The sequence below is a fragment of the Triticum dicoccoides genome, chromosome 5A (assembly GCF_002162155.2).
Source record: "Triticum dicoccoides isolate Atlit2015 ecotype Zavitan chromosome 5A, WEW_v2.0, whole genome shotgun sequence".
Classification (NCBI taxonomy): domain Eukaryota; kingdom Viridiplantae; phylum Streptophyta; class Magnoliopsida; order Poales; family Poaceae; genus Triticum; species Triticum dicoccoides.
The window spans coordinates 596,567,922-596,640,010 of record NC_041388.1 but is presented as its reverse complement, the minus strand read 5'-3'; positions in this window follow the sequence as shown (position 1 = coordinate 596,640,010).

Here is a 72,089-nt window from a genome sequence, read left to right as displayed (position 1 = left end):
CTCTAAACTCAGATTTGCGAGGTTCATTAGTACTACCCCATTGTGGAAGTTTGCAAGCTGTGGTAAAATCCTCTAAGTCCATAGTATAAGAATTTTCATAGAGATCAAACATGACAGTTTGAGAATTGTGTGAAGATGAAAATTCAAACCTCCTCACAAAGGAACTGGTGAGATAGTGGTACTGATGACACTTTTCTTCCTCGAAGCTCACAAGATCAGCATTACACAAATATGCGTTAAATTCTTCCTTAATTCCTGCTCGATCCATGAAGTCCTCTGAAGGCCATTCACAAGGCCGCACTGGAGCATCCCTTGGTGGCTCATCATCAGCATCACACATTGCAAGCCTGGGTCCTTGCTTCCTTGAAGAACCACCTTGGTACATTTTCCTAAACATATTTCTCCCTCTGAAAAATTTCTGAAATTTTTAGTAACTTCAAAATAAAAAGTAAACCAAACTCAACAAAATTGATAGCAACTACTCCTACAAGTGCCTAGAGCCTATATCATGCATCAAAACTACTTTTGACCATATAAATTTGACATGCAAGCTCAAGAACAGGGTCACCTAAGCAGCAAAAATATGCAATTAATAAAGCACTAGAACAAAAACTAATTGGACCAATGGAGGAGTCACATACCAAAGAGCAATCCCCCAAAGCAGTTTTGTGAGAGGTGCTTTGAGTAAGGAGATCAAAAATCGTAGCAAAATGATCTAGAACTCATGCTTGAGCTGGATAATGGTGTTTGTGGGAGGAAGAAGGAGTGTATGGGTGCAGGAATAAAGTGGAGGAGGGCCACCGTGGGCCCACGAGGTAGGGGCGCGCCCAGGGGGGTAGGGCGCGCCCTCCACCCTCCTGGCCAGGTGGATGCCCCCTGCTGTGTTCTCAGTGCCAAATATTCTCAAATATTCCAGAAAAAATCATATTTAAATTTCTGGGCATTTGGAGAACTTTTATTTTCGGGGTATTTTTATATTGCACGGATAATTCAGGTAATAGACAGAAAATACTATTTTTACTTTATTTAATATAAATGAAAAAAATTAAAAGGAGGGTACAGAAGATTGTGCTTTCTAACTTCATCCATCTCATGATCATCAAAAGGAATCCATTAACAAGGTTGATCAGGTCTTGTTAACAAACCCATTCCGAATAACATTGAACCGGAGAAATCTCGAATAACACTAGGTTACCTCAACGGGGATATGCACGTCCCCAATAATTAGAATATCATATTTCTTCTTGACAGTAGGTAGAGGAAATTCAAAACCTCCAAAAACAATCGATGGAATTTTTCCAATAGAATTGATACTATGAACTTGAGGTTGTTTCCTCGGAAAGTGTACCGTATGCTCATTACCATTAACATTAAAAGTGACACTGTCTTTGTTGCAATCAATAACAGCCCCTGTAGTATTCAAAAAGGGTCTTCCAAGAATAATAGACATACTATCGTCCTCGGGGATATTGAGAATAACAAAGTCTGTTAAAATAGTAACATTTGCATCCACAACAGGCACATCCTCATGAATACCGACAGGTATAGTAGTTGATTTATCAGCCATTTGCAAAGATATTCCAGTCGGTGTCAACTTATTCAAATCAAGTCTATGATATAAAGAGACAGGCATAACACTAACATCGGCTCCAAGATCACATAAAGTAGTTTTAGCACAGTTTCTTTTAATGGAGCATGGTATAGTGGGTACTCCTGGATCTCCAAGTTTCTTTGGTATTCCACCCTTAAAAGTGTAATTAGCAAGCATGGTGGAAATTTCAGCTTCCGGTATCTTTCTTTTATTAGTAACAATTTCTTTCATGTACTTAGCATAAGGATTCATTTTGAGCATATTAGTATCGCATACGCAAAAAGATAGGTCTAATCATTTCAGCAAAGCGCTCAAAATCCTCATCATCCTTTTTCTTGGGTGGTTTGGGAGGAAAAGGCATGGGTTTCTAAACCCATGGTTCTCTTTCTTTACCATGTTTCCTAGCAACAAAGTCTCTCTTATCATAACGTTGATCCTTTGATTGTGGGTTATCAAGATCAACAACAGGTTCAATTTCTATATCATTATCATTGCTAAGTTGAGCATCAACATGAACATTATCATTAACATTATCAATAGTTTCATGTTCATTACCAGATTGTATTTCTGTGTCAGAAATATAAATATCATTTGGATTCTCAGGTGTTTCAGTAATAGGTTCACTAGAAGCATGCAAAGTCCTATCATTTTTATTTTTCTTCCTTTTAGAAGGACTAGGTGTATCTATATTATTTCTCTGAGAATCTTTCTCAATTCTCTTAGGGTGGCCTTTAGGATACAAAGGTTCCTGAGTCATTTTACCATTTCTAGTAGCCACTCTAACAGCAAAATCATTATTCTTACTATTCAATTCGTGGAGCAAATCATTTTGAGCTTTAAGTACTTGTTCTACTTGAGTGGTAACCATAGAAGCATGTTTAGTAATAAGTTTAAGTTCACCTTTGACATTAGCCATATAATCACCCAAGTGTTCAAGCATATCAACACTGCGTTTTAATTCTCTACCAAAATAAGCATTGAAGTCTTCTTGCTTGACCATAAATTTCTCAAACTCATCTAAGCACGGGCTAGCAAACTTAGTGAAAGGGATTTCAGCTTTATCATATCTATAGAGAGAATTTACCTTTACTACCTGTGTCGGGTTATCAAGACCATGTGTTTCTGATACGTCTCCGTCGTATCTACTTTTCCAAACACTTTTGCCCTTGTTTTGTACTCTAACTTGCATGATTTGAATGGAACTAACCCGGACTGACGCTATTTTCAGCAGAATTACCATGGTGTTATTTATGTGCAGAAACAAAAGTTCTCGGAATGACCTAAAACTTCACGGAGCAACTTTTTGGAAAATATAAAAAATACCTGCAAAAGGTGAAGGCCAGGGGGGCCACCACCTATCCACGAGGGTAGGGGCGCACCCCCTACCTCGTGGGCCCCCTGGAGCTCCTCCGACTCCAACTCCAACTCTATATATTGTGTTTCGGGGAGAAAAAAATCAGAGAGAAGAATTCATCGCATTTTACGACATGGAGCCGCCGCCAAGCCCTAAAACCTCTCGGGAGGGCTGATTTGGAGTCCGTTCGGGGCTCCGGAGAGGGGAATCCGTCGCCATCGTCATCATCAACCATCCTCCATCACCAATTTCATGATGCTCATCGCCGTGCGTGAGTAATTCCATCGTATGCTTGTGTGGGGACCCCGACTCATAAGTCGTGATCACCGAATGCACGTGTACAGTGATCCCAGAGATCAATGCTCAGTGAACACACAAAAGCTGAATAACAAGAGTCTTACATCCATACATACCGTCTTACATAAATTATGACCGTTATGGTCGAGTCTCGAGTATAACTTCGCAGCGGAAATCTTCGTCGATAACTTGGACCCATGCCATCTGCCTTAACCCTACATGCATTCTGACTAGGAAGCGTCCTAGCTCGCATGTTCGTCACCGAAGTATTCTTCATCATATCCTGTTTTTTCATGCCTGGACAATAAAATAACCAGTGGCAAGCCAATGAGTACTTTGAATGTACTCGCAAGCAACCCATGTTTTGGCTCAAGATACAACAATGCATGACATAGGTAAATTTTTGCAGAAAGCTAATTTTGTTGTGTTATGACATGTTCAATAATTGGTAAATCATGCATCAGGAGAATTCAAGTAACCATGAGGACAGGTTACAGATATCAACATAAATAGAGTGGGCATCAACCCAACTCAATCATGTCAAGTCCTTTGACTTGACCCAAGTAGTTCTTCCCACTTATCCAAACACATACACTGGTTTGTAAACATGTGGACGTAGCCCAAGAGCAGTTACCCAACTGTCCTTGACCGTGGACACGGCTATTCGAATAGTTTTACACTCTACAGAGGTTGCACACTTTACCCACAAGATCCGGGGAACTTCCGTGTCATCCACGACCCGCGGTACCTCAAGTACCCGGGGTAAGCACCCGATCACTATCTTTCCCTAGACGACACTAACATGGAGTCCACTCGATTGGTAGTAACCCCCATGCCCAACATTTCACAACTTAAAATTGTGGAGCCTCGCTCCCATATTCATCACATACCACTGGCACGGGGTACCAACGCTGTGTCCGGTGCCCCATAAGAATGTTCTTGGCCGCCCTACCTGGCACGACCCTGTCCCGAGAGAGAGCACCAACTCTCCCCCGTCACTAGTAATGCAGGCTCCAAGCTAGTATCGGCCTAGGTAATCAATAATGCCCTTTCCCATATAAGGGTAGAGTGGTTGCGCATGTAAGGTTGGAATAATGGTCGCAACTTAAACCAATCAATTTTTGAAAGCAACACACACACTTGCCTAGGTACACCACTTCGTCATCAAGCGGTTACCCATCTCATTATCTCCCTCGGGCATAAGTGGCACCCGACAGGGTTTTCAAAAAGTCCTTTGAAAATACTTTGTCTCCATCACCATGCATATTCCCGTCCCTTTTTGCGTAGCAACTACTTTAGCATCCTATCTACTCCCACCGGCATAACCCTCATAAGGAGGTAGGGTCATGCACAATGCAAGTATCAACGAGGAAGTAACAGAAGCAAACCATCAAAGTGGTTCCACCTCATCATGATTCCGTTGCAACAACAATATGGTGCTATATGTCATGCATAAAAAGGGTTTCATAGACATGGTCAAAGGGCTGCTTGCCTGGTTCATCAGATTCTTCAAATCTTCTGGTCCATCTCCGAGTATCTCGTCTACTTCATCAACTAACGTCAGAAACAATCATAGTAAGCAACACAACAAGGCAGAAAATAAAAGCGCTCTAAAAATATTAATTTGACTTTTCTAGGACATCTCTGGTTATATGAGAACTAACCAGAGTGGTTTCATTGGGATTGGGTCAGTGGATATTCCTGAACATTTCAATATGATGGAATCAAGGGATTTTTGGATTTGCAAGAAGTGGACAGAAATATATTTTTGAAAAATGAGTAAAGGCACCCATTTAACAAACCATGATTTTAGAAGTATCTAGGAGTTGGTTTCACTGGATTTGGAGTTCAAATGATTTTCCTATGAATTTGCAAAGTTGACAAATATGAAGAAATGGCTCATTATTTTGTGTGGTACAGAAAGTATTGAGAAAAATGTTCATAAACTAAGTTATGAACTTAGAAGCATCTAGGAATTTGAATCATGGCATTTGGATCAATTTTGAGCTCTCTGTGATTTTCTAAAGTTTATCACAGAAATGGAAAAAGGGGATGTCATAAATATTTGTGAAGGAAATGTTTCTGAAAAAATGTGCTAATTGAGCCATATGATAGATCATGATTTATGGAGTCACTAGAAATTTGAATCACCAAATTTGGAGATAATATGAATATTTGGGAGATTTTACAAATTTCTGGAAAAGAAAAAGACAAAGGAAGTGGGGGGGTTATACCTATACCGCGCACCGAGCGCAGCATAGCGCCGCAGCGCATTGGGCCGGCCCAGCTGCACGGCCACGCGACTAAGGAGGGCCACGCTAAAGGCGGACTAGCGTAGTACGCTTCTCTGCGGTGGAGACGGTTAAACGGGATCCCGCCTCCACTTAAACGTCAGGGCCCGCCGGCTGAGTCGCTGACCCGCGGGGCCCACCCGCAGGGTCGTCTCCTTCCTCCCGCGCCCGCGACAGATGGGATCAAGGCCACGGTTGAGCGCCGGCCGGCGCTTGTCCCCGGCGGCACAGGCCACCCCCGGCCAAGCTCCGGACACCGGAGGGGTCGCCAGGGAGAGGCGCGTCAGGGGGATCCCTCGGAGACGGCAGGGGATGGCCGGAGCGCATCCAGTGACAGTCGTGGAGGACGGCCCCATCAGGCATTGGCGGCACTGGCACCACGAGGGACAGGACGAGGCAGAGAGGAGCGGGGAAGCTCCGTAGCCTAGCAGAGGCTCTCCTAGAGGTCGAAGGAGAGGGGGAGGGGCTCTGGTTCGCCAGAGCAAAGTGGAGGCCGACGGCGTGTAGCGACCAGACCTCAAACAGTCTGATCTCTGTGCTCCGGTGTCATCCCTGGATCAGTAATGCTGACACCACACAGTACTCGTAGGATTTATAGCAGAGTAGCAATCACACACTTATTACATCGAGTGTCTCAAAAGTGAACTTATTACAATAAGTATGGCTTAAGGCCATCTAATAACGATAACAGCGGAAGGCTTGGAAGATAAGTGAGTCCATCAACTCCAACGGCATCACTGAGTATAGAACCACGACCTAAAATTCCTTAATCATCGTCTGAAAAGTCTGCAACATTAACGTTGTAGCTCGAAACGGGTTAGCACATGGAATATGCTGGCAAGGTAACACACAGAGAGTAATGGAATGAAACAGCTATACTATATGCATATTTGGCTGGTGGAAAGCTCTATGGTTACTGTTTTGCGTAAAGCCAATTTTTCCCTACTTCAAAGGAATAAATTTATTTAACTATCATGGTGGTTGCTAAACATTGAGAACGGTTGACAGCATTCTCAATCCCAATTAAGCATCATCATTAAACATAACCCCACAAAATTAATTTAGGGTAACATGTTGAGATTCACATGATAATCCAAGTAATAGATACTCAAGATGTCCATAACCGGGGACACGGCTAACCATGATTAGTTTATTACACTCTGCAGAGGTTTGCGCACTTTTCCCCACAAGACTCGATCGCCTCCGTTTGGTTTCTCGCACTACACGGTGTTTGAGAAGACGGATGACCGAGACATAGTCTTTCAGAAGCGCTAGCACCTTACGATCGGGTAGACCGTACCACCTACATCTCCTACATCTGCTAGTCTACCACTGTAAGAGTTCGCACAACTTAGTCAACTATGCTAGAGCCCATAATAGCTTGTGGCTGCACACGGAAGTTTCTAGTATGAATAGTCTCATGATCCCTTTGAGCCTGGGTGGCGGTCCAAAAGAAAACAGGCAAGTCCTGGAATACCCAGGTGCCTCAATCCACCCAGATGTGTTCTTAAGTTGCCACATTAGATAAACCATTAATTTAACAATCTCACATCTGTCATGGATATCACTCACCCAATCCATGTCTACTAGCATAGCATGGCATAATAAGCAAACGTAGAAGTAACTCCCAAAGGTTTGATAATAACAGGTAATAGGTACTACCTCATCTACTTCCCATCCCACAATTTAATTAGATCCTAATCATGAAATGGGTGAGGATTGATCTAATGCACTAAAACTGGGTAGTAGGAAAGGTATGATCAAAGTGTTACTTGCCTTGCTGCTGATCCGTGAAACCTAACGATTCGAAGTAACAGGCGGCGCACTCCGGGTATTCTATCACAGACAAACAAACAAGCATACAATAAGTACTCATCTAATGCCCAAGTAAAACTCAAATAAGAGATCTAACCAGAAGGTTCAACTTAAGAACTCCGGTTGGCAAAAAGAATCAAATCGAACGAAGCAACGAAAGTCAAACGGCAAAAGAAAACAACTTCGTTCTAGTAATCTGGATCTAGGGCAAATTTTATAGTAGCAAAATCTTGTTTAAGTTGGTTAAACGGATAGAGGGTTTCGAGACGAATCCCTAGGTGCTTGAATCGCCTGATTCCGATAAAGGAGCGAAAAGTTATACTAAAATGAAAATCGGATCAGGAATCACGATCAGAAAAATCGCGGATTTAATCCGAGAAAAAGAAAAACGACGAACGCCGAATTTTTTTTCTATTTTTTTCGGCACGGAAAACGAGGCGCGACGAACCTCGGCGGCGAAATCCTGCGGCGGACGTCGGCGGCGGCGGCGGCGGCGGCGGCGGCGGGCTGGGGGCTTTAGGGTTTCCCCCGGGGCCGGGCCTCGGCTTATAAAGGCCTCACGGTCGGTGTCCAGGTCGGACACGGCCCATTAAGTCGGTTCGTTTTTTTAATTATTCTGCTCGGAAGAAAAATAAAAATAAATACTAAACGGACTCCAAAAATTCCGAAATAAATTTTCTCAGGCTTCCAAAATCAAGCCACACAAGGTGAACATTTATTTTTGTAGTAGAAATAATTGATGATAAAATAAATAAAATCAAATGATCCTATTCTCAAAATTTGAGAAAACTCAAATATGAAAATAACGAAATCCCCAACTCTCTCCGTGGGTCATTGAGTTGCGTAGAATTTCTAGGATCAACCAAAATGCAAAATAAAATATGATATGCATGATGATCTAGTGTATAACATTCCAAATTGAAATTTTGGGATGTTACAAACCTACCCCCCTTAAGATGAATCTCGCCCTCGAGATTCGGGTTGGCTAGAAAATAGGTGAGGGTGGTCTTTGAGCAAATCTTCCTCTCGCTCCCAGGTGGCTTCATCCTCCGTGTGGTGGCTCCACTGAACTTTGCAAAACTTGATAACCTTGCTGCGAGTAACTTGGCTGGCAAACTCGAGGATCTTAATTGGCTTCTCCTCGTAGGTCAATCGTTATCCAACTGAATAGTTTCCAAGGGCACTGTGTCTCTCAACGGTATGTCAGCCATCTCCGCGTGACATTTCTTTAACTGAGAAACGTGGAACACATCATGAACTCCTGACAATCCTTCAGGCAATTCCAACTTGTAGGCCACTTCTCCCATACGCTCCAAAACTCGATATGATCCTACAAATCATGGTGCTAACTTCCCTTTAACTCCAAAACGCTTTGTTCCCCAAAGTGGTGATACTCGAAGATAAGCTCTATCTCCAACTTCGTAAACAGTCTCCTTCCGTTTAGAATCTGCATAACTCTTCTGTCTGGACTAAGCTACCTTGAGCCTATCACGAATCAACTTCACCTTCTGTTCAGACTTCTTAATCAAGTCAGGTCCAAACAACTGGCGGTCTCCAACTTCGTCCCATGAAAACAGTGTCCTGCACCTCCTTCCATACAAAGCTTTGAAAGGGGCCATCTTTAAACTGGTTTGGTAACTGTTATTGTAAGAGAACTCTGCATATGGCAAATTATAGTCGCAACTAGATCCGTAATCTAGCGCACAAGCTCTCAGCATATCCTCCAAAATCTGATTGACTCTCTCGGTCTGTCCATCTGTCTGTGGATGAAAAGTTGTACTGAATTCTAGCCTGGTACCCAAAGTTTCGTGCAACTGCTTCCAGAACTTTGAGGTAAACTGGGTTCCTCTATCTGATACGATACTCCTTGGAACTCCATGCAGACATATGATCCTGGTCATGTATATCTTTGCCAACTTAGCACTGGTATAAGTGATCTTTACTGGGATGAAATGAGCTACTTTCGTCAATCGATCGACTACAACCCAAATTGAGTCATAGCCTGAACGAGTCCTGGGCAATCCCGTGATAAAATCCATGCCTAACTTATCCCACTTCCATTCGGGTATCGGCAATGGTTGTAACAATCCTGCTGGCTTCTGATGCTCTACCTTTACTCTCTGACATACATCACAAACTGCTACATACTCCGCAATATCCTTCTTCATTCTGGTCCACCAGAAAATATCCCTCAAATCCAAATACATCTTGGTATTTCCTGGGTGAATCGAATATGGTGAGTCGTGTGCCTCTTGCAGTATCAACTTCCTGATCTCCGGGTCATTGGGCACGTAAACACGGTCTTCAAACCATAGGGTGTCATGCTCATCCTCACGAAATCCTTTAGCTTTTCCTTTGCTCAGTTTATCCTTTATAGCGGCAATCTCTTTGTCAGCTTTCTGAGCTTCTCTGATTCTATCCATCAAAGTTCACTGAATCTCCAATGCTGCTACATAGCCTCTCAGAACTATTTCCAAACATAGTTCACGAAGATTTTATGCTAACTCCTTGGGTATTTCTCCCGTCATTAATGTATTGACATGGCTCTTATGGCTTAATGCGTCAGCTACTACATTAGCCTTTCCGGGATGATAATGCAATTTCATATCATAATCCTTGATAAGCTCCAACCATATCCTTTGTCTGAGATTCAACTCCTTCTGTGTGAAAATGTACTTCAAACTCTTATGATCCGTGTACACCTCACAATGATTTCCAATCAGAAAATGTCTCCATGTTCTCAATGCATGCACTACGGCTGCTAACTCCAAATCATGCGTGGCATAATTCAACTCATGAGGTTTGAGTTGTCTTGAGGCATATGAAACAACTCTCCCTTCCTACATAAGCACTGCTCCAAGTCCTCTACGTGAAGCGTGGCAATACACCTCATAATCCTTGGTCTGGTCTGGCAAGATCAATACTGGTGAGGTAACTAAGCGTTTCTTCAACTCCTGGAAACTAGCCTCACATTCCTCTGTCCATCTGAACTTGGTATCTTTCTTCAACAACTCAGTCATAGGCTTCGCAATCTTTGAGAAATTCTCAATAAATCTCCGGTAGTATCCTGCGAGTCCAAGAAAACTCCGGATCTCTCCAACTGTTGTTGGGGCTTCCCACTTGGTCACAGTTTCAACTTTAGCGGGATCTACTGCTATACCTTCTCCAGATATAACGTGTCCGAGGAATCCTACTTCCTTCAACCAAAACTCACATTTGCTGAACTTGGCATATAATTGATGTTCTCTGAGCTTTCCAAGTACCAAACGCAAATGCTCCTTATGTTCCTCTTAATTCTTCGAGTAAACTAGGATATCATCAATGAACACTATGACGAACTTATCCAAGAACTCCATAAACACTTTGTTCATCATGTTCATAAAATGGGCAGGTGCGTTAGTCAGACCAAATGACATAACAGTATACTCGTACAACCCATACCTAGTAGTAAAAGCTGTCTTCGGAATATCCTGTTCTCGAATCTTCAACTGGTGGTATCCTGATCGCAGATCGATCTTGGAAAATACCTTAGCTCCTTGCAACCGATCAAACAGATCGTTGATCATTGGTAGTGGGTACTTGTTCTTGATCATTACTTCATTCAATCCTCGATAATCAACAACCATCCTTAACGATCCATCCTTCTTCTCCACTAGTAGTACTGGCGATCCCCAAGGCATAGAACTTCGGCGAATATATCCCTTATCCAGTAACTCCTTAATCTGCTTCTTAATTTCCACCAAATCTTTTGTAGGCATCCTGTATGGTCTCTTTGATATTGGCCCTGTGCCTGGCAATAGCTCAATCAAAAACTCAATATCTCTATCCGGCGGCATGCCTGGCAACTCCTCTAGAAATACATCAGGGAATTCCCTTACCACTGGTACTTCCTCCTGCACAACTCCTGTTAAGCAATTTACTTGAGTCCTCTTTGGCACATGCCGGGATACATACTTGATCCTTCTCCCTTCTGGTGTGGTAAGCAAAATTGACTTACTAGCACATTCAATGTTCCCTTCATGCTTTGATAACCAATCCGTGCCTAATATCACATCCAATCCTTGAGACTCCAATACTATTAGGTCTGAGGGAAAAACATAGTTACCAATCCTTAATGGTAACCGATCACACCATAGACTAGCCACTCTGCTCCGGGCGAGGTTACTAACATGGGTGACCTAAGGGCTTGGGTTGATAGGTTATACTTATCCACAAATCCCCTTGAGATGTATGAATGCGATGCGCCAGTATCAAAAAGAACGAGTGCAGCAAATGACTTAACCAAAAACTTACCTATTACTGCATCGGGCTGAGCTTCAACCTCCTCCACGCTAACGTGGTTCACCTGTCCCCTGTTGAAAGGGTTCGGCTTCTTCTCAGAACTTCCATTGCTATTTCCATTTTGCAATTCAGGACATTCATTTGCATAATGTCCTGTCTTCGAACACTTGAAACAAGTGACTTGGCTTAAGTCCTTCTTGGCTGGGGTTGATGGATTGGTGCAATTCTGGCCGTTGCTTCCTCCAATGCCATTACCATTCTTGGTGCCATTGTGATTGTGCGAGCTACCTCCTCCATGGGTATGCTGAAAATGTCCTCCCGGTCTAGGGGTAAAACGTGGCTTCTGCTGAGCTCCTAAATTGTACTTTCCTTGTCCATACTTCCTCTTGCGATTCTCAATTTGCTGCTGCTTCCCTTCAATCATAAGAGCACGATCTACCAACTCCTGGTAGTTGTTGAAGGTTGCTACCATCAACTGCATGCTCAACTCATCATTCAGTCCTTCCAGAAACTTCTCCTGCTTAGCTGCATTCGTAGCAACGTCATCTGGGGCATAACGTGCTAGCTTACTAAATTCCTCCACATACTGGCCAACTGTCCTTCCTCCTTGGCGCAAGTTGCGAAACTCACGCTTCTTTATGGCCATGGCTCCTGCTGAAACATGTGCAGTACGAAAAGCCTGCTGAAACTGGTCCCATGTGACAGTGTCTACTGGGAAGGTGGTTGTGAAATTCTCCCACCATTATGTCGTGGGTCCTTCTAACTGATGTGTGGCAAACTTCACCTTCTCCGCATCTGTGCATCCTGCTGTGGTCAACTCCCTAGCTGTCTTGCGGAGCCAATCGTCCGCTACTATCGGCTCGGTGCTACTGGAAAACACCGGTGGATTCAGCCTAAGAAAACGGGCTAAGTGGTCAATAGGTGGTGGTGGTGGTGGGTTGTTGTTGTTGTTCCCCTGATTCTGATTCTGGACTAGCAACTGCATCAATGTGTTCTGCTGCTGGATCAAATGGGTGAGCTCCGGTGGAAAGGCAAATCCGGGGTCACGTCTCGGAGGCATCTGAGGGGTTTAGAAAAGATGAGATGTAAGAATAGAGGGGGTCTAAAGAGAAAACACTACCCATATGCACATGAGGCAAAATCAAACAATTCACTTCAATCAATCAAACAAGGGCATACAATCGATCTATCTATCACAAAAGTGCTCGAACCACTATATTTACATGGTGGACTACTACTACTAATGAGGTGGTCTACTAGAAATATTCTTCGGTCATTGACTCCATAATATCTGCTCCAGCTTCATCAACATAGTCATCATCGCTTTTATCTGCTTCTGAGTCGGTGTCGTCGATGATGATGTAGTCTTCCGGGCTAACATCCTGGGGTTCTTCGTCTTCGTCTACTGGCGTAGGGTCTCCCATAAATATTCCAATCTTCTTGATCAGGTCGTCATTCTTTTCCACCAATACTTCAATTTCTTCTTCATAATCTTCACGTGTAGCCTTGAGTTCTTTCTCCAATTCCTTGATTCTAGTCTTAGCCTTCTTCAGATCTATCATGTCGGCGCACATCTGGTTCTCCTGTCATCGAATGTGCTGGTTTAGCTCCTGGATAAAAGCTGCAATTGATCTATCCTTCCTGGTGCTGATCATCTCCCAGTGTTCATCTCGGCGCCCACAAATCTGGTAGATAGTATCCTTGAGATCCTTGCAGTAGACTTCTCCAATGCGTCCCATGGCGATGTGAGCTGCCATGCTCTTTCCTAGACTCCAAGTTGGTGCATCAAAAGAAAACTCTATGGGCTCAGTGACTGGCATGAACGTCCTTCCTGGAACTTGAACTTGAATCATCCAGCGCTCTTCTTCAGGTAAAGTGGCGTTGTAGGTTCCCGTGAAGCTTGGTACTCCTATGTTCAGGTATCTAGTGACTTCCTTCAAGTGTCGTCCAAAGGGTGTATCTTCATCCGGTTGTGTGAACTTGTTCCTTGCATCCGCCATCCTAAAGAGTAGAAAAGATGAGAGGTCAGAAGAGAAGAGAGTGAATAGTGATCTAGGTCTTGTGCTTAGTGGTCGTGTCCTACAGTCAGCGTGTGCTCTGATACCATCTCTGTAGCGACCAGACCTCAAACATTCTGATCTCTGTGCTCCGGTGTCATCCTTGGATCAGTAATGCTGACACCACACAGTACTCGGAGGATTTATAGCAGTGTCCCAAACGCCAAGGCAGACTCGTGAGACACGCTGGGGAGGCCCGAGGTGGCTGGAGGCGGTTGGCAGGGGGGCGACTACAGTGCGGGAGCTCACTGTAGCACGCTCTAGAGCGCCCAAATGGCCGGCATGGCCATTTTCTATGCAAGGTGGGCGCGGCCAAATAGGTCTGGTAGCTCTAGGGTGTAGTAAAGAAAGGGGGAGGGGCTTTGGATGCCCTGGGTGGCCACTGGAGTGAGGAGGGAGGTTGAGGGAGAGAGAGAAGCTACTGTCCAGGGAGGTAAATGGGGGTGTTTCACCCCTCAATCATTGAGCAATGGCCAGGGGAAAGTTACTGGAGGTAGAAGAGGATCAGTAGTAGCTGTGGTAAAAAGTTGAGGCCATGGAGATTAGTGGAAGAGGTCAAAAATGGAATTTTGGTAATGTGGCAGAAGGTGTTTGATGCTTGTTCGGGTAAGCAAATGAACTCCATTTGTCATGACACTCCACAGGGTAAAATTGTACATACAATTAGGGCTTTCCACCAATTTTGAGCTCATTTGGGCAAAGTTGCCAATGCAACTTTTGTAAACCCTAGAAATCAACAAAAATGCATTTACCAAGATCTAGTCATGCAAAACCATTCCCCTTGATGCACCACTTGGTGTAGTGTCATAATTTGGGCTTTTTAGCATTACCACAAAGTTTGGGGGCATTTGGAATAATTTGGCAATGTAAAGTTGTTCAAACTTGAATCTGGACACAGAAGGTTTTTGGGCACTTTGGTGAACCAAAACAGTTTGGATTGAGCTGAAACATTTCAAGGTCATCATATTATGCATATGTGACTTGCTAGAATTTTCCTGGATTTATTGGAAAATATTTCTTGTAGAAAATTTTCAAATACTTGAAATGGACAGAAATGGTTTTGGAGGGTTTTTCCCACTATTTTCAACATGACCATGTGTTTAAAATCTTATATATGGACAATATATATTCACTGAGCTTCCCTAAATTTTCTCAAATATTTATGAAACATTAAAATAATTTTAACCTATTAAAGACCATTTCTGGCCTTAAGAAAAAGCCTTTAAATAAAATGTGAAAATAACTTTTAAAATTGTATTTTTGTGGTTTATGGGAGCCTTATACCTAATAGGTTTCAAATACACTTTTTGAAAGATTTTTGACACCCTTAATTAAGTACTTATAGTTCAAGTCTCAATTCAGAGGTTTTTGGAAAACCTAATTTATAAAATTCTTTTTGGCCAAAATATTTTTGCAAGAAATTGGTTTTATTTCCTACACACATGGCATGATCATTGGGCAAGGTTTTGGATCAATGAGAAGGAGTATAAGAGTTGGAGGATTTATTTGATTTTTAGAGCACATGCAAACAACAAACAAAATCCAATCAAGGCAAGGTCCAAAACACTCAAAAGTTCTTGTCAAACCACATTTTATCATGATTGTTAGCTTAAGTGTAGTGGCCTGAAAATAAGGGTGTGACAGCTTGCTGGACGGTGATGGGTTGGATGGGATCTATCATGTAATCGAGTTAGTTTTGTTAGGGTTTGATCCCTAGTATCCACTATGTTCTGAGATTGATGTTGCTATGACTTTGCTATGCTTAATGCTTGTCACTAGGGCCCGAGTGCCATGATTTCAGATCTGAACCTATTATGTTTTCATCAATATATGGGAGTTCTTGATCCTATCTTGCAAGTCTATAGTCACCTATTATGTGTTATGATCCGTTAACCCCGAAGTGACAATAATCGGGATACTTACTGGTGATGACCATAGTTTGAGGAGTTCATGTATTCACTATGTGTTAATGCTTTGTTCCGGTACTCTATTAAAAGGAGGCCTTAATATCCCTTAGTTTCTGTAAGGACCCCGCTGCCACGGGAGGGTAGGACAAAAGATGTCATGCAAGTTCTTTTCCATAAGCACATATGACTATATTCAGAATACATGCCTACATTACATTGATGAACTGGAGCTAGTTCTGTGTCACCCTAGGTTATGACTGTTACATGATGAACCGCATCCGGCATAATTCTCCATCACTAATCCATTGCCTACGAGCTTTCCATATATTGTTCTTCGCCTATTTACTTTTCCGTTGCTATTGCTATCATTACTACAAAATACCAAAAACATTACTTTTGCTACCGTTACCACTACTATCATATTGCTTTGCTACTAAATACTTTGCTGCAGATACTAAGTTTCCAGGTGTGGTTAAATTGACAACTCAGCTGCTAATACTTGAGAATATTCTTTGGCTCCCCTTGTGTCGAATCAGTAAATTTGGGTTGAATACTCTACCCTCGAAAACTGTTGCGATCCCCTATACTTGTGGGTTATCAAGTCTATTTTCTAGCGCCGTTGCCGGGGAGCATAGCTCTATTCTTTGAGTCACTTGGGATGTATATCTACTTATCATTATGAAGAACTTGAAAGATCCAAGAACTAAGATTTATCCCTCAACTACGAGGGGAGGTAAGGAAATGCCATCTAGCTCTGCACTTGATTCACCTTCTGTTTTGAGTAAGTTTGCGACACCTAAACCTGCTTCTGCTATTCATTCTGATATGTCGCATGTTATTGATGATGCTACTTCTGCTATACGTGATACTTATGATGAAACTACTTCTATGTTTGATACTACTATGCCACTTGGTGATTTTCTTGACGAACAACTTGCTAGGGCTAGAGAAATTGAAAATATTCAATCTGATAATACTGATGAAATTGATGATGAAGACTCGCCTGTTATTCCTGAGGGTTATGTTTTTGATAAAGAAGCTTCTTTAGCTATTTTAGCCTGCAAAGATAGATACAAACTTAAGTGGTTATTAGCTAAATGGAATAGGCAATCTCTAAATGCTAGGATGAAACCTGACCCTACTTTTGCTACTTCACCTATCTGTGTTACCGATAAGGATTATGAATTCTCTGTTGATCCTAATATAATTACTTTGGTTGAATCTGATCCTTTTCATGGCTATGAATCTGAAACTGTTGTGGCACATCTTACTAAATTAAATGATATAGCTACCCTGTTCACTAATGATGAGAGAACTCGCTACTTTTATATCCTTAAAATATTACCGTTCTCATTAAAGGGTGATGCTAAGATATGGTTTAATTCTCTTGATCTTGGTTGTGTGCGTAGTCCCCAGGATATGATTTATTACTTCTCTGCTAAATATTTCCCTGCTCATGAGAAACAAGCTGCTTTAAGGGATATATATAGTTTTTTGCAAGTTGAAGAAGAGAGTCTCCCACAAGCTTGGGGGAGGCTTCTCCAATTACTTAATGCTTTGCCTGATCATCCTCTTAATAAAAATGAAATACTTGATATCTTTTATAATGGTCTAACCAATGCCTCCAGAGATTACCTGGATAGTTGTGTTAGTTCTGTTTTCAGGGAAAGAACACCGGATGAAGCTGAAATTCTATTGAATAATATGTTGACAAATGAAAATAATTGGACACCTCTGGAGCCAATTCATGAGCCTATTCCTAAACCAACTCCGAAGAAGAGGGGTATTCTATTTCTCAGTCCTGAAGATATGCAAGAGGCAAAGAAATCTATGAAAGAAAAAGGTATTAAAGTTGAAGATGTTAAGAATTTACCTCCTATTGAAGAAATACATGGTCTTAATTTACCGCCTGTTAAAGAAACATATGATCTTAATACATTTCCTATTGAAGAAACTCGTGGTCTTGATAACCCGACACATGTAGTAAAGGTAAATTCTCTCTATAGATTTGATGAAGGTGATATCCCTCGTTATAAGTCTGCTAGACAATGCTTAGATGAGTTTGACAATTTCATTGTTAAACAAGAAAACTTTAATGCTTATTTTGGTAGACAATTGAAATACAATTCAAATATGCTTGAACACTTGGGTGATTATATGGCTAATGTCAAAGGTGAACTTAAACTTATTAGTAAACATGATTCTATGGTTACCACTCAAGTAGAACAAGTACTTAAAGCTCAAAATGATTTGCTCAATGAATTGAATAGTAAGAATAATGATAATGATGTTAGAGTTATGACTAGAGGTGGTAAAATGACTCAGGAACCTTTGTATCCTGAAGGCCACCCTAAGAGAATTGAGCAAGATTCTCAGAGAAATAACATAGATGCACCTAGTCCTTCTAAAAGGAAGAAAAAGAAAAATTATAGGACTTTGCATGCTTCTAGTGAACTTGTTATTGAAACACCTGAGAATCCAAATGATATTAATATTTCTGATGCTGAAGCACAATCTGGTAATGAACCTGAAACTAGTGATAATGTTAATAATAATGTTCATGATGATGCTCAACCTAGTAATGATAATGATATAGAAATTGAACCTGCTGTTGATCTTGATAACCCACAATCAAAGAATCAACATTATGATAAGAAAGACTTTGTTGCTAGGAAACACGGTAAAGAAACAGAACCATGGGTTCAGAAACCTATGCCTTTTCCTCCCAAACCATCCAAGAAAAAGGATGATGAGGATTTTGAGCGCTTTGCTGAAATGATCAGACCTATCTTTTTGCGTATGCGATTAACTTATATGCTCAAAATGAATCCTTATGCTAAGTATATGAAAGATATTGTTGCAAATAAAAGAAAGATACCAAAAGCTGAAATTTCCACCATGCTTGCTAATTATACTTTTAAGGGTGGAATACCAAAGAAACTTGGAGATCCCGATGTACCAACTATACCATGCTCCATTAAAAGAAACTATGTTAAAACTGCTTTATGTGATCTTGGAGCTGGTGTTAGTGTTATGTCTCTCTCTTTATATCGTAGACTTGATTTGAATAAGTTGACACCTACTGAAATATCTTTGCAAATGGCTGATAAACCAACTGCTATACCTGTCGGTATTTGTGAGGATGTGCCTGTTGTAGTTGCAAACGTTACTATTTTAATGGACTTTGTTATTCTTGATATTCCCGAGGACGATAGTATGTCTATAATTCTTGGAAGACCCTTTTTGAATACTGCAGGGGCTGTTATTGATTGCACTAAAGGCAATGTCACTTTTTATGTTAATGGTAATGAGCATACGGTACACTTTCCAAGGAAACAACCTCAAGTTCATAGTATCAACTCTATTGGAAAAATTCCATCGATTATATTTGGAGGTTTTGAATTTCCTCTTCCTACTGTCAAGAAGAAATATGATATTCTTATTATTGGGGATGTGCATATCCCCGTTGAGGTAACATAATGTTATTCGAAATTTCTCTAGTTCCATGTTATTCGGAATGAGTTCGTTAACAAGACTTGATCAACCTTGTTAGTGGGTTCCTTTTGATGATCATGAGATGGATGAAACTAGAAGCCACAACCTTCTGTACCTTCCTTTTACTTTCTGTTATTTATATTAAATAAATTAAAAATAATATTTTTCTGTCTATTATCTGATTATCCGTGCAATATAAAAATACCCCGAAAATAATAGTTCTCCAAATGCCCTGAAACTTAAATATGATTTTTTTCTGGAATATTTGAAAATATTTGGCACTGAGAACACAGCAGGGGGGTCAACCACCTGTCCACGAGGGTGGAGGGCGCGCCCTACCCCCCAGGGCGCGCCCCCTACCTTGTGGGCCCACGGTGGCCCTCCTCCACTTATCCTTTCACCCACACACTCCTTCCTCCCCCAAACACGAATATCCAGCTCAAACCCGAGTCCAAGCTCATTTTCCTGCCATTTTCGATCTCCTTGCTCAAAGCACCTCTCACAAAACTGCTTGGGGAGATTGTTCCTTGGTATGTGACTCCTCCATTGGTCCAATTAGTTTTTGTTCTAGTGCTTTATTCATTGCAAATTTTTGTTGCCTAGGTGACCATGTTCTTGAGCTTGCATGTCAAATTTATATGGTCAAAAGTAGTTTTGATGCATGATATAGGTCCTAGGCACTTGTAGGAGTAGTTTCTATCAATATTATTGAGTTTGGTTTACTTTTATTTTGAAGTTACTAAAAAATTTCAGAATTTTTTAGAGGAAGAAATATGCTTAGGAAAATGTTCCGGGGTGGTTCTTCAAGGAAGCAAGGACCCAGGCTTGCAATGCGTGATGCTGATGATGAGCCACCAAGAGACGCTCCAGTGCATCCTTGTGAATGGCCTTCTGAGAACTTTATGGATCGAGTGGGAATTAAGGAAGGATTTAACGCATATTTGCGTAACGCTGATCTTGTGAGCTTCGAGGAAGAGAAATGCAACCAGTATCACAATCTCACTAGTTCCTTTGTGAGGAGGTTTGAATTTTCATCTTCATGTAATTCTCCAACTGTCCTGTTTGATCTTTATGAAAATTCCTACACTATGGACTTAGAGGATTTTACCACTGCTTGCAAACTTCCACAATGGGGTAGTATCAAAGATCCTTGCAAATCTGAATTTAGAGATTTTCTTACTAGTATAACTGTGGGAGAATCTAGAGATATAACACAAGCTACCATAGGGAGCATTCACTTTCCTGTTATACATTATTTTGCTCTCTTCATAGGTAGATGCATTAATGGTAAAGATGAGGCATGTCACATGTGTGTCCCTAACCTCAATATTCTTAGGAGTGTTGTGTTAGGAGATAAATCTTATAATTTGGGAGCCATTATTGCACGTAGGTTGCATCTTAATAGATTTAATGGAGATTTCTTTGGATGAATTTATGCAACCCGCATAGCTAATTTTCTTGGTATAGCAATACGCGAAGATGATATTGAATTACCCCTGCTTACCTAGACTTTAATGCTATGGTTCACCACCAGTTTGTCGAGAGGAATGAATCGCCTCTCCAGTATCTACTAATCTTTGACAGAAGCCGTGTTGTCCATATTACTCTCCCTGCTCCTGCCTTCTTTGATCATTAGGCGAAAGGAAGTTATGTTATTACCAAAGAGGAGGCAGATGAGTACGAGAGGAGAGCGGAGGCCGCTCATCGCCACGCTGCAGCTCAGGAGGCGATAGCCGCTGCATCTCAGTACGACCCCAGCTACTATTATGGATATCCGCCAGGCCAGCCGTGGACATAGACCAACTTAGGCCAAAAGCCTAACCTTGGGGGGGTACATATTTCTCACCGGCATTACATTTATGTTCACACACTCATTGCTAGATGTCGGTGCTCATACTTTTTCATTGTATCATCCATGCTACTTTATTTCCTTTTTATGCTTTCTTCTTGTGTGTTTGATAAACCTTAAGAAAAACCAAAAAATTAGTTGTAGCTTTTAATTAGTTTACTTTCCATGCTTGTAGTAGTAATTAAAAAGAAAACCCAAAAAGATTTCTTGTTCTTCTTTTACTTGTTGGGAGCTCTCCCGTGTAAATAGTTTTATTTCTTTTCTTTTCTTTGGGGGTTGATAGGAGAAGACCATAATTAAATTGTTGAAGTGGTTCTTATATACATTATTGTTGATCTGACTGAAGAGTCCATATTGCCTTGTCTTCTCATGTTTATTGAATGCTTTCAGATTCCAGCTTAGTCCAATGCACGTGCACTATTATTATTATTCACATCGCTCGGTCGTGCAAGTGAAAGGCAATTATGACGATATATGATGGACTGACTGAGATGAGAAAAGCTGGTATGAACTCGACCTCTTTTGTTTTCGTAAATATGATTAGTTCATCGTTCCTGGTTCAGCCTATTATGAATAAACATGTTTGCAATGACAAATAGAGATCATAGTTTCTTGTGCCATGCTTGATTAGCTATGAGTTATAATGGTTTACCTTGCGTGACAACATGCTATTAAAATGGTTATGATGTGGTATGATAGGGTGGCATCCTCCTCTGAATGATTTAAGTGACTTGACTTGGCGCATGTTCACGCATGTAGTTGAAACAAAATCAACATAGCCTTCACGATATTTATGTTCATGGTGGATTATATCCTACTCATGCTTGCATTCGGTGTTGATTAATTTTAATGCATGTTCATGACTGTTGTCGCTCTCTAGCTGGTCGCTCCCCAGTCTTTTGCTAGCCTTCACCTATACTAAGCGGGAATACTGCTTGTGCATCCAAACTCCATAAACCCCAAAGTTATTCCATATGAGTCCATTATACCTAACTATATACGGTATCTACCTGCCGTTCCAAGTAAATTTGTATGTGCCAAACTCTAAACCTTCAAATAATTATCCTGTTTTGTATGCTCGAATAGCTCATGTATCAACTAGGGTTGTCCGTATCTTCCATGTTAGGCGGGTTATTCTCAAGAAGAGTGGACTCCGCTCCTCACTCACGAGAAAGTGGCTGGTCACCGAGATGCCCAGTCCCATGCTTTATGCAAATCAAATCAAAATAATTGCAAACAAAACTCCCCTGGGACTCTTGTTAGTTGGAGGCACTCGTTGTTTCGAGCAAGCCATGGATTGATGCTCGTTGGTGGAAGGGGGAGTATAAAATTTACCATTCTGTTTGGGAACCGCCTATAATGTGTGTACCATGGAAGATATTGCAATCTCTTGGTTGTTATGTGGACAATGAAAGTATACCGCTCAAAATATTATTCAAATCTATTTCAAAACCGAGCTCTGGCACCTCTACAAATCCCTGCTTCTCGATGCGAAGGGCCTATCTATTTACTTTTATGCTGAGTCATCATCCTCATATTAAAAAAGCACCAGTTGGGGAGCACTGCTGCCATTTGCATTCATTATTGTTAGTTTACATTGAGTATGACTTGACTGGATCTCTTTTACCATGAATTACAATGTCTAGTCAGTCCTTGGTCTTTGAAGGCGCTCTGCATTTATGTTTTGCGGTCTCAGAAAGGGCTAGCGAGATACCATCTTGTTATATCATATTATGGTTGTTTTAAGAAAGTGTTGTCATCCGAGATTTATTATTATTGCTCGCTAGATGATTATGCCATTGATATGAGTAAAACTTGAGACCTAAGTGTTATTGCGAATGTGGTTAGTTATAATATTTTCTGAAAACTTGAATGCTGGCTTTACATATTTACAACAACAAGAGCAAACAGAGTTTGTAAAAGTTTTTCTTTATCACTTTCAGTTTGTCAACTGAATTACTTGAGGACAAGCAAAGGTTTAAGCTTGGGGGAGTTGATACATCTCCGTTGTATCTACTTTTCCAAACACTTTTGCCCTTGTTTTGGACTCTAACTTGCATGATTTGAATGGAACTAACCCAGACTGATGTTATTTTCAGTAGAATTACCATGGTGTTATTTATGTGCAGAAACAAAAGTTCTCGGAATGACCTGAAACTTCACGAAGCAACTTTTTGGAAAATATAAAAAATACCTGCAAAAGATGAAGGCCAGGGGGCCACCACCTGTCCACGAGGGTGGGGGCATGCCTGCCCCCCCTAGGGCGCGCCCCCTACCTCGTGGGCCCCCTGGAGCTCCTCCGACTCCAACTCCAACTCTATATATTGTGTTTCGGGGAGAGAAAAATCAGAGAGAAGAATTCATCGTGTTTTACGACACGGAGCCGCCGCCAAGCCCTAAAACCTCTTGGGGGCTGATTTGGAGTCAGTTTGGGGCTCTGGAGAGGGGAATCCGTCGCCATCGTCATCATCAACCATCCTCCATCACCAATTTCATGATGCTCACCGCCGTGCGTGAGTAATTCCATTCTAGGCTTGCTGGATGGTGATGGGTTGGATGGGATCTATCATGTAATCGAGTTAATTTTGTTAGGGTTGATCCCTAGTATCCACTATGTTCTGAGATTGATGTTGCTAGGACTTTGCTATGCTTAATGCTTGTCACTAGGGCCTGAGTGCCATGATTTCAGATCTGAATCTATTATGTTTTCATCAATATATGAGAGTTCTTGATCCTATCTTGCAAGTCTATGGTCACCTATTATGTGTCATGATCCGTTAACCCCGAAGTGACAATAATCGGGATACTTACCGGTGATGACCATAGTTTGAGGAGTTCATGTATTCACTATGTGTTAATGCTTTGTTCCGGTACTCTATTAAAAGGAGGCCTTAATATCCCTTAGTTTCTGTAAGGACCCCGCTGCCACGGGAGGGTAGGACAAAAGATGCCATGCAAGTTCCTTTCCATAAGCACGTATGACTATATTTGGAATATATGCCTACATTACATTGATGAACTGGAGCTAGTTCTGTGTCACCCTAGGTTATGACTGTTACATGATGAACCGCATCCGACAAAATTCTCCATCACTGATCCATTGCCTACGAGCTTTCCATATATTGTTCTTCGCTTATTTACTTTTCCGTTGCTATTGCTATCATTACTTAAAAAATACCAAAAACATTACTTTTGCTACCATTACCTTTTGCTAACGTTACCAGTACTATCTTATTACTTTGCTACTAAATACTTTGCTGCAGATACGAAGTTTCCAGGTGTGGTTGAATTGACAACTCAGCTGCTAATACTTGAGAATATTCTTTGGCTCCCCTTGTGTCGAATCAATAAAATTTGGGTTGAATACTCTACCCTCGAAAACTATTGCGATCCCATATACTTGTGGGTTATCAGTTTCCTCAATAGGAGATGGATTGAAATTATGCATTTCTTCGACATGCGGTAAATTAAGACCATGTATTTCTTTAATAGAAGGTAAAATTTTAACATCTTCACCTTTAATACCCTTTTCTTTCATGGATTTCTTTGCCTCTTGCATATCTTCAGGACTGAGAAATAGAGCACCTCTCTTCTTCGGAGTTGGTTTAGGAATAGGCTCAGGAGCTGGATCAGGAAGTGTCCAATTATTTTCATTTGTCAACATATTATTCAATAAAATTTCAGCTTCATCCGGTGTTCTTTCCCTGAAAACAAAACCAGCACAACAATCCAGGTAATCTCTGGAAGCATCGGTTAGTCCATTATAAAAGATATCAAGTATTTCATTTTTCTTAAGAGGATGATCAGGCAAAGCATTAAGTAATTGGAGAAGCCTCCCCCAAGCTTGTGGAGGACTCTCTTCTACAATTTGCACAAAATTATATATATCCCTTAAGGCAGCTTGTTTCTTATGAGCAGGGAAATATATAACAGAGAAGTAATAAATCATATCCTTGGGACTACGCACACAACCAGGATCAAGAGAATTAAACCATATCTTAGCATCACCCTTTAATGAGAACGGAAATATTTTAAGAATATAAAAGTAGCGAGTTCTCTCATCATTAGTGAACAGGGTGGCTATATCATTTAATTTAGTAAGATGTTCCACAACAGTTTCAGATTCATAGCCATAGAAAGGATCAGATTCAACCAAAGTAATTATCTCAGGATCAATAGAGAATTCATAATCCTTATCAGTAACAAAGATAGGTGAAGTAGCATAAGCAGGATCATATTTCATTCTAGCATTCAGAGTTTTTTGTTTAAGCTTGGCTAATAATTTCTTAAGATCACTTCTATCATTGCAAGCAAGAAAGTCTCTTTTAGTTTCTTCATCCATAACATAGCCCTCAGGCACAAAAGGTAATTCATATTTATTAGGAGAGCGTTCGTAATCACTTTCATCAGTATTATCAGTTTCAATAATTTCATTCTCTTTAGCCCTAGCAAGTTGTTCATCAAGAAATTCACCAAGTGGCACGGTAGTATCAGGCGTAGAAGTAGTTTCATCATAAGTATCATGCATAGCAGAAGTGGCATCATCAATAATATGCGACATATTAGAATCAATAGCAGAAGTAGGTTTAGGTGTCGCAATCTTACTCAAAACAGAATGTGAATCAAGTGCAGAGCTAGATGGCAGTTCCTTACCTCCCCTCGTACTTGAGGGATAAATCTTGGTTCTTGGATCTTTCAAGTTCTTCATAATGATAAGCAGATATAAATCCCAAGTGACTCAAAGAATAGAGCTATGCTCCCCGGCAACTGCGCCAGAAAATAGTCTTGATCACCCACAAGTATAGGGGATCGGAACAGTTTTCGAGGGTAGAGTATTCAACCCAAATTTATTGATTCGACACAAGGGGAGACAAAGAATATTCTCAAGTATTAGCAGCTGAGTTGTCAATTCAACCACAACTGGAAACTTAATATCTGCATCAAAGTGTTTAGTGGCAAAGTAATATGATAGTAGTGGTAATGGTAGCAAAAGTAATATTTTTGGTATTTTGTAGTGATGATAACAATAGCAACAGAAAAGTAAATAAGCGAAGAACAATATATGGAAATCTCGTAGGCAATGGATCAGTGATGGAGAATTATGCCGGATGTGGTTCATCATGTAACAGTCATAACCTAGGGTGACACAGAACTAGCTCCAATTCATCAATGTAATGTAGGCATGTATTCCGAATATAGTCATACGTGCTTATGGAAAAGAACTTGCATGACATCTTTTGTCCTACCCTCCCGTGGCAGCGGGGTCCTAGCGGAAACTAAGGGATATTGAGGCCTCCTTTTAATAGAGTACCGGAGCAAAGCATTAACACATAGTGAATAAATGAACTCCTCAAACTACGATCATCACCGGAAGTGGTCCCGATTATTGTCACTTCGGGGTTGCCGGATCATAACACATAGTAGGTGACTATAGACTTGCAAGATAGGATCAAGAACTGTCATATATTGATGAAAGCATAATAGGTTCAGATCTGAAATCATGGCACTCGGGCCCTAGTGACGGGCATTAAGCATAGCAAAGTTATAGCAACATCAATCTCAGAACATAGTGGATACTAGGGGTCAAACCCTAACAAAACTAACTCGATTACATGATAAATCTCATCCAACCCATCACTGTCCAGCAAGCCTACGATGGAGTTACTCACGCACGGCGGTGAGCATCATGAAATTGGTGATGGAGGATGGTTGATGATGACGATGGCGACGGATTCCCCTCTCCGGAGCCCTGAACGGACTCCAGATCAGCCCTCCCGAGAGAGTTTAGGGCTTGGCGGCGGCTCCGTATCGTAGAACGCGATGAATCCATCTCCTCTATTTTTTCCTCCCCGAAAGTGAATATATAGAGTTGGAGTTGAGGTCGGAGGAGCTCCGGGGGCCCACGAGGTAGGGGACGCGCCCAGGGGGGCAGGCGCACCCCCCACCCTCGTGGCTAGGGTGTGGGCCCCCTGGTCTTGATCTTTTGCCAGTATTTTTTATTATTTCCAAAAATAGTCTTCGTAAAGTCTCAAGTCATTACGAGAACTTTTGTTTCTGCACATAAATAACACCATGGCAATTCTGCCAAAAACAGCATCGGTCTGGGGTAGTTCCATTCAAATCATGCAAGTTAGAGTGCAAAACAAGGGCAAAAGTTTTTGGAAAAGTAGATATGATGGAGACGTATCAATGATTGATACACTCAAAAAGCCTCGCGGCAGAGACAAGGGAGACCTAGTTAAAACTTTTGAGTCACAGTCTAAGCCCCGGCGCCCCAAGCCGCACCGCAGCAACAATGGCACCGAAGAAAACAGTACTTTGGACGGCACCGAAAGCAATGAAGACCCTATGAGAGCAATATTCGAGCAGGAGGAACAGGAAAACAAGCAAGTCAGCCCCGACGAATAGGCCCTGCACAGCGACGGATCGGAAGACGACAACTACCTTCCGATCTCCAAAGATGAGGAAAGCCTCGGCGACGAAGACTTCATCGTACCCGAAGAGCCCCTCGAACAGGAGCGCTTTAAGCACAGGCTGATAGCTATGGCAAGGAGCCTGAAAAAGAAACAGCAGCAGCTTCAAGCTGACCAAGACCTACTCAATGACAGATGGACTGAAGTCCTAGTCGCCGAAGAATACGGCCTCAGTGGCCCAGCCAAAAGCTACCCAAAGCACAAATTGCTCTACCAGTCCGATGACAGGGCGTCAAGGCCCATACCATCGTCACACAACACGGCAGGTCGCCAGCAACTCTGTTCGGATACAAAGGCACCCAAGCCGAACACCAGACCGCCACACCTCGCCATAAAGGCAGGAACAACGCAGGCCAGGATTATCCAGTCAACCTGCAGAGGGACTGGGACAATAGAGCAGGAAGCGCAAGACCGATCTACGGATCACCAAAAAATGCTTCGACATGCGACGATGGGTACCTATTAGGACATGCCACACCTCGCCGCGACCAGGCCGAAAAGCGCAATGGGACTCCTTCAGAAATACGCCACAGTGTGGCCCAACATAGAGGCGTCGCACACCCGTTTTGCTTCACTGATGAGAGGATTCGAACCCGTCAATATTGAATCATACGGCGGGACAACCGATCCTGTAGTATGGATAGAAGATTTCATCCTCCACATCCATATGGCCCGTGGAGACGACCTCCACGCCATCAAATGCCTACCACTAAAACTAAAAGGACCATCTCGGTACTGGTTAAACAGTTTGCCTGAAAATTCCATAGGCAGCTGGAAGGATTTGGAAGAGGCTTTCCTCGATAACTTCCAAGGAACACATGTCCGGCCGCCGGATGCCGATGACCTAAATCACATCGTCCAACAGCCCAGCGAATCAGCCAGGGAGCTCTGGACCCGGTTCTTAGCTAAAAAGAAACAAATCGTCGACTGCCCGGAAACGAAAGCCCTCGCGGCTTTTAGACATAGCGTCCTGGACGAGTGGCTTGCACGCTACCTCGGCCAAGAAGGACCTAAATCCATGACAGCTCTCACTACTCTGATGACTCGCTTTTGCGCGGGAGAAGATAGCTAGCTCACTCGTAGAGGCAATAGCGCCAGCAACCAGGGCACCTCCTTAATCCAAAACGCCAACGGCAAGCCACGGGGAAGCAAAAACAACAGTCACACTGACAATGAAAGATCAGGCAACACAGCGGTCAATGCCGGATTCAGCAACCCCAAGTCCGGTCAGCGGAAGAAGACATCCAGGGCGAACCGAGATGAACCATCCAACTTGGACAGGATTTTGGATCGACCCTGCCAGATTCATGGCCACCCCGATAAACCAGCCAATCACACCAACAGAAATTGCTGGGTCTTCAAGCGGGCCGGCAAGCTCAACGCCGAACATAGGGGAAGGAAGCCGCCAAGCGACGGGGATGACGGAAAGGTTCACCAACGACAAACTGGGTGTCTGAAGTAGTCTCCACCCGAGGATCGACTACCCCTAGAACGGCAATAGCAACCCGACTTTCGCCGCCCACTCTGTACACCTACAAAGTTTGTACCACGCGCACATCATTACGCACTCAAGATACCATGGGCATCGGCGGAAGCACCATACGGACAAACCAGCGAGCACTCCAGTAACCTTTTTCTATGTATAGCTATTTACTTTTGTTTTTATTTCCTCTTTTGATATCCTTTAAAAATAGGTGACGAACAGGACAAAAATCGGAAACCGGCTCTATCGGAGTCCAGATCCGTATGCTCACCTAAGGGGCTATGTCCATCAAGGACTCCCCCCACCGAGGACTGGCGGCGCAGACGTGCGATAGGAGGTCCAAAATAACTTTTTGTAGACTGCACTCTCTATGTTTCGAGCCTGTACTATGCCTGTTCCTCCGCCTCCAACCCCAAGCATGTCAAATAGTCGGGGGGATGGCTTTTATATACATATATCATAAGTAATCATCGATATATCACTCAGTTACCAGTAAACTATATCCGAGATAGTCATCCGTATGGTTTTCCTGACAAATATGGCTCCTACGGTTATTTCACAAAAATACCTTGGCTTAACTTGCCAGGGGCTCGGTGTGGGAACAAATGAGTTGCCAGTAAAAGTCCGAACAACTCTATAGCACACTTCGGCATCGCAAGCTTGGCCTTATATGCATCAACTCCGAATCATTGTCTTGGGTCAATAGTTGGGTTGCCTGGCTCTTGTGCTTGCTACCCTACGTTCCGCTCTATTGGCTAGGGTAGTAAAGGGAGAACTACTGCGATTGTGCCCTAGTCTAAACCGGATGAGCACCTCAGTAGAAAAAGCCGAAAACTGACTGTCATGATGCAGCGTGAGCTGCTCAACCACTTGACGACTTACTAGAATCTTTAGAGATTCTCTGTGTCACACGAGGGATCTTTTTTAGGTCAAATATGTAAGGTACCATACGCCACATACATACCAGGGGCTATGTCATAGCCTCGCCATAAAACTCCTATGGCTAAGTGAAAGTGTTCCCATAGCCCGATTGCCTGGTTCGCCACATTATCACCTCCTTCATGGACCAAGACGTTGGATAAAGAGTGATTAAATGCTTTTCCGAACACCCCCGTACTTCCTACGAGGAGGCTGAAGCCGACGACTCGAAAACTTTCAGATTATATCAAAACGGCCACATAGGAGGAATTCAAGCTTTCAAGCAAAACATAAATAGATTAAACTATAAAATTGTTTTTACAATTTTCATACACTTCACTCGAACATTATGTCTTTTGAACACTGACCCTCTACAAGGCGGGCGGCCTCTAGGACGTCTTCAAAAAATGCTCCGATTCTGGACGGTCCTTGCCTTTGGGTGGACCCTTCGTCGCAACATCGATGGCCTTCATCTTCCCCCAGAACGTCTTGACTCGGGCAAAGGCCATCCGTGCACCCCCAATGCACGCAGGCCGCTTCACAGCATCGATACGCGGCACTGCATCAACAAGCCTTTGCACTAAACCAAAATAGCTGTTCAGAACAGGCTCGATTGGCCACAACCGGACTACGACATCCTTCATGGCAGCGCCGGACATCCTATGAAGTTCGGCCCACTGGGACATCTGTTCATTAAGCAGCAAAGGGCGCTTTGACGCGCCAAACTGCGACCAAAAAAGCTTCTCCGTTGCATATCCATCCCGTGCTTGGTAATATTGCACCACATCGGCAGAACTCTTCGGCAAATCCAAGAACTCGTCCGAAGAACTCCATACTTGGTTGAGCTAGGCATAGTTCGGGTCGCCGAACTTAGTTTGTAGCAGAAAAGGCTTTCCAGCCACAATCTCCATCGCATGTTGAACCTCCTCATGGGCCGCTCTACATTCCGACTGTGCTCCTCTTGCCTCTTGTACGGCCTTCTCTAAATCAGCCGTTAAGGCTTCATTCTTCTTCTCCAGAAATTCACAGCGGCTGGTAGCATTCTCCAGCTCCAGCATCACGTTGGATATCTTCTCCTCATCCTGGTGCCGTGCAGCTTGCTCGGCTTCTAATTCAGCCGATGCCTTTTTGGCAGCAACATTGCTACGCTCTGCTCCTTGGCCCGGGCCAGCTCCGCTCGAAGAACTTCAATGGCGGCAACACTATCTGCAGCCAAATTTCAGCGTTATGCTTACACTAAATATATATATATATATATATATATATATATATATATATATATATATATATATATATATATATATATATGTGTGTGTGTATATATGAGGATTGCACCGAATACATACCTTGCGACTCGTCAAGACGCATATTGATTAAAGCAAGATCATCCCCTGCCACATCAAGCTTCCGCTGTAAATCGGCAATCTCCATAGTCCGGGAAGTGGACAAAGGGGAAACAGCCTGCGTTCAAGGTTTATCAGGTTAGTCCTCAAACGATCCTTTTTCGATCCTCCGTTTTTCTTCCCAATGGAAGCCAACCCAGGTATTAGGGGCTACTACCTATACACAGGTGCATCTTCACAAATGACGCATAGCTGAAAACGTTATGTTACAAACCTCGAAGCCCTTCAGTAGGCTCATGAAGGCTTCATTTAATCCACTCTTCGCGGACAAAATCTTCTCAATCACCGTACCCATCAAGGCACGCTGTTCCCCTGAGACGGATGCTTTCCGCAACATGTCTTGCAACATATCGGGAGCCTTCGTGTTTCCGAAAACTGCCCCAACAGCACGATCGTCCTTTAAAGGAATCTGCACATCTGCCTCCAAAATCACTGTCAGCTGTGAACCGGACAGTCCGGGGCCCTCATTACCATCAGCCTCGGAATCCCAGATGGTTGGAGGTCCACCTTGGGGTACCACCTCCTCTGTCCCCTGGTCCGACGGGACCCTCCGCGATGACACTTCAGAGTCATCCGCCTTGATGGGCGAGGAGATTGGAGGAGGCGTCTTGCTCTCCATCATCTCTGGAAGAAGACTCCCTAAAGAAGAGGATCGCCCAGAAAAACTCTGTGCCGACCTGTAAAAATGCATGAATGCGTTATGGTAAAAGAAACAGGACAGGACGCTATCTAGGCGCTCCACATTCTGTTACGGTTCGGCCAAGAGTTTGTCCCCTTGTTGGAGCTGCTCAACGACATTGTCTTCCAAGCCCAAGTTGGTCGACGGCGGCATATTGCCCTTCTTGAAAGACCATACCTCCTCATCTTTGGAGGCGGCCCTTTTCCTCCTGTTTGGAGAAGGAACACTGGGTCATTTCCTACCACCATCTTCGGGCGAGGAAAGGTCGATTTCTCCGGACTCAGTGTCCGACTTGCCTCCAGAAGCAAGGTCATTGTCGGTGTCAAAACCGGCGGATCTCGGGTAGGGGGTCCCAAACTGTGTGTCTAAGCTGGATGGTAACAGGAGGCAGGGGACACGATGTTTACCCAAGTTCGGGCCCTCTTGATGGAGGTAATACCCTACGTCCTGCTTGATTGTTCTTGATGATATGAGTTTTACAAGAGTTTATCTACCATGAGATCGTAGAGGCTAAACCCTAGAAGCTAGCCTATGGTATGATTTTATCTTGTCCTACGGACTAAACCCTCTGGTTTGTATAGACACCAGAGGGGGCTAGGGTTACACAGAGTCGGTTACAAGGGAGGAGATCTACATATCCGTATTGCCTAGCTTGCCTTCCACGCCAAGGAGAGTCCCATCCGGACACGGGACGAAGTCTTCAATCTTGTATCTTCATAGTCCAACAGTCCGGCCAAAGGATATAGTCCAGCTATCCAGAGACCCCCTAATCCAGGACTCCCTCAGTAGCCCCTGAACCAGGCTTCAATGACGATGAATCCGACGTGCAGTATTGTCTTCGGCATTGCAAGGCGGGTTCCTCCTCCGAATACTCCATGGAAGATTTTTAACACAAGGATAGTGTCCGGCTCTGCAAAACAAGTTCCACATACCATCATAGAGAGAATAATATTTCCACAAATCTAATATACTGACACATTTTGACAGCATGACATCATGCCATGGCCCGGTCATTATTCGAACCGTTTTTCTCAACCAGCACCGCACATATCGCGAGGCGGTTTTCTTGACATGTCTTGTCAAAGAAGAGATCGTGTTCCCCTTATTACGGGATTCTCATCAATACGGATGTGGGTAACCCAACCGCGCCATCAATTATGGCGCTTGGGGAATAAGCGATTTTACCAGACAAGTGGGGAGGCGCATCGCCTCCTTCGCCCTTATAAAGGGACAAAGATTCACTCTTTTCACCCACGCCTTCTTCCTCCTTGCTTAGATATTCCCGCACACTCGAGCTCCAACGCCCAAGTTCGCGTCTTTCTTCTCAAACCACTCCAAGCATGTCCGAAGCGGGAGGCAAGTGGATGGTCTCCTCCGTCACAGAGGTGAACATCACAAAGTTACGGGAAGCTGGATATCTGGCCGCGGATATCGTGCATCGGCTGCCAGATGCAGGGCAGATCATCCCTACGCCCGAACCCCATGAGAGGGTAGTTTTTCTTACCCACTTCGTCCGCGGACTGGGATTTCCTCTCCACCCGTTTGTTTGCAGGCTCATGTTCTACTACGGGCTGGATTTTCATGATCTGGCCCCCAATTTCATCCTCAACATCTTGGCGTTTATCGTCATGTGCGAGGCCTTCCTCCGCATCAAGCCCCATTTCGGCCTGTGGCTGAAGACCTTCAATGTCAAACCGAATGTGGTGGTTGGCCAGCAAGCAGAGTGCGGAGGCGCCATGGTGGGCAAGATGCCTAATGTCACCTGGCTCGAAGGCTCCTATGTGGAGACCATAAAGGGGTGGCAATCGAGGTGGTTCTACATCACCGAGCCGTGCGACACCAACTGGGCGGCGGCCCCCAAGTTTCGATCTAAAATCCCCACACGGCTCACTTCCTGGAAAGAGAAGGGCATGTCCTCGGGTTCTTCGATAGAGCGTCATGCTCTTCCGCCGGATTCTCCCGTGTCAACGACGTGCATTCAATTTGTGGGAGTTCGACCCGGCCAAGCACCAAACGCTACGAGAGCTCTATGACACGATGCACAAGGACATCTGGAGGGTGCTATTCAAGGGTGCCGAGGTACCTCCTTCCCTCACCGAGGACCGCAGACTCAGCGCAAAGCGCCATGCCAATCCGATAAGTTTTGATATCTCACAGGGTATTTATTTGCCCTAGTTAAATCATATGCGGGATCTAAGCTTCCATGTCATTAACAGGACTGGATAAAGACAGCGGAGGAGCTCGATTGGCCAGCCCCCCTGCCTAAAGATCCTGCAAATGCTCTCCTAACGGAGATGCTGGCTCCGGCACCTTACGAGGAGCCGGCAAAGAATACCAAGAAGAAGGCAATGGGGACCCTAAAGGGTCTCCGGCGCAAGGTTGTATCGGACTCATCGTCCGATGACTCCGACGCGCACTCCTCCATGAAAACGAGGAGGAGGAGGAAAGTTCTCCCCCCCCCCCAGCCAGGGAAGACGAGAAAAGGAAGGCCGACCCAACCGGGGAGGCCGAAGGGTCCAAGAAGGGAAGGACCCTCCCTCCGGACTGCTCCACGACAGCCGGCTATAGCGGCGACGAGTGGCTACCCAGGTTCAAGCCCCTGGCGAAGTTGTAAGTATCCGGACACCATAGTAATTCATGGTATGTTTTATTGCACTACTTCTCCTCATGCCGAACATGATTATGCAGTCTGTCCCGAGCTCATCTCAACGTATCTTCGTCGAGCGGTTCATGTGACTCGTCGGATATGAACAAATGTTCTCTTCCGACCGCCTCCACCCCTCGCCCTACGGACAACATTGAGGTGTTGTCTCGAAAGGCACCGGGCCGAGGGGAGGTGGTCCTGGGGGCGCCTCGGGGTGACCTCCCAGACCCTGGGCGCAAAGGGAGCAAAACTCCCACGGGCTCCGAGTTCGGCCCCCAGCCACGCCAGAACCTTCGATGGTTCCGGACTCCAGAAGGCAATCCCCCATTAAGGGGGGCCAGCCGCCAGTGCCGGTGTCCTCTTTCCATCTAGAGGCACCAGACAACTTGCTGGAAGCACTTCGCGGCGCTTCCATCGATGAAGAGCACCGCACTATCATGAGTGCGGTGATCAAGAAAGTTCAGTCCGCCAAAAACGGACTGGCCGAAGCTTGCGCCAGCCTCCCAACAGGCTTTGAGGTAAGCAATCAAAATATAAGAAAATATTACCGCATAGATAGTAGCCCCTGATGCTCTATTCGGCGTTCGAGAAGAAAAGCCGAATAGAGGATCAAATGATGAACCAGGAGTCTAATCAGAATATATCTATGTGTATGTGCAGGCTTCACTGCTGGCCGCTGTCGTATGTACTGCGGAGGTCTCTGCACTGAAGCAGGACCTGGAGTGGTCCGAGAACGAGCTCGGTCTTACCAAGAGGCAGCTCGAGGAGACCAAAGGTAAGCAATACCTTGTCTATGCTTTTTTTTAAAGAAGTTTGGTTGTAAAATAATAGGATCATCATGGATTTGCCAGGGCCACGATCGAAGTGGTGACCCTGAAGAAGGCGCTCTCCAAGGCCGAAGACAAAGCGGCCAAGGAGCGCATTGAGCGGGAGAAGCAAGAAGCCCGAGTAGGCGAGGTGCAGCAAGAGCTCGAGGCTCTCGCCAAAAAGCACGAGTCCTTGGAGCTTGATTCTAAGACGCGAGATTCCGAGCTCGCGCAGGCGCTTGAAAGCGTCCGGAGCGCCAAGGCTGAAGCCCACAAGGCCCTCCAGGAGATTGATGCGGTGAAGAAGATAGCAGCGGGTAAGTGATACGTCTCCAACGTATCTATAATTTTTTATTGCTCCATGCTATATTATCTACTATATTGGGCTTTATTTTCCACTTTTATATTATTTTTGGGACTAACCTATTAACCGAAGGCCCAGCCCAGAATTGTTGTTTTTTGCCTACTTCAGTGTTTCGAAGAAACGGAATATCAAACGGAGTCCAAACGGAATAAAATCTTCGGGAACATGATTTTGTCACCGAACGTGATCCAGGAGACTTGGACCCTACTCCAAGGAACAAAAGAGGCGGTCACGAGGGTGGGGGGCGCCCCCCCTAGGGCGCGCCCCCCTGCCTCGTGGGCCCCCCGTTGCTCCTCCGGCGTACTTCTTCCTCCTATATATACACACGTACCCCCAAACGATCAGAACAGGAGCCAAAAACCTAATTCCACCGCCGCAACTTTTTGTATCCACGAGATCCCATCTTGGGGCCTGTTCCAGAGCTCCGCCGGAAGAGGGCCGTCATCACGGAGGGCTTCTACATCATCATAGCCCCTCCGATGAAGTGTGAGTAGTTTACCTCAGACCTTCGGGTCCATAGTTAGTAGCTAGATGGCTTCTTCTCTCTCTTTGAATCTCAATACAAAGTTCTCCCCCTCTCTTGTGGAGATCTATTCGATGTAATCTTCTTTTTGCGGTGTGTTTGTTGAGACCGATGAATTGTGGGTTTATGATCAAGTCTATCTATGAATAATATTTGAATCTTATTTGAATTCTTTTATGTATGATTGGTTATCTTTGCAAGTCTCTTCGAATTATCCGTTTGGTTTGGCCAACAGATTGGTAGTTCTTGCCATGGGAGAAGTGCTTAGCTTTGGGTTCGATCTTATGGTGTCCTTACCCAGTGACAGAAGGGGCAACAAGGCACGTATTGTATCGTTTCCATCGAGGATAACAAGATGGGGTTTATTTCATATTGCATGAATTTATCTCTCTACATCATGTCATCTTGCTTAAGGCGTTACTCTGTTTTTAACTTAATACTCTAGATGCATGCTGGATAGCGGTCGATGAGTGGAGTAATAGTAGTAGATGCAGAATTGTTTTGGTCTACTTGTCACGGATGTGATAACTGTATACATGATCATGCCTAGATATTCTCATAATTATGCTCAATTATATCAATTGCTCAACAGTAATTTGTTCACCCACCGTAGAATACTTATGCTCTTGAGAGAAGCCACTAGTGAAACCTATGGCCCCCGGGTCTATTCTCATCATATCAATCTCCATCACTTTAATCTTGTTTTGCTTTTTAACTTTGCCTTTACTTTTTACTTTGCATCTTTATACCAAAAATACCTAAAATATTCTATCTATCATATCTCACTCTCGTAAGTGACCGTGAAGGGCTTGACAACCCCTAATCGCGTTGGTTGCGAGTAGCTATTGTTTTGTGCAGGTAGGAGGGACTTGAGCATGGGCTCCTACTGGATTGATACATTGGTTCTCAAAAACTGAGGGAAATACTTACGCTACTCTGCTGCATCATCCCTTCCTCTTTGGGGAAAACCAACGCAAGCTCAAGACGTAGCAAGAAGGATTTCTGGCGCCGTTGCCGGGGAGTCTACGCAAAAAGTCAATATACCAAGTACCCATCACAATCCCTATCTCTCGCATTACATTATTTGCCATTTGCCTCTCGTTTTCCTCTCCCCCCAATTCACCCTTGCCGTTTTGTTCGCCCTCTCTCTCTATCCTCTCTCTCTATTTGCCTCTTTTGTCCACTTGCTTTCTTTGCTCGTGTGTTAGATTGCTTGTTTGTCGCGGTGGCTCAAGATACTACTAAATTGTGTGACTTCACCAATACCAATAATAATGATTTCCTTAGCACTCCGATTTCTCCTCTTACCGATGCTGAATCTTGTGAAATTAATACTGCTTTGTTGAATTTTGTTATGAAAGATCAATTCGCCGGCCTTCCTAGTGAAGATGCCGCTACTCATCTGAATAGCTTTGCCAATTTATGTGATATGCAAAAGAAAAAGATGTCAATAATGATGTCGTGAAATTGAAGCTATTTCCTTTTTCTCTTAGAGATCGTGCTAAATCTTGGTTTTCGTCTTTGCCTAAGAATAGTGTTGATTCATGGAACAAGTGCAAACATGCTTTTATCTCTAAGTATTTTCCTCCCGCTAAGATCATCTCTCTTAGAAACGATATAATGAACTTTAAACAACTTGATCATGAACATGTTGCACAAGCTTGGGAGAGAATGAAATTAATGATACGTGATTGCCCTACTCATGGTTTGAATTTGTGGATGATTATACAAAAAATTTATGCCGGATTGAATTTTGCTTCTAGAAATCTTTTAGATTCGGCCGTGGGAGGCACTTTTATGGAAATCACTTTAGGAGATGCTACTAAACTCCTAGATAATATTATGGTTAATTATTATCAATGGCATACTGAAAGAACTTCTAATAAAAAGGTGCATGCTATAGAAGGAATTAATGTGTTGAGTGAAAAGATGGATGAACTTATGAAATTATTTGCTACTAAGAGTGTTTCTTCTGATCCTAATGATATGCCTTTGTCTACTTTGATTGAGAATAACAATGAATCTATGGATGTGAATTTTGTTGGTAGGAATAATTTTGGTAACAACGCTCATAGAGGGAATTTTAATCCTAGGCCATATCCTAGTAATCCTTCTAATAATTATAGGAATTCCTACAACAACTCTTATGGAAATTATAATAAGATGCCCTCTGATTTTGAATCTAATATTAAAGAATTTATTTCTTTGCAAAAGAATTTTAATGCTATGATTGAAGAAAAATTGCTTAAGATTGATGATTTGGCCAGGAACGTTGATAGAATTGCTCTTGATGTTGATGCTTTGAAACTTAGATCTATTCCACCTAAGCATGATATTAATGAGTCTCTAATAGCCATGAGAATTTCAATTGATGAGTGTAAAGAAAGAACCGCTAGGATGCGTGCTTCCAAAGATGCCTTTATTAAAGGGTGTTCTTCCAATTCCTATGAAAATCAAGATGAAGATCTAAAAGTTATTGATGTGTCTCCAATTAAAATTTTATTTTGCAATATGAATCTTGATGAAACTGAATATGATCTTCCTTTACCTAGAAGGCGTTCTAAAAATTCGGAGTATTTAGATCTTAATGACAAAATAGATGAAAGTGGGATTGAAAGAAATAAAAATCTAGATGTTGCTAAACCCACTATATTGGATTTCAAGGAATTTAATTATGAAAGTTTCTCTTTAATTGATTGTATTTCCTTGTTGCAATCCGTGCTAAATTCTCCACATGCTTATAGTCGAAATAAAGCCTTCACCGAACATATTGTTGATGCCTTGATGCAATCTTATGAAGAAAAACTTGAGTTGAAAGTTTCTATCCCTAGAAAACTCTATGATGAGTGGGAACCAACTATTAAAATTAAAATTAAAGATCATTAGTTTTATGCTTTGTGTGACTTGGGTGCTAGTGTCTCTACTATTCCCAAGACTTTGTGTGATTTACTAGATTTCCGTAATTTTTATGATTGCTCTCTAAACTTGCATCTTGCGGATTCCTCTACTAAGAAACCTATGGGAAGAATTAATGATGTTATTATTGTTGCAAATAGGAATTATGTCCCGTAGATTTCATTGTTCTTGATGTAGATTGCAATCCTTCTTGCCCTATTATTCTTGGTAGACCTTTCCTTAGAACGGTTGGTGCGATTATTGATATGAAGGAAGGGAATATTAGATTTCAATTTCCATTAAAAAAGGGCATGGAACACTTTCCAAGAAAGAAAATAAAATTACCATATGAAACTATCATGAGAGCCACTTATGGATTGCCTACCAAAGATGGCAATACCTAGATCTATCCTCGTTATGCCTAGCTAGGGGCGTTAAACGCTAGCACTTGTTGGGAGGCAACCCAATTTTATTTTTATTCCTTGCCTTTTGCTCCTGTTTAGTAATAAATAAATTATTTAGCCTCTGTTTTGGATGTGTTTTTTGTGTGTAATTAGTGTTTGTGCCAAGTAGAACCGTTTGGAAGACTTGGGGAAAGTCTTGTTGAACTTGCTGTAAAAAAACAGAAACTTTAGCGCTCACGAGAAATGCTGTCATTTTTATTTGAAGAGTGATATTTAGTTAATTCTTTTTGCATATGATTAATAGGTAAATTACTCACGTACAGAAATTTATTTTAGAATTTTTGGGGTTCCAGATCTTGCGCTAGCTACAGATTACTACATACTGTTCTGTTTTTGCAGATTCTGTTTTTCGTGTGTTGTTTGCTTATTTTGATGGATCTATGGATCGTAAAATAATTTATAATCCATAGAGAAGTTGGAATACAGTAGGTTTAACACCAATATAAATAAAGAATGAGTTCATTACAGTACCTTGAAGTGGTCTTTTGTTTTCTTTTGCTAACGGAGCTCACGAGTTTTCTATTTTGAGTTTTCTGTTGTGAAGTTTTCAAGTTTTGGGTGAATTCTTTTGATGGATCATGGAACAAGGAGTGGCAAGAGCCTAAGCTTGGGGATGCCCATGGCACCCCCAAGATAATCCAAGGACACCAAAAAGTCAAAGCTTGGGGATGCCCCGGAAGGCATCCCCTCTTTTCGTCCACTTCCATCGGTAATTTACTTGGAGCTATATTTTTATTCACCAACATGATATGTGTTTTGCTTGGAGCGTCTTGTATTATTTATGTCTTTGTTTACTAGTATACCACAATCATCCTTGCTGTACACACCTTTTGAGAGAGCCATACATGAATTAAAATTTGATAGAATACTCTATGTGCTTCACTTATATCCTATGAGCTAGATAATTTTGCTCTATGTGCTTCACTTATATCTTTTGAGCTAGATAATTTTGCTCTATGTGCTTCACTTATATCATTTGAGCATTATAATTTTGCTCTATGTGCTTCACTTAGATCTTTTAGAGCACGGTGGTGGATTCGTTTTAAAGAAACTATTGATCTCTCATGCTTCACTTAAATTAATTTGAGAGTCTCTTAATAGCATGGTAATTTGCCTAATAATAATATGCTTGGTATTCAAGATTTGTGAAACTTTCTTTTGAGTGTGTTGAAAACTAAGAAAAGATTGAAGCATGATAATTGTTTCGAGATATGGAGGTGATAATATTAAAGTCATGCTAGTTGAGTAGTTGTGAATTTAAAGAATACTTGTGTTGAAGTTTGTGATTCCCGTAGCATGCACGTATGGTGAACCGTTATGTGATGAAGTCGGAGCATGATTTATTTATTGATTGTCTTCCTTATGAGTGGCGGTCGGGGACGAGCGATGGTCTTTTCCTACCAATCTATCCCCCTAGGAGCATGCGCGTAGTACTTTGCTTTGATAACTTCTAGATTTTTGCAATAAGTATATGAGTTCTTTATGACTAATGTTGAGTCCATGGATCATACGCACTCTCACACTTCCACCTTTGCTAGCCTCTCTAATACCGCGCACCTTTCGCCGGTATCATACACCTACCATATACCTTCCTCAAAACAGCCACCATACCTACCTATTATGGCATTTCCATAGCCATTCCGAGATATATTGCCATGCAACTTTCCACCATTCCGTTTATTATGACACACTCCATCATTGTCATATTGCATATCCCGGCACACGGCCGGAAGCATTCATATAGAGTCATTTTTTGTTCTAAGTATCAAGTTGTAATTGATGAGTTGTAAGAAAAATAAAAAGTGTGATGATCATCATTATGAGAGCATTGTCCCGGTGAGGAAAGAATGATGGAGACTATGATTCCCCCACAAGTCGGGATGAGACTCCGGACGAAAAAAAAAAAAGAGGCCAAAGAAGCCCAAATAAAAAAAGAGAAGGCCATAAAAAGAGAAAGGCCATATAAAAAATGAGAGAGAAAGAGAGAAGGGACAATGTTACTATCCTTTTACCACACTTGTGCTTCAAAGTAGCACCATGATCTTCATAGTAGAGAGTCTCTCATGTTATCACTTTCATATACTAGTGGGAATCTTTCATTATAGAACTTGGCTTGTATATTCTAATGATGGGCTTCCTCAGATTGCCCTAGGTCTTCATGAGAAAGCAAGTTGGATGCAGACCCACTTAGTTTCTTTTTGAGCTTTCATATACTTATAGCTCTAGTGCATCTGTTGCATGGCAATCCCTACTCACTCACATTGATATCTATTTATGGGCATCTCCATAGCCCGTTGATACGCCTAGTTGATGTGATAATATCTTCTCCTTTTTGTCTCTCCACAACCACCATTCTATTCCACCTATAGTGCTATATCCATGGCTCACGCTCATGTATTGCGTGAAGATTGAAAAAGTTTTGAAAAAGTTAGAGTATGAAACAATTGCTTGGCTTGTCATCGGGGTTGTGCATGATTTAAATACTTTGTGTGGGGAAGATGGAGCATAGCCAGACTATATGATTTTGTAGGGATAACTTTCTTTGGCCATGTTATTTTGAGAAGACATAATTGCTTTGTTAGTATGCTTGAAGTATTATTATTTTCTATGTCAATATAAACATTTGTCTTGAATCTTTCTAATCTGAATATTCATACCACAATTAAGGAGATTTGCATTAAAATTATGCCAAGTAGCACTCCGCATCAAAAATTCTCTTTTTATCATTTACCTACTCGAGGACGAGCAGGAATTAAGCTTGGGGATGCCTGATACGTCTCCAACATATCTATAATTTTTGATTGCTCCATGCTATATTATCTACTGTTTTGGACTATATGGGGCTTTATTTTCCACTTTTATATTATTTTTGGGACTAACCTATTAACCAGAGGCCCAGCCCAGAATTGCTGTTTTTTGCCTATTTCAGTATTTCGAAGAAACGGAATATCAAACGGAGTCCAAGCGGAATAAAATCTTCGGGAACGTGATTTTCTCACCATACGTGATCCAGGAGACTTGGACCCTGCTCCAAGGAACAAAAGAGGCGGTCACGAGGGTGGGGGGCGCCCCCCCTAGGGCGTGCTCCCCTGCCTCATGGGCCCCTCGTTGCTCCTCCGGCGTACTTCTTCCTCCTATATATACACACGTACCCCCAAACGATCAGAACAGGAGCCAAAAACCTAATTCCACCGCCGCAACTTTCTGTATCCACGATATCCCATCTTGGGGCCTGTTCCGGAGCTCTGCCGGAAGAGGGCCGTCATCATGGAGGGCTTCTACATCATCATAGCCCCTCCGATGAAGTGTTAGTAGTTTACCTCAGACCTTCGGGCCCATAGTTACTAGCTAGATGGCTTCTTCTCTCTCTTTGAATCTCAATACAAAGTTCTCCCCCTCTCTTGTGGAGATCTATTCAATGTAATCTTCTTTTTGCGGTGTGTTTGTTGAGACCGATGAATTGTGGGTTTATGATCAAGTCTATCTATGAATAATATTTGAATCTTCTCTGAATTCTTGTATGTATGATTGGTTATCTTTGCAAGTCTCTTTGAATTATCCGTTTGGTTTGGCCAACTAGATTGGTAGTTCTTGCCATGGGAGAAGTGCTTAGCTTTGGGTTCAATCTTGCGGTGTCCTTACCCAGTGACAGAAGGGGCAGCAAGGCACGTATTGTATCATTGCCATCGAGGATAACAAGATGGGGTTTATTTCATATTGCATGAATTTATCTCTCTACATCATGTCATCTTGCTTAAGGCGTTACTCTGTTTTTAACTTAATACTCTAGATTCATGCTAGATAGCGGTCGATGAGTGGAGTAATAGTAGTAGATGCAGAATCGTTTCGGTCTACTTGTCACGGACGTGATAACTATATACATGATCATGCCTAGATATTCTCATAATTATGCTCAATTCTATCAATTGCTCAACAGTAATTTGTTCACCCACCGTAGAATACTTATGCTCTTGAGAGAAGCCACTAGTGAAACCTATGGCCCCCGGGTCTATTCTCATCATATCAATCTCCATCACTTTAATCTTGTTTTGCTTTTTACTTTGTCTTTACTTTTTACTGTGCATCATTATACCAAAAATACCAAAAATATTCTATCTATCGGATCTCACTCTCGTAAGTGACCGTGAAGGGCTTGACAACCCCTAATCGTGTTGGTTGCGAGTAGCTATCGTTTTGTGCAGGTACGAGGGACTTGAGCGTGGGCTCCTACTGGATTGATACCTTGGTTCTCAAAAACTGAGGGAAATACTTACGCTACTCTGCTGCATCATCCCTTCCTCTTTGGGGAAAACCAACGCAAGCTCAACATGTAGCAGTAAGGCATTCATTATGCAAAGCAAGCATGTGGAGGAAACTTTCCTTTTACTTACCCGAGTTCGGAGCTCTCCAGGGGCGTTCGCAGATCTTCCCCGTAGTGTACTAGATGCCGTAGAGTTTTACCGAGCTCAGGAAGGGAACTCGACGGAAAAGTTGTTCTGGTCTCAGTATACTGGGACCGAACACCCTGTGCCCTTGAGTGACCAGCTGAAGCAATTGGTCGAGCTTCACAAGGCAGCCGAACAGGCCATGAGGGGCCTTATAGTCCGGATGTGGCCTGGCGAGCCCCTGCCCGGTAGCTACTTCGGTCTAGTGAGGAATCTTGTGGATGCCTGCCCACGGCTTGAAGTTATAAAGCGGTCCGTCTGCATCGAGGTTGCACGCAGGGCTTTTGCCCGGGCGAAGGTGCACTGGGCGAAGCTGGATGCCATGAAGCTGGTGAAGGAGGAGCCGCCGGAGGGCAAGGAGCATCGCTGCCCTGAAATGTATTATGAGAGTGTCCTGAAGGGTTCCCGCCTTGTGGCGGATGAATGTGCCAAGGATGTAATTTTTGAATGAACATGCTCATGTGATCCTATAATGTGAAACAAGTTCATCTGGGCTATACAACGCTTTTTTTAATTTAAAATATTACCTTCTGTGCGGCCGTTTGCAAAATCTGAGAGTTGGCCAGTCGTCGGCTTCTGCCCCCATGTAACTAGTACTGGGGTGTTTGGGATAAACCTGAGCACTCTTTACCCCAATTTTGGGTCCTTCAAGGGAGGTGTTCAGCGCAATGAACCAGGCAATCAGACTATAAGGCTTTATCACTATCACTTAGCCATAGAAGTCTACAATTTTAAATTTTGGCGAAGGCCCTAGTATTCGGAAGGCCGAATTCGGGGCACTATACATGCCTAAGCCGGGCAAGGCCGACTCCTCACTCGAAGCGGAAAAAGTCTTTAAGGACTTGAGACCTCTCAAACAGCCACTAGTCTCTCGCCTTATCATGACAGTTAGTTTCTGGCTTTCTCTACTGAGGTGCTCACCCGAAAGAACCGGGACACAATCGCAGTAGTTCTCCCACCGCTACCCTTAGTATATATAGCTAAACGTAAGGTACCAAAGCATGGGAGTCGGGAAAACCCAACTATTGACCCAAGACATGATTCGGAGCTGATGCATATAATGTTATAAGTTCAGGGTGCCGCACTGTCGAAAGTGTTCGGACTTCTCGCGCCGTATTATGGGGTAAACGAAATTCCCTGGCGTACTGACCGTACCCAAATGTACGGGTGCGGATTGTCGTAAGTGGACATATAAGAAAAAAAGGATGAATAATGCAATAATAGACTAATGCTATGCATTGTTATTTAAATAATACGTCGAAGCGTACTGGTACAAGTAGTGCAATAAGCAGAAAGTAGGACTATTCGAAATGTCCTGTCCAAGGGCAAGCTGCGTATGGATAGTAGAAAGCGGGTATATCAATTATTATGAGAGACCACCTGGGGGTTCCCGTGTACATCTTAGCTTCTTGCCGCCTTGGTTGTTCCTTCCCGTAATGTGTCCGGCAATCGTACTGCCGGAAAGGGCTTCCACAGAGTTAGGCCCTGAAAGAGAAAAGAAATGATAAAGGTATACAACCCCTAAGGCGGTTAAGCCGCATTGCGGGACGTACCCTGATCGTGCCCCCGCCTATGTCCATGGTATTTTCAGTGCGTAATTATGCACGTGCGGCACGGATTTCGTCGCTTGACTGGGACTGGGACGAGGGCCGAATTGCTAGGCGAGCTCTGAACGTGCCAGGCGATCCTGTTGCAGTTTACTCCGGCCTCTCTTGAAGGTGTCCGGGGGCTGTATTGCCGAATTAGTGGTTTTCCTTAAAAGGCTGCTTTGTGCTTCTGCTGCAAGGGCCGCAATGTGCTTTTCCGTGCGGAGCGAGCGTTCTGTGTTTCCATTTACTGTTATGACCCTCCTAGGTCCTGGCATCTTGAGCTTGAGGTATGCGTAATGCGGTACTGCATTGAATTTTGCAAATGTTGTTCATTCGAGCAGTGCGTGATAGCCATTGCGAAACGGGACGATATCGAAGATTAACTCCTCGCTTTGGAAGTTGTCCGGTGATCCGAAGACCACTTCCAGTGTGATTGAGCCCGTGCAATGGGCCTCTACACCTGGGATGATGCCCTTAAAGGTGGTTTTGGTGGGTTTGATCCTCGAGGGATCGATACCCATTTTTCGCACTGTATCCTGATAGAGCAGGTTCAGGCTGCTACCGCCGTCCATAAGGACTTGAGTGAGGTGAAATCCGTCTATGATGGGGTCTAAGACCAGTGCAGCGGATCCGCCATGACGGATACTAGTGGGGTGGTCCCTGCGATCAAAGGTGATCGGACAAGCGGACCATGGGTTGAACTTTGGGGCGACGGGCTCCATCGCATAGACGTCCCTTAGTGCACGCTTCCGCTCCCTCATGGGAATGTGGGTTGCGTATATCATGTTCACCGTCGTCACTTGTGGGGGGAACCCCTTCTATCCTCCCATGTTTGGCGGCCGGGGCTCCTCCTCGTCATCACTATGCAGCCCCTTGTCCTTGCTTTCGGCATTTAACTTGCCGGCCTGCTTGAACACCCAACATTCTCTGTTGGTGTGATTGGCTGGCTTGTCGGAGGTGTCGTGGATTTGACACAACCGATCTAGTATGTGATCCAAAGTAGATGGAGCCGGAGTACTTCTTTTAAATGGCTTTTTCCGCTGACCAGATCTAGAGCCTCTGAATCTAGCATTGACTGCCGTATCATCGGTGTTATCGCCATTGTTGCGGCGCTTTGGTCTGTTATGACGTGGTCTGTCGTTGGCATCTTTGGTATCCGAAGTGCCCGGATTCCTTCATGTGTTGTTGCTGCGAGCCAGCCAGCTATCCTCGCCTACGCAAAAGCGGGTCATGAGTGTCGTGAGGGCTGCCATAGACTTCGGCTTCTCCTGGCCAAGGTGGCGGGCAAGCCACTCGTCACAGATGTTATGCTTGAATGCCGCTAGGGCCTCTGCATCCGGACAGTCGACAATTTGGTTTTTCTTAGTCAGGAACCATGTCCAGAATTGCCTGGCGGATTCCCCAGGCTGCTGAGTTATATGGCTCAAGTCATCAACATCCGGTGGTCGCACATAAGTGCCCTGCAAGTTGTCAAGGAATGTGTCTTCCAAATCCTCCCAACTGCCGACGGAGTCTGCTGGCAAGCTACTCAGCCAATGCCGAGCTGGTCCTTTGAGTTTTAGTGGGAGGTACTTGATGGCATGTAGATCGTCACCGCGAGCCATGTGGATGTGAAGGAGGAAATCCTCGATCCATACAGCGGGATCTATTGTACCATCATACGATTCGATATTAACGAGTTTAAAACCCTCCGGGAATTCGTGATCCATAACTTCATCAGTGAAGCATAGGGGGTGTGCGGTGCCTCTGTGCCGGGCTATATCATGACGCAGTTCATATGAGTCTTGTCTGCTGTATTCGGCCCGGCCAGATTTACCTTTAGTGTATCCGGCACGACGTTCATCGTTCCGCATTGGCACGTGCCCCCGTGACCCGTATATTGATCTTGCAAGTTTTGCCTTACTATCCAAGATGTCTCGCAGGTCCCGTGTGTTGCCCCGGGCCTTGGTATTTTTGGTTGAGTGGCGGCGGGGTGCGGGCTGAACTTCAAGCTGAAACGCATCTCCGGCTCGGCCATGCCATGGCCGGTCAATCGCATCGTACACTGGTGATGGAGGTTTCAATGCTTCCTTCTCAAGGTGAGGTAGCAACCTACGTTTTGGGTAACTCTTGGAGGGGCGCTCGAGTTCGTATTCCTCGGCCGCAAGGACTTCGGTCCATCTGTCTGCTAGCAAGTCTTGATCAGCTTGAAGCTGTTGTTGCTTTTTCTTCAGGCTATTTTCTGTGGCCATAAGCCGGCGCTTGAAGCGCTCCTGCTTGACGGGATCCTCAGGCACGATGAATTCTTCGTCGCCGAGGCTCGCCTCGTCTTCGGAGAGAGGCATGTAATTGTCCTCTTCTGGTTCTCCATCTACCGCCTGCTCTGGAGGACTAGCTTGTTCATCCTCCCGCTCTACATCGTACTAGAGGGGGTTGTGGTTGTCTTCGGCACTATCTGGAGTTTTATTATCTCCTGTGCCGGTATCACTACTTTTGTTGTGGCGGGACTTAGAGCGGCGTCGTTGACGTCGGTGCTTGGGTTGCTTCTTGGAGGGGTCATCCTCCATTGTCTCGTTGCCATTGCCTTCTTTGGGGGTGTCCACCTTGTATATATCATATGATGAGGTGGCAGTCCAGTGCCCTGTGGGCGGTGGTTCCTATTCGTCTCCTGCATCGTCGTCCATACCGTCAATGTCTTCGGAGTCGAAGTCGAGCATGTCGGTTAAATCGTCGACAGTGGCTACTAAGTGGGTGGTGGGTGGGCAGCGAATTTCTTCGTCGTCCGCATCCCATTCTAGCCGGACATAGTTCGGCCAAGGTTCTCCTGACAGGGAGAGAGACCTTAATGAATTTAGCACATCTCCGAAAGGCGAGTGCTGAAAGATATCCGTTGAGGTGAACTCCATGATTGGTGCCCAGCCGGATTTGACGGACACGGATGTAAGCGGCTCGGAGTCCATGGCCGGAGATGAATCCAGTGGTTCGGCGACACGGCTCTCGTAAGGGGTGAAGTCAGTATCCGGCTCTATCACCACTAGGAGTGCGGCCTCCATGGCGGGGTCTATCCCTCTGCTCTCGGATGGCGCGATTTGCTCCAGATTGATGGCCGGAGTAGTTGCAGATGCGATCTCCCAAATAATGTCCGACGGCAGAGTTACATCATGCTCATCGTGACTGTGTGACGCACCCGGCATGGGCTCGAATCCGTTGAAGATCAAGTCTCTGCGAATGTCGGTAGTGTAGTTTAAGGTTCCGAACCTGACCTGATGGCCAGGGGCGTAGCTCTCGATCTGCTCCAGATGGCCAAGTGAATTAGCCCGTAGTGCGAAGCCGCCGAATGCGAAGATCTGTCCGGGGAGGAAAACCTCACCCTAGACCGCGTCGTTACCGATGATCGAAGGAGCCATCAAGCCTTACGGTGACGACACAGTGGAACTCTCAATGAAAGAACCAATGTCGGTGTCAAAACCAGCGGATCTCGGGTAGGGGGTCCCGAACTGTGAATCTAAGCTGGATGGTAATAGGAGGCAGGGGACACGATGTTTACCCAGGTTCGGGCCCTCTTGATGGAGGTAATACCCTATGTCCTGCTTGATTGTTCTTGATGATATGAGTATTACAAGAGTTGATCTACCACGAGATCGTAGAGGCTAAACCCTAGAGCTAGCCTATGGTATGATTGTATCTTGTCCTACGGACTAAACCCTCCAGTTTATATAGACACCGGAGGGGGCTAGGGTTACACAGAGTCGGTTACAAGGGAGGAGATCTACATATCCGTATTCCCTAGCTTGCCTTCCACGCCAAAGAGAGTCCCATCCGGACACGGGACGAAGTCTTCAATCTTGTATCTTCATAGTCCAACAGTCTGTCCAAAGGATATAGTCCGGCTGTCCAGAGACCCCCTAATCCAGGACTCCCTTAGTCATCTTGGGTCTTCTCGCCCCCCTGCTGATGCCTGGTATGGCGCCGAGGCCAGCATCCTTGTTAACACAGGAGTAGATAAGTCTTCGGGAAGGGGAGCCGGACACCTAATCAATTGCACCTTCTTTATCCAACGCTAAAAAAGGATGATACCATTGGTCTCTTGCCACTGGATATTTGTTTGTGAGGTACTCGGTCAACATGTACTTACCAGGGTCTCCGGATGGTTGCAGTCCAGGCCGACATCTCTGGCGGTGTGCGGCCATTGCCTTCATTTTCTGAAGACTAATCTCCACATTCCTTCGTGCGTTGTGCCAAAGAAGTTCTGAAGAGTCCGCGGCCCTTCTGGATTAAACTCCCATAGGCGGAGAGGCCGTCGCTAGCACGGCAGGGTCCGACGAACTAGCATTATATGAATGACGCTCGCTATGTCAATGTCCCTCTCAATAAGGTTCTGGATGCGACTTTGCAGAGTTTGCACATCATTCGTTGATCCCCAATCTAGCCCCTTATTAATCCACGATGCAAGTTGAGTTGGAGGGTGATACGTCTCCAATGTATATATAATTTTTGATTGCTCCATGCTATATTATCTACTGTTTTAGGCAATATTGGGCTTTATTATCCACTTTTATATTATTTTTGGGACTAACCTATTAACCGGAGGCCCAGCCCAGATTTGTTGTTTTATGCCTATTTCAGTGTTTTGAAGAAAAGGAATATCAAACGGAGTCGAAACGGAACAAAATCAACTGGAGAAGTTATTTTTGGAAGGAAACACACCTGATGGACTTGGACCCCACGTCAAGGAAGGAACGAGGTGCTCATGAGGGTGGGGGCCGCCCCCCCCCCTAGGGCGCGCCCCCCTGTCTCGTGGGGCCCTCATGGCTCCCCTGACGTACTTCTTCCGCCTATATAACTCCACGTACCCTAAAACTTCCAGAATGCAAGATAGATCGGGAGTTCCGCCGCCAGAAGCCTCCATAGCCACCGAAAACCAATCTAGACCCGTTCCGGCACCCTGCCGGAGGGGGCAATCCTTCTCCGGTGGCCATCTTCATCATCCCGGTGCTCTCCATGACGAGGAGGGAGTAGTTCTCCCTCGGGGCTGAGGGTATGTACCAGTAGCTATGTGTTTGATCTCTCTCTCTCTCTCATGTTCTTGATTTGGCACGATCTTGATGTATCGCAAGCTTTGCTATTATAGTTGGATCTTATGTTTCTCCTCCCCTCTTCTCTCTTGTAATGAATTGAGTTTCCCCTTTGAAGTAATCTTATCGGATTGAGTCTTTAAAGATTTGAGAACACTTGATGTATGTCTTGCCGTGGATATCTGTGGTGATAATGGGATACCACGTGCCACTTGATGTATGTTGAGGTGATCAACTTGCGGGTTTCGTGACATTGGGAACCTATGCATAGGGGTTGGCACACGTTTTCGTCGTGATTCTCCGGTAGAACTTCGGGGCACTCTTTGAGGTTCTATGTGTTGGTTGAATAGATGAATATGAGATTGTATGACGCATATCGTATAATCATACCCACAGATACTTGAGGTGACATTGGAGTATCTAGGTGACATTAGGGTTTTGGTTGATTTGTGTCTTAAGGTGTTATTCTAGTACGAACTCTAGGGTTGTTTGTGACACTTATAGGAATAGCCCAACGGATTGATTGGAAAGAATAACTTTGAGGTGGTTTCGTACCCTACCATAATCTCTTCGTTTGTTGTCCACTATTAGTGACTTTGGAGTGACTCTTTGTTGCATGTTGAGGGATAGTTATGTGATCCAATTATGTTAGTATTATTAAGGGAACTTACACTAGCAAAAGTATGAACCCTAGGCCTTGTTTACTATCATTGCAATACCGTTTACGCTCACTTTTATCATTCGTTACCTTGCTGTTTTTATATTTTCATGTTACAAAAACTATTATCTACTATCCATATTGCACTTGTATCACCATCTCTTCGCTGAACTAGTGCACCTATACAATTTACCATTGTATTGGGTGTGTTGGGGACACAAGAGACTCTTTGTTATTTGGTTGCAGGGTTGCTTGAGAGAGACCATCTTCATCCTACGCCTCCTATGGATTGATAAACCTTAGGTCATCCACTTGAGGGAAATTTTCTACTGTCCTACAAACCTCTGCACTTGGAGGCCCAACAACGTCTACAAGAAGAAGGTTGTGTAGTAGACATCAAGCTCTTTTCTGGCGCCGTTGCCGGGGAGGTGAGCGCTTGAAGGTATATCTTTAGATCATTCAACGAGTCTTTTAGTTTCTTGTTTTATCACTAGTTTAGTTTATAAAAGAAAATTACAAAAAAATGGAATTGAGTTTGTCTCATACGCTTCATCTTTTTAATATCTTTCGTGAGTATGATGGAAAGGATAATTGTGCTCAAGTGCTAGAAGAAGAAATCTATAAAATGTTTGGCACTAAATATTTGAATGATGAGCATGATTGCAATGCTGTTAGTATGAATTCCTTGAATATCCATGATGCTAATGATATGCAAATCCACAAGCTTGGGGAAGCTATGTTTGATGAAGATGATATTTTTTGTCCCCCAAGCTTTGATGAGAAAATTTACTATGATGAAAGCATGCCTCCTATCTATGATGATTATTGTCATGACACGTATGCTTTAAAGAATGACGATAACCATGAAACTTGTCATCTTGATCTTAATTTTCAATCACATGATAGTTATTTTGTTGAGTTTGCTCCCACTACTATTCATGAGAAGAATTTTGCTTATGTGGAGAGTAGTAAATTTTGCATGCTTGTAGATCATGAAAAGAATGCTTTAGATGCTGGTTATATTTCTGAATTCATTCATGATGCTACTGAAAATTATTATGAGGGAGGAACATATGCTTGTACGAATTGCAATAATATCAAGTTTCCTCTCTATGTGCTTAAAGTTTTGAAGTTATGCTTGTTTTACCTTCCTATGCTAGTTGATTATTGTTCCCACAAGTTGTTTGCTCACAAAATGCCTATGCATAGGAATTGGGTTAGACTTAAATGTGCTAGTCATATTCTTCATGATGCTCTCTTTATGTTTCAATTCTTATCTTTTATGTGAGCATCATTGACATCATCATGCCTAGCTAGGGGCATTAAACGATAGCGCTTTGTCGGGGAAACTGATCCACGAACACCTATGGGGCCGGCGGACCGGGCCCCTTTCGGTTCGGCGGGGGGCGGAGGTCGCATGAAGAGCAGATCGAGGCGAAGCACATGAGCAGTTTACCCAGCTTCGGAGCTCTCCGGAGAGATAACACTCCTACTGCTGCTTGTCTGGTTATATTATGTTCTTGATCGCGAGAGCTAAGTGTTTTCTGGCTTACGAATGAGTCGAACCTCCTCTACGTTGCGCATGGGCCTCCTTTTATACGCTAAAGGGGTCACCGATAGGTGGCAACGCAGAGAAGGGTACAAATGTAAAAAGTGAGGTGGTTGGTACAGTTACTTGTACAGTGCACCCTACCTAACCCTGACGGCAGGGGACAAGGGCATTAAATGCCCGTCTGAGTCGCCCAAACAGTGCAGAAAAGGACCGTTAGGGGCGCCACCGTTCGCCACGATGGCGATCTTGTCAGCTTCGCATGCCACTGCGCACCGCTGGCTGCACAGCCTCCCGCCACGCGCGCCTGGAGAGGCCCCCAGAGTGACATGTTGGTGGATGCGCTGGAGCGTGGGCACAGAGTGGCCGCCTGCCGCGGCAAGCGCCTTGCCGCTGCTGTTATCTTGTCGGGTCCGGAAGCTTGTCGCTCACCGGGCCTCGAGGTACCTTGGTTGGTCTTTCCGGCAAGCTCCTCTTGCCGGGGCCTTGTTGCCTTGCCAGAGCGCGTGGCGCGTCGCGACAAGTTCCTTGGAGTGCCTTGGTTGGCCTTCCCGGCAAGCTCCTCTTGCCGGGGCCTTGTCTCCTGAGCTTAAATACTTTGTTCTTGAATGGCTCCAAGGGAACCACAGAGGATCTTGGCGTTCGCCCGGCAAGCCTTGCCGTGGGGTGCTGCAACTGCCCGTGCACAAATTCGGGGTACTAGGGTACCCCTATTCTAGTACACTGACAGGAGCCCCCGGGCTTGGGCCAGACACGGTGCCGAGCGCTGTTGGGCCAGGCCCAAGACAGGGCACGGGCACACGCGGACTGGGCCACGCCGAATCTCGCTCCGTATCCACCGCGCTCTCCCCTAACGGCACGCGTTGAATGCGGCGTCGTGGGAGAGATCGTGGGTGGTTCTTTATTCGGAAGGGCGAAACGTCCGCCCCGTCCCTCCTTATAAGCAGAGGAAACAGGGGCAGTTCGTTCCCCCTTGCTGGTTGCTACTACTCCATCTTCACGAACCTTCGCCGCTCCCCCCTTCTTCTCGAAGCCGAGAGAGCAGCGCTCCGCCCCCCATTGCCACCAGCATCACCAACGCCGTCGACCTCCCCCACCACCTCTGCCATGGCTCCGAAAGCCGACAAGGGAAAGGGCATGAAGTCGGCCGAGGCGCAGCGGCTCGCGGCGCTGCGGAAGGAGTGGGCGATCTTCTCCCCCCAGCTCGGCGCGAAGGAGCTAAGGGAGTACTTCTACCTCTTTTGGGCGACGGAGACGCGTGCGCATCCGCGCAAGAGGGTACTCCCGGCCGCTGCTTCGGAACTGGCTCCAAACGGGTACCCATTCTTCGCGCCGTTCTTCTATTGCGGGCTCTGCCCGCCCTTCTCGGAGTTCTTCTGCGATATCATGAACACCTACGGCCTCCGCCTCCTTGATTTCACCCCCAACGCCGTTCTGACCATAGCAGTTTTCGCACATTTGTGTGAAAACTTTGTCGGAGTCCACCCCAATGTTGCCCTTTTCCGCCACTTCTTCATGCCTCGGGTAGAGAGAGGAGAGCCGCTTGCCGGAGGGATCGCCTGGATCTCGAGAGTCGGCAAGAAGGAGGCGTACTTGGAGGGTGAGCTCCGCAGCAAGTGGGAGGAGTGGAGAGCGGAGTGGTGCTGGATCGTCGAGGAGAATCCGCAGCCCTTCACCGCCGTGCGTCAAGCTCCAATAGTGCGCGGCAATGACTGGAGCAACGTGGCCCCGGAAGACGAGAGGCTGAAGATCGCCATTACTAGGATCCTTCGCCTTAGGCTTGCCGGGCTCATTGTAGGCGCTGTAGGCGCAGATTTCCTCTGCCGCCGCATCGCCCCCCTGCAGGAGAGGGGGAGGCCCGCTTGGGAATTCAAGAACTCGGCGGACATCATGAGGCTGCGGCCGGGCCTCAACTACAACTTCACCGTCTTGGAGCTGGATGCAATACTCCTGGAGTTGTTCAAACGTGATCCCCAGCACCCATTCACGCTGGCGAGGGGTGTCGTTCCATTGTGCAATAATTCTTCGCTTGACCGGATCCGCGCCATGATGCCGTTGTGCGATTCACACGGAATCGTTCCAACTTGGCAAGAGCCTGTGGACGACGTCGTGCAAGCGTTCTTCGACAACTTGGAAGAAGTGCCGGTCCGTGCTGATGAGCATAAGAGCCTCACCCGTGACACCACCGACGAGGAGCTGCAGCGCATCGCCACTAGGGCGGAAGAGGTTGCGGCCGCAGCTGCCGCGGGCGCGTTCGGGTTCACTGTGGAGGAGGCGGAGGCGGCAGAGGCGGAGGCGGCAGAGGCGGCAAACCTCGCCGAGCGCGCGGAGTTCATTGGCGAGGAAGAGCCTGCCGGCTCTGAAGCTCAGCCGAGTGAGGCCGGCGAGGAAGAGCCCGAGCCTTCAGAAAGCTTGCCGCAGGCGGAGCCCCCGGCCCCGCCAAGAAGGCGTCTTCGCAGGGCTGCGGACGTAGCGGGGCGGCAGCCGGGTCAACAGTCGCCGAGCCGTGCGACACGCTCTACCACGGCAAGCAATGTTGCCGCGGGAGCGCCTCACGCAGCAGCGGCAACTGGAGCGGGATCTTCCCGGGCCACCGCCACCGCCCCCGCCAAGCGGGCAAGGGATCCTACTCCTCCGCCTCGCCGCACCAGAGGAGAGCCGGACTTCGATCTTTCCGCGCTCAGCTCCGACGAGGAGGAAGAAGAGTAAGTTTCTTTGGTGCTCTTGTAGTTCTTCAATCTTGCTGTTTTTATCTTGTATCTGACTTGCTTCAATCTGAACTCCTTTCTTTTCAGGACACTGGCCCAGAGAGCGGCGAAGAGGGCCAAGGCCGCGGTGATTGTCATCGAAGATGACCCCACCGTGTCAGCAGGGGGTGGGTCCGAGACCACCTTGACGGACCCGGCAACCACTCCTCAAAGCATCCCCCAGCGCAGCCCCCAGCGTAAGTTCATAGTTAGCTTTCTGCTGTCAGGCGCGCATGAGTGATTTTTCCTTTGTTGATATCTTGCTTGTTGATTTGTGTAGGAGCAGAGCAGCCACATCAGGAGCGCCCGGAAGCTGGTCCCGAAGTGCCATCTGCTTCGACTACGCCGCCAAGGGAGGAGTCCCCGGCAAGGGAGCGCTCTCCGGCAAGGGAGAACTCTCCGGCAAGGGGCAGTTCTCCAGCAAGGGACAGCACCGTCGATCCTGCGGCGGCCGAGACCGCAACTGCAGATCTTGGCACAGGTAATTCACTTGTCCAAAAACTTTCCCTTGGGTTCTTCTTCTTCTGATTTTCTTCTCTTGGATTTTTGATTGATTTTTCTCCCTTCTTCATTCTTCAGACCCATCTGCTGCTGAGCCAATGGAGACAGAGGGCGCCGGCGAGGAAGGCGCGCATGGCAGCACTGACGACGCCGCCGCCAATGAAGAAGGGGCCGGTGCTGATGAGACCGCCGGCGAGGAGGCCGCCAAGGCTGCCGCCGCAGAAGCCGGCGAGGGGTCGGGCGATCGCACTGACGACCCTGAGGCCGCAGGAGCGCCAGGCGCTGCGCCGACCGCCGATCCCTCTACCGCTGCTGCGGAGCCGGGCTACGAGGAGCCCCAGCCCGGCGCCTACTTGAATGTCGGCGACGATATCTTCATCAAGCTACCCTAGGCGTCGAGCTCCAGGGCGCCAGTCGAGGGGGAAACTTTCAATGAGGAGGTGCTCGCCTCCGCTGGACTGTCGTTGGTCGACGCGCCCAGCAGCAGCAGTGGCGAGCCTGAGGAGGAGTAGCTGCTGCGGAAGCTGCTGTCACTCTACCGCGCGCGGCAAGCCAAGCTGGATTCCCGGGAAGCGCTTGTCGCGAAGGCGGGAGTTGATATGGAGAAGCGCGCGGAGGAGCTCCGGGGCCACAATCAAGAAGCTCTCCAGTGCCTGGCACAGGAGCGGGAGCGACTCGCCGTGGAGCGCACGGCCTTCCTTCTCGAGAAGGCCGAAGCTGAGGAGGAACAAAGGCTGGCTGCCGAGAAGCAGTCCGCGCGAGAAGGCGAATTGGTGCAGCGGAAGGCCAACCTCGACAGCTATGAGGAGGAGCTCGCCGAGTGCGAGCAAGCACTTGGCGGGGCGCTCAAGGAAGCAAAGGACGCTGCCACAACCGCAGAGGCCGCCAAGAAAGAGCTGGAGGAGAAGGTGGCGCAGCTGGAGGCCAACATCGAGAAGAGCGGCGAGGAGCTTGCCGCGCTCAAGCGTGAGCGTGAAAAGGATGCTGCCGCCGATGGTGAGCTGCAAGGTCTTCTCGCTGAGAGGGGCAAGGAGCTCAGCGCCGCCAAGGATTCCAATGCTGACCTGGAGTTGAAGCTGGCCACGCTGACGCAGACGTTGGGCGACGCCAAGGAGCGGGAGAAGACATTGTCGGAGAAGGTCAAGGCTGACAAGGCGCTGCTGGAGAGCATCGCAGTTACCCAGAACTCATTCAGAGATACTGTGGAGCACTGGACCGAGGGTCTGGTGAATATTGCCGCAGTCATCGACGAGGAGCTGGCGCAGCTGGGGATGGAGGACTTTAGGTATCCCTCCGACGAGAATCTCCAACCCAGCGCCAAGCTCAGCCTGTTCTTCAGGGGCGTGGCGACGGCACTCCAGCGGCTCCGGGAGAGGATCCCAAAGCAGCTGGCCGACGAGTCGTGCAAAATCTTCGCCGGGGTTCTCCAGAAGGTGCTGATGAAGGTGGCCTTCCGCAATCCAGGCCTCAGCTTCACCAACGTCCTCAAGTCCTTGCCGCCAGACGCCGATCGGGACACACTCAAGGCCCTTGTCGCACCCATTGTGGACAAGGTGAGCGAGATCAAGAGGGTTGAGGGCGATCGCATAGACTAGGCCGCCCATTTCTTCTTTTCCCTTGTCGCTGCTAATCATGTTATGAAAACAGTCTGTTAGAGCTGCGACAAGTTATCTTGTAATATAACTTTATTTCTGTTATCAATTGCTATGTTATTTCCTCTACTAGATTCCTTCCTTTGTATATTTTTACCCTATGCTTCTAGGGAACTTGTCGGCGCAGACACCCGAGCCGCGAGCGCTGAGTGCAGAACGTCAGCAGCCTGCTGGCGGCACTGCTTCCGACAAGAAACCTTGTTGCGACTAGATGCAGCACACTTAAGTTGTTGAGCGGACTCGAAACAAAGTAAGGGCGCAACTAGCCACGAGTTGGTTCCTCCACGCACAGGTTTTCCATACAAAGCAAGGTCGTTCGAGGAAGATAACTCAAAAATTTAAAAACTGATTGCTCAAACTTTGGCAACTTAGCTTTCCTGTCGTTTGCTTCCTGGCAAGGCAAAACTTTGCTTGAACGACGCCTGGTCCATACCACAATCTTCTCCTTCCCCCCCGGCAAACTTGTGTGCGAGGGAACCTTCTTTTCCTTTGTTTGAGAAATAATGATAGAAGAGAAAATAATGATATGGAGCCCTTCGGCTCGTTATTGCTTACCGGATGTAGGTGGTGCACAAAGTGTCAGATAACGCATGCAAGAAGGAAACTAATGCATGAAATGGACAAGTTATGCGGAGCACATGGGGTTTTCTTATGCACGGGATCTGCGCCCGGCTTCGTACAAAGGATTACATGCAACATTGGCAAGACTTGTACAAAAGGTGGTTGTCGGAACGGGTTCCGGCAACCGCGCCCTATGAGAAAAACTTACGAAGATGTTCTATGTTCCAGGAGTTGCTCACCGGAATGCCATCTTCGGTCTCAAGGCGGACAGCGCCGGGCCTTCTGACTCGTTTCACCCGATAAGGGCCTTCCCACTTTGGCGTCAACTTGTTGGAATTCTTGGCGGACTGAACGCGCCGAAGAACAAGGTCGCCTTCCTCGATGCTTCTGGCCTTAACTTTGCGGCTATGGTAGCGGTGCAAAGCTTGCTGGTATCGAGTAGCTCGTACAGCAGCCTGAAGACGATCTTCCTCAAGGAGCAGCGCGTCGTCTTGTCGCAGCTGTTCTTGCTCAAGCTCATCATAAGCGAGCACTCGAGGCGATCTGTATACGAGTTCCATGGGGAGAACTACCTCTGCTCCATAGACTAGAGCGAAAGGCGTCTGGCCAGTGGCTCGATTTGGCGTCGTTCTGATCGACCAAAGAACCACCGGCAGCTCCTCGATCCAGTTTCTTCCGCACTTGCGCAGCCTGTCGAAAGTTCTGGTCTTGAACCCGCGCAGCACTTCAGCATTTGCCCTCTCTGCTTGACCGTTGCTTCTCGGATGAGCAACAGAAGTGAAGTAGACCTTGGTGCCAAGGTCTTGGACGTACTGCATGAAGGTGCGGCTCGTGAATTGTGTGCCGTTGTCGGTGATGATCCTGTTAGGGATCCCGAAACGGCAAACAATTGACCTGAAGAACTTGACTGCTGACTGTGCTGTCACCTTCCTCACTGGCTGCACTTCCGGCCACTTTGTGAACTTGTCGATTGCGACGTACAAGTACTCAAAGCCCCCGACAGCTCGGGGGAAGGGGCCGAGGATATCGAGCCCCCAGACCAAAAATGGCCAGGATAAAGGGATCGTCTGGAGAGCTTGAGCTGGCTGGTGTATCTGTTTGGAGTGGAACTGGCACGCTTCACACTTGGTTACTTGTGCAGTTGCATCCTGGAGGGCTGTCGGCCAAAAGAAACCTTGCCGGAAAGCTTTGCCGGCAAGTGCTCTTGCGCCAATGTGGTGGCCACATATGCCTCCATGTATCTCTGCCAACAGCTTTTGTCCATCTTCCCGGCAAATACACTTCAATTTCACACCGTTGAGTCTTCTTCTGTACAGTATGCTATCGACAAACTGGTACATACTTGAGTGCCGGGCTACTTTTTCTGCTTCTTCTTGCTCTTCGGGAAGTTCTCCTGTCTGAAGGAAATGGACAATCTGCTGTGCCCATGCTGGAGCTTGTGGCTCGACAATAAGGACTAAAGGCACATCTGCTGCTGCGGGAACATCCGCTTCTACGGCAAGGACTTGCGGCCCTGCCGGAGCTTGATGTTCCCCGACAAGCTTGCCGGAGCAAAACTTGTCGGGAGCGTCTGCTTCAACGGAACAAACCATAAGGCTTGCCGGAGCAGACTGCCCCTCAGCATCCTTGGTGTTGATCTTGGGGACTTTCTTGGCGGCGGCTTCAGGGAGCTCTGCCGGAAAGTAGTCACCAGAAACCAACTTCCTCTTCTTGCTTTGTCCAGTTGATGGTGTTACGGATGGTTGAGTCAACTTATGCACAAAGATCCCTGGTTCCACAGGTAACTTTAGTGCGGCGCACTTTGACAGGCCATCAGCAATGTCATTCTGAGCTCTTGGGATATGCTCCATCTGTAGGCCGTCAAAGTGCTCTTCTAGCTTCCTCAGTTCATCAACATATGCTTCCATCAATGGACTCTGGTAGTTCTTGTTCACTTGGCGGACGACAAGCTATGAGTCACCCCTGACAATGAGCTTCTTGATCCCAAGGTCTGCTGCAATTCTGAGACCGGCAAGCAATCCTTCATACTCTGCAGTATTGTTGGTTGCTTGCTCCTTGGGAAAGTGCATCTGGACTACGTACTTGAGGTGCTCTCCGGTGGGCGCGACAAGAATCACGCCCGCACCGGCGCCTTGCAGCGAGAAGGCACCATCAAAGTACATCAGCCACTCTTTGCTTGCCTCTTTGACGGGGATGCTCGTCTCTGGAATTTCTTCATCTGGTGTTGGCGTCCATTCTGCTATGAACTCCGCCAATGCTCTGCTTTGGATAGTTGAAGTGCTCTCAAACTTGAGGCCAAAGCTTGACAGTTCCAGCGCCCACTCGACAATCCTGCATGTCGCTTCTGGATTTTGCAGTATCCTCTTCAGCGGAAAGCGAGTGACGACTGTGATCTCATGGGCTTGGAAGTAATGGCGCAGCTTTCTCGAGGCCATGAGGAGGCCGAAAAGCAACTTCTGCACACCAGAGTACCTTGATCTAGCCCCATGTAGAAGGGAACTGACAAAGTAAACTGGATGCTGCACCATTCTCTTCTGCATCTTATCATGCTCCTGCGCAGATCCATCTCTGTCGGGACCAGAGCTTGTCGGCGAAGCCCCCTGCTTGTCGCTGGATGCATCTGCCGTGGTTGCTGGCTCATCATCTGCCTCCCTTTCCGCCACTAACGCAGCACCAAACCACTTGATTGGTTGCCGCTATATACAGAAGCAACTTCTCTTGCGGCTTAGGTGCGACAAGTGTTGGAGTGGAGGACAGGTATCTCTTCAAGTCCTGCAGCGCAGCCTCCGCCTCCGGAGTCCATTTTATTGGACCTGCCTTTTTCAAAATTTTGAAAAATGGCAGGGCGCGCTCAGCAGATCTAGAGATAAACCTGCTGAGAGCAGCCACGCAACCGGCAAGCCTTCATACATCCTTGACGCGCTTTGGTGCTTCGATCTGCTCAATGGCCTTGATCTTGTCGGGATTGGCTTCAATTCCCCGCTGAGACACGAAGAACCCGAGAAGCTTGCCGGAAGGGACTCCAAACACGCACTTCTCGGGGTTAAGCTTGAGGTTGATCTTGCGCAGATTTGCAAATGTCTCGTCTAAATCTTGAATCAGGGTTGCCCTGTTCTTGCTCTTGACCACTATGTCATCCATGTAGGCTTCCACATTTCTGTGCATCTGTGGCTCAAAAGCGTGGTGGACTACCCTTGCGAATGTTGAACCAGCATTCTTCAAATCGAAAGGCATCCGTATGAAGCAGTACGTGCCACACGGGGTGATAAATGCGGTTTTCTCTTCATCCTCTTCTGCCATGAAGATCTGATGGTATCCTGAGTATGCATCAAGAAATGAAAGCAAATCACATCCGACTATGGAGTCAACAATCTGGTCAATGCGCGGCAAGGGAAATGGGTCTTTGGGACAAGCTTTATTAACATCAGTGAAGTCAATACAAAGCCTCCATTTCCCGTTAGCCTTGCGCACGACAACAGCATTGGCCAACCACGTGGGATGGAGCACTCCTCTGACAAGGCCTGCTGCTTCCAACTTCTTGATTTCTTCTGCGATGAATTCTTGGCGCTCCACTGCCTGTTTCCTGACTTTCTGCTTGACGGGCCGCGCATGAGGACAGACGGCAAGGTGGTGCTCAATTACTTTCCTGGGAACACCGGGGATATCAGACGGTTGCCACGCAAACACGTCGACATTCGCCCGCAGGAAAGCGACGAGCGTGCTTTCCTATTTGGGGTCAAGAGTGGCGCTGATGGTGAAGGTACCACCAGTGCCGTCCTCCTTGGCGGACACCTTCTTGGTCTCAGGTGGAGCTGCCACTGCCTTCTTACACTTGCCGGTGGAGCTCGATGGTGCGTCCTCGATGGTAGCGTAGCACTCCGAAGAGGTGCGCTTGCCGGAGTGGGCATCAGAGCTCTTGCCGGGCTTGGTCTTCTTCTTCCCCCCGGGAGCTTCAGCGGCAAGTGTCTTGCATTCCGCTGCGGCTGCTGCTTCCCGGTAGATCTTGTCGGCACAGATAAGAGCATCCTTCTTGTTGCCAGGGACAGAGATGACACTTATCGGGCCTGGCATTTTCAGTATGTTGTACGCATAGTGAGAGGCTGCCATGAACTTGGCGAGTGCCGGACGGCCAAGGATTCCATTGTAAGGTAATGGAAAGTCAGCAACATCAAACGTGGCCCTCTCAGTCCTGAAGTTCAGCTCGCTGCCAAATGTTACCGGCAACGTGATCTTTCCCTTCGGCTTGCTCCTTCCCGGGTTGATTCCTTGAAATGTACCGGTCTCTTCGAGCTCGCTGTCAGGGATCTGGAGTTTCTGGAGCACCGCGGAGGAGATCAGGTTCAAGCCGGCCCCGCCGTCAACTAGCATCTTAGTGACCTTGAGGTTGCGGGTTGTTGGTGAAACCAACATCGGCAAGCACCCGACCGCAGTTATGCGATCAGGGTGGTCCTCAATATCAAAGATGATAGGCGTGCTGGACCATTTCAGAGGCTTGCGTGACTCGACGGGTGGTTCTGCTGCATTAACTTCCCGCACCCACTGCTTGAGCTGACGGTGCGAGGTATGCAGAGAAGCACCACCATCAACGCATAGGACCTCTGTGGCTTTCTGGAACTCCTACTCATCAGTCTCCTCATCATCCATGTCTTCATCGTCGTCGTCATCTTCATCCTTGTCGCGGCCGCGAGGAGGTCTCTCTCCTTGCCGCTGCTTGGCCTTGCCGCGGCGTCCTCCTCGGCCGGGACATTTCTTGCCGGATCCCCCAGCACCTTCTTGGGCCTTCTCCTTGTCGCGCCGCTCGTATTCAGCCTTCTGTTGCTCAACAAGCTGCTCGACTTTTTTGCAGCTCTGGAGATCATGGCCCTTGGTGCGGTGGATCTTGCAATACTGCTTGTTGGTGCCGTCCTGCTTGTCGGCGACCGCCACCTCCGCGGCAACCTCCTTGCCGGAGTCACCAGCTTTGGCTTTCTTGGCGCCACCACTGTTGCCGGACTGCTCAACAACTAGCACCTCTTTGCCTTTCCTCTTCCTGTTGTTCCGCCGCCGGTTTTTCCTTGCCGGGGTAGCATCTTCACTGTCAGATCCTCCCGCTCCTACATTCTCTCCGGGGAGTCTCCTCCCTTCCTCAGCACGTGCACACTTGTCGGCCAGTGCATATAACTCACTGACGTCCCTGATCTTGCACATCGCCATTTCCTCCCGCATCCTGCGGTTTCGCACGTTCTGATGGAACGCGCTGATCACCGCGGCATGGTGGACGTCTGGGATGTTGTGCTGCACACTGCTGAATCTCTGAATGTACTTGCGCAGGGGCTCTCCTTCCTTCTGGGCGAGCAGATGAAGATCACTCTCCTGGCCATGAGGCTTGTGTCCGCCTGTGAAGGCGCCGACAAACTGATGGCACAGATCAGCCCAAGAGGATATGGAGTTGTCCGGCAAGTGCATGAGCCAGGATCTGACGTTGGGCTTGAGCACCAGCGGGAAGTAGTTGGCAAGGATCTTGTCATCCCGTCCCCCGGCAGCCTGCACTGCAATGGTGTAGATGCTGAGGAACTCCGACGGATGCGTCTTGCCGTCGTACTTCTCCGGTACGTCTGGCTTGAAGTTCTTCGTGCTGGGCCACTGGACTTGCCGCAGCTCACGAGTGAACGCAGGGCAACCTACTGCGTACGGCAGATCGCCTGGTTCCCCTGGCGCATGCATGTCAACAGAGGGCCCAGCGCACTTGTCGGATTGACGTCGCGCTTCTCTTCGGCGCTCGATGCGAGTTCGCGCGTCTTCTTGTTGTCGATCATGAAGAACTTGGTGCTGATCGCGATGAGCTCGTGGATCCGACGATGCAGTGGAGTCGCTGTCGAGGTGGATCCGGCGAGTCGGCGATCTTGGCCTTCGGGGTGGTGATTGCATGGTAGTTGCACCTCCACCCGTTTCGTCTCCACCGGCTCACGCCCGGCAACCCTGCCGCGGCGGCGACGCGCTCGGCCGCCGTGAAGTGTCGCCGTTGGCGTAGCCGATGAGACTCTGAATGGTGGCCATCCACTCGTCGATCTTGTCCGACATCGGAGGGTAATCTAGGAGCAGTTGAGCTCGCGCCAAAGCTTCTGCTGGAGTGGTGGGTGGAAGTGGCGGACGGCGCGAGGAGCGGGACGTGCTCGGACTTCTAACTATGTTAGAAGGAGCGGTATCCCGTCCAGGCGACCATGCCTCGCTCGTGCCAGCATGCTGGCGTGCATGCTGGTCTTGAGCGCCCCGAGATCCACCAGCTTGGTCTTGGCCTATCATGCGTATGGCACTGCAAGTGCCATGACGCTGTTGGTCTTGCGCCTCCTGAGAGTGGCGCGGAACATGTACAGTCGCCGAGGTTTGTGCAGCCTTGTCCTTGGATCTGGCAGCATCATAAGCTTCCTCGTCGACGTCCATTCTTCCGCCGGCGTCCATTCCACCACCCGTTTGCTCCAACGGTGGCGGATGTGACGTGGACGGAGCGGCTGCCGCCGAAGTCTTCTTCTTCGGTGGCATGTTGATGAAGGGAATGAAGATCTAGCTCGTGTGAACGCCGGATCAGGTTCACACAATCTCGACGCCCCCTACCTGGCGCGCCAAAGATGTCGGGGAAACTGATCCACGAACACCTATGGGGCCGGCGGACCGGGCCCCTTTCGGTTCGGCGGGGGGCGGAGGTCGCACGAAGAGCAGATCGAGGCGAAGCACACGAGCAGTTTACCCAGCTTCGGAGCTCTCCGGAGAGATAACACTCCTACTGCTGCTTCTCTGGTTATATTATGTTCTTGCTCGCGAGAGCTAAGTGTTTTCTGGCTTACGAATGAGTCGAACCTCCTCTACGTTGCGCATGGGCCTCCTTTTATACGCTAAAGGGGCCACCGACAGGTGGCAACGCAGAGAAGGGTACAAATGTAAAAAGTGAGGTGGTTGGTACAGTTACTTGTACAGTGCACCCTACCTAACCCTGATGGCAGGGGACAAGGGCATTAAATGCCCGTCTGAGTCGCCCAAACAGTGCAGAAAAGGACCGTTAGGGGCGCCACCGTTCGCCACGATGGCGATCTTGTCAGCTTCGCATGCCACTGCGCACCGCTAGCTGCACAGCCTCCCGCCACGCGCGCCTGGAGAGGCCCCCAGAGCGACACGTTGGTGGATGCGCTGGAGCGTGGGCACAGAGTGGCCGCCTGCCGCGGCAAGCGCCTTGCCGCTGCTGTTATCTTGTCGGGTCCAGAAGCTTGTCGCTCACCGGGCCTCGAGGTACCTTGGTTGGTCTTCCCGGCAAGCTCCTCTTGCCGGGGCCTTGTTGCCTTGCCGGAGCGCATGGCGCGTCGCGGCAAGTTCCTTGGAGTGCCTTGGTTGGCCTTCCCGGCAAGCTCCTCTTGCCGGGGCCTTGTCTCCTGAGCTTAAATACTTTGTTCTTGAATGGCTCCAAGGGAACCACGGAGGATCTTGGCGTTCGCCCGGCAAGCCTTGCCGCGGGGTGCTGCAACTGCCCGTGCACAAGTTCGGGGTACTAGGGTACCCCTATTCTAGTACACCGACACGCTTGTTGGGTGGCAACCCAATTTTATTTTTGTTCCTTACTTTTTGCTCCTGTTTAGTAATAAATAATTCATCTAGCCTCTGTTTATATGTGGTTTTATGCTTTTAATTAGTGTTTGTGCCAAGTAGAACTTTTGGGAAGACTTGGGGGAAGTCTTGTTGATCATGCTGTCAAAAACAGAAACTTTAGCGCTCACGACAATTGCTGCCATTTTTTATTGGAGAGCGCTATTTAGTTAATTCTTTTTGCAGATGATTAATATATAAATTACTCAGGTCCAGAAATTTATTTGAGAATTTTATGAGTTCCATAAGTATACGTTTGATCCAGATTACTACAGACTTTTCTGTTTTTGACAGATTCTGTTTTTCGTGTGTTGTTTACTTATTTTGATGAATCTATGGCTAATAAAATAGTTTATAAACCATAGAGAAGTTGGAATACAGTAGGTTTGACACCAATATAAATAAAGAATGACTTCATTACAGTACCTTGAAGTGGTGATTTATTTTCTTATACTAACGGAGCTTACGAGTTTTGTGTTTAGTTTTGTGTTGTGAAGTTTTCAAGTTTTGGGTAAGGATTCGATGGACTATGGAACAAGGAGTGGTAAGAGCCTAAGCTTGGGGATGCCCAAGGCACCCCAAGGTAATATTCAAGGATAGCCAAGAGCCTAAGCTTGGGTGTGCCCCAGAAGGCATCCCCTCTTTCGTCTTCGTTCATCGGTAACTTTACTTGGAGCTATATTTTTATTCGCCACATGATATGTGTTTTGCTTGGAGCATAAATTTATTTTGTTAGGATTTTCATGCTGTTATTTATAACAATGTTTTGCATCTTTTATTTCAATAAAAGTGGCATTGATAGCCTTTACTATGCCTATGTTACAAGTATACATGTCGCTGTTTGAAAACAGAAAGTTTACCGCTGTTGCAATAATTTCCTAGAAAAGTCAGAATGTGATAAAATGTTGAAACCTTTTGCATATTAAGCTCTGATAAATTTACTACAGTGGGAATTGTCTTTAATAATTTTTGGAGCTAGGGAATTATGAATGTTGCTGCATTCTTTACAGATTGTCCTGTTTAGGAAGATTGCCGTTATGTTTGCATTGTTTGCATATGTTTGCTTCTTTAATGATTCTATTTGAGGATAGAACTATTAAATATGCAGAGAAATTTAGTATGAAATGTTTAATAATAATTTTAATGATTTGCTACAGTAGAGTATGATAAGGTTTTTGCAATGGTTTATACTAACTTATCTCACGAGTCCTTGTTGAGTTTTGTGTGGATGAAGCTTTTGAGATTTAGGGAGACCGTGATATGAGAGGAATTAAGGAGACACAAAAGCTCAAGCTTGGGGATGCCCAAGGCACCCCAAGATAATATTTCAAGAAGTCTCAAGCGTCTAAGCTTGGGGATGCCCCGGTTGGCATCCCACCTTTCTTCTTCAACAACTATCGGTTAGTATCGGTTGATCCTAAGTTTTTGCTTCTTCACATGATGTTTGCTATTCTTAGATGTCATTTTATTTTGCTTTGCTTGCTGTTTGAATAAAATACCAAGATCTGAAATTCTTAAATGTTAGAGAGTCTTCACATAGTTGCATAATTATTCGACTACTCATTGATCTTCACTTATATCTTTCGGAGTAGTTTGTCATTTGCTCTAGTGCTTCACTTATATCTTTTAGAGCATGGGCGTAGTTTTATTTTGAAGAAATAGATGAACTCTCATGCTTCACTTAGATTATTTTGAGAGTCTTAAATAGCATGGTAATTTTCTTAAAATCCTAATATGCTAGGTATACAAGATTAATAATGAAATTCTCTTATGAGTGTGTTGAATACTATGAGAAGTTTGATACTTGATAATTGTTTTGCGATATGGAGATGGTGATATTAGAGTCATGCTAGTTGAGTGGTTATGAATTTGAGAAATACTTGTGTTGAAGTTTGTGATTCCCATAGCATGCATGTATGGTGAACCGTTATGTAACGAAGTCGGAGCATGAGGTGTTTATTGATTGTCTTCCTTATGAGTGGCGGTCGGGGACGAGCGATGGTATTTTCCTACCAATCTATCCCTCCAGGAGCATGCACGTAGTACTTTGTTTCGATAACTAATAGATTTTTGCAATAAGTATGTGAGTTCATTATGACTAATGTTGAGTCCATGGATTATACGCACTCTCATCCTTCCACCTTTGCTAGCCTCTCTAGTACCACGCAACTTTCGCCGGTACCATAAACCCACCATATACCTTCCTAAAAACAGCCACCATACCTACCTATTATGGCATTTCCATAGCCATTCCGAGATATATTTCCATGCAACTTTCCACTGTTCCATTATTATGACACGCTTCATCATTGTCATATTGCTAGCATGATCATGTAGTTGACATTGTATTTGTGGCAAAGCCACCGTTCATAATTCTTTCATACTTGTCACTCTTGATTCATTGCATATCCCGGTACACCGCCGGAGGCATTCATATAGAGTCATCTTGTTCTAAGTATCGAGTTGTATCATTGAGTTGTAAATAAATAGAAGTGTGATGATCATCATTCAATAGAGCATTGTCCCAAAAAAAGGCCAAATAAAAAAAGAGGCCAAAAAAAGAGAAAGGCCAAATAAATAAGAAAGGCCAAATAAAAAAATAAAAAGGGGCCATGCTACTATCCTTTTTTCCACACTTGTGCTTCAAAGTAGCACCATGATATAGCAAGTCTCATATATTGTGCTTCAAAGTAGCACCATGTTCTTCATATAGAGAGTCTCATATGTTGTCACTTTCATATACTAGTGGGAATTTTTCATTATAGAACTTGGCTTGTATATTCCAATGATGGGCTTCCTCAAAATGCCCTAGGTCTTCGTGAGCAAGAAAGTTGGATGCACACCCACTAGTTTCTTTTGTTGAGCTTTCATATACTTATAGCTCTAGTGCAACCGTTGCATGGCAATCCCTACTCACTCACATTGATATCTATTGATGTGCATCTCCATAGCCCGTTGATACGCTTAGTTGATGTGAGACTATCTTCTCCTTTTTTCTCCACAACCACCATTCTATTCCACCTATAGTGCTATATCCATGGCTCACACTCATGTATTGCGTGAAGATTGAAAAAGTTTTGAAAAAGTTAGAGTGTGAAACAATTGCTTAGCTTGTCATCGGGGTTGTGCATGATTTAAATACTTTGTGTGGTGAAGATGGAGCATAGCCAGACTATATGATTTTGTAGGGATAACTTTCTTTGGCCATGTTATTTTGAGAAGACATAATTGCTTTATTAGTATGATTGAAGTATTATTATTTTTATGTCAAAATGAACTTTTGTCTTGAATCTTTCAGATCTGAATATTCATATCACAAGTAGGAAGAATTACATTGAAATTATGCCAAGTAGCATTCCACATCAAAAATTATCTTTTTATCATTTACCTACTTGAGGACGAACAGGAATTAAGCTTGGGGATGCTTGATACGTCTCTAATGTATCTATAATTTTTGATTGCTCCATGCTATATTATCTACTATTTTAGGCAATATTGGGCTTTATTATCCACTTTTATATTATTTTTGGGCATAACCTATTAACCAGAGGCCCAGCCCAGATTTGTTGTTTTATGCCTATTTCAGTGTTTTGAAGAAAAGGAATATCAGAAGGAGTCGAAACAGAACGAAATCAACTGGAGAAGTTATTTTTGGAAGGAAACACACCTGATGGACTTGGACCCCACGTCAAGGAAGGAACGAGGTGCTCACGAGGGTGGGGGCGCCCCCCCCCTAGGGCGCGCCCCCTTGTCTCGTGGGGCCCTCATGGCTCCCCTGACGTACTTCTTCCGCCTATATAATTCCACGTACCCTAAAACTTCCAGAACGCAAAATAGATCGGGAGTTCTGCCGCCAGAAGCCTGCATAGCCACCGAAAACCAATCTAGACCTGTTCCGGCACCCTGCCGGAGGGGGCAATCCTTCTCCAGTGGCCATCTTCATCATCCCGGTGCTCTCCATGACGAGGAGGGAGTAGTTCTCCCTCGGGGCTGAGGGTATGTACCAGTAGCTATGTGTTTGATCTCTCTCTCTCTCTCTCGTGTTATTGATTTGGCACAATCTTGATGTATCGCGAGCTTTGCTATTATAGTCGGATCTTATGTTTCTCCTCCCCTCTTCTCTCTTGTAATGAATTGAGTTTCCCCTTTGAAGTAATCTTATTGGATTGAGTCTTTAAAGATTTGAGAACACTTGATGTATGTCTTGCCGTGGATATCTGTGGTGACAATGGGATACCACGTGCTACTTGATGTATGTTGAGGTGATCAACTTGCGGGTTTCGTGACATTGGGAACCTATGCATAGGGGTTGGCACACGTTTTCGTCGTGATTCTCCGGTAGAACTTCGGGGCACTCTTTGAGGTTCTATGTGTTGGTTGAATAGATGAATCTGAGATTGTGTGACGCATATCGTATAATCATACCCACGGATACTTGAGGTGACATTGGAGTATCTAGGTGACATTAGGGTTTTGGTTGATTTGTGTCTTAAGGTGTTATTCTAGTACAAACTCTAGGGCTGTTTGTGACACTTATAGGAATAGCCCAACGGATTGATTGGAAAGAATAACTTTGAGGTGGTTTCGTACCCTACCATAATCTCTTTGTTTGTTCTCCGCTATTAGTGACTTTGGAGTGACTCTTTGTTGCATGTTGAGGGATAGTTATGTGATCCAATTATGTTAGTATTGTTGAGGGAACTTACACTAGCGAAAGTATGAACCCTAGGCCTTGTTTACTATCATTGCAATACCGTTTACGCTCACTTTTATCATTCGTTACCTTGCTGTTTTTATATTTTCAGATTACAAAAACTATTATCTACTATACATATTGCACTTGTATCACCATCTCTTCGCTGAACTAGTGCACCTATACAATTTACCATTGTATTGGGTGTGTTGGGGACACAAGAGACTCTTTGTTATTTGGTTGCAGGGTTGCTTGAGAGAGACCATCTTCATCCTACGCCTCCTACGGATTGATAAACCTTTGGTCATCCACTTGAGGGAAATTTGCTACTGTCCTACAAACCTCTGTACTTGGAGGCCCAACAACGTCTACAAGAAGAAGGTTGTGTAGTGGACATCAGAGGGCCGGGTTGAAATACGGGCGCGGTCGCCCACTTGGAGCTGCGGGGCTCGGTGATATAGAACCACCCCTGCTGCCACAGATCGAAAGATTTGGTGAAGGATCCTTTCAGCCAAACAGCGCTAGCAAGCTTGCTTACTGCGGCTCCGCCACACTCGGCCTGCTCCCCCTCTACCACTTGCGGCTTCACATCGAAGGTCTTGAGCCATAAGCCGAAGTGCGAGGGAGTTCGGAGGAGGGCTTCACATGTGACGATAAACATCGAGATAAGAAGAATCGAGTCCGGGGCCAAATCATGGAAGTCTAGCCCGTAATAATACATTAGCCCTCAGACGAAGGGGTTAAGTGCAAATCCCAACCCACGGAGGAAGTGGGATACGAACACAACCCTCTCGCCGGATCTGGGGGTGGGAATGACCTGCCCCTCGGTGGGAAGCCGATGATGGATTTCAGCGGTCAGGTACCGCGTGGCCCGAAGCTTTGCAATGTCTTCCTCCATGACAAAAGAGGCTACCCACCGGCCTTGACGGCCGGATCCATACATGGTTGGGGCTGGTGGCGACGGAAACCCGGGAGTTGGAGCTCGGGATAGTAGGAGTGGAGGAAGAGGCAAGCATGGAAGAAAAAGACGGGTCTGTACCCCTATATAAAGGCTGCAAATATCAAACGGCTCCTCTCGGGCCTCAAAAACTTGCTTGCTTCCAACGAATTGTATCCAAGCGACGGTTGGGTTACCCACATTCGGGTCGACAGGAATCCCCTAAAAAGGGAGGCACGATCTCCGTTTGGATAAAACACGCCAATAATGCCATGTCCTGGGATGTGGGGCGATGGGCCAGCTAAAACGGTTCGCAAATAAAGGCCGGGCGTGGTGTTATATTACCAGAAAGTTGTCAGTGGGTTGAACCCATGAAATATATATTCTCTCCGCGGTTTTGTATGGTGTGAGACAGGTCCAGATACTATCATCGCATCCGAAGACTATTTTGAAGTTCATATAAAAGGGAACCCGCCTTGCAATGCCGAAGACAATCTGCGCGT